The 63,998-nt window shown below is 38.7% G+C and overlaps 1 protein-coding gene across 2 annotated transcripts; it reads right to left on the bottom strand.

Annotated features, from left to right (window-relative positions):
- Window positions 1-16,290: 16,290 nt before the first annotated feature.
- KIF20B (kinesin family member 20B) lies at window positions 16,291-48,405 on the bottom strand. 2 transcript variants are annotated; one of them, XM_041415265.1, is made up of 33 exons: window positions 47,646-48,405; window positions 45,912-46,068; window positions 45,352-45,438; window positions 45,110-45,226; window positions 44,779-44,917; window positions 44,237-44,421; window positions 42,223-42,271; window positions 41,366-41,560; window positions 40,362-40,473; window positions 39,853-39,924; window positions 39,274-39,420; window positions 38,681-38,843; window positions 37,448-37,702; window positions 36,547-36,686; window positions 35,822-35,972; window positions 34,667-34,892; window positions 34,045-34,106; window positions 33,748-33,867; window positions 32,006-32,168; window positions 28,250-29,447; window positions 26,798-26,936; window positions 26,396-26,518; window positions 25,870-25,930; window positions 25,121-25,246; window positions 24,731-24,867; window positions 23,597-23,752; window positions 22,518-22,694; window positions 21,857-22,021; window positions 20,969-21,172; window positions 20,511-20,588; window positions 19,587-19,734; window positions 18,112-18,254; window positions 16,291-16,529 (listed from the first exon to the last, which is right to left on the bottom strand). In XM_041415265.1, exons 2-33 carry the CDS (start codon window positions 46,065-46,067, stop codon window positions 16,452-16,454), a joined length of 5,472 nt encoding a protein of 1,823 aa, XP_041271199.1. In that variant the 5' UTR covers window position 46,068; window positions 47,646-48,405; the 3' UTR covers window positions 16,291-16,451. The 2 variants fall into 2 exon arrangements, with proteins under 2 accessions (XP_041271199.1, XP_041271200.1); XM_041415266.1 differs by lacking the exon at window positions 23,597-23,752.
- Between the last annotated feature and the right edge of the window lie 15,593 nt (window positions 48,406-63,998).

The following is a 63,998-nucleotide window of genomic DNA, read 5'->3' as shown; positions in this document are numbered from 1 at the left end:
CTCAGTTTTGAGAGTTAAATTTTAAGGGAAGAAGAAATGCCCAGTGAGGAAGTTTTCAGGGCAGTACAGAGCTGTCACACCTCAAAAGCTGGCAGACCAAGTCTCTCAGTGGAAAAGTGCTGCTGCAGGAGGAGCAGGGGCAGAATTACAGTAGTGGAACACCTATAAACTCTTCCAAAGACTAATGCACATATGCTGTCATCTCTGATCTTGAGAGGACCGGGAGATTTTGGTAAGACACAAGCAGGAGAAAGAAAGCAGCCCCCTATTCCCCTCTGCATTGCTTCTCCTCATTGGGAAAGTTTCAGGCTTGCTCCATTTTAGATGTTTACTGCCTGGCCACCACCAGCTGCTTGGCATTCCAGCTCCCTGTACCTCACACAGCTGATAAAATTTACAGCTTTTTCTCCAGCTTTGTTGCAAATGATGGTAGTGATGAAAAGTGAGTGCTCTTACACAGTACTAATTTGCAGACAGAAGGAGTCAAGAGAGGGGTTACTGATATGGATGTGAGCAACTCCATCCCAAGAGGAAATGCAATCAATGTAATTCCATTTCCTAAGCTTAATTAGATTAATTTTGTGTTTAGTAGTAATATTTTAAAAATGCACCTGCTTAATTCTCACAACCAACCCCCAGCAAAACCATAGCTGCATGAAATACATACATTGTGACAAAAAAAGCTAAAGTTCTGTGCCTTCTTCCACCCCACCAGTGCACCTGAAGACACCTTTCTTTAGCCCATCAGTCATTTTAGCACTCCTGTCACACACATTTAGATGCCTATGGGTATCCAGGTGAAGAGGAAAGGACATAGGCAGAGAGCTCAGGCTAACTGCAATGTTAAAAAAATCCAAACCCAAGCCAAGTCAGAAACATTACCTTTAGGAGTCAATTAGAAGTATAAATGATAAGTAGCAACAGTAAGGTCAAGTAGAATCAGAGCTGTGAGTACTGCAGTTACCTAGGCAACATCTGCTGCTTCTTCTATTTAGGATTTCATCCATGTACAGGGACAGGAAAAACAAATGAGAGTTTTCAGAAATTATTCAGGTCCTTTTATATTATGGCTTTAATTAAGTGTGACTGCATGTCTACGAGTAAGGTGTTGTCTTAAGGGGCAAATGTCAGATTTCACACATGAAAATATGATTTAAAAAAACCTCAAAAAATATTTAATGTATTAAGGAGGATGACAAAAAGTTTAAGGCACCTGAAATTAATGCCTAGGCCAAAATAGGCATCACAATTATTCCAATACAGTGAATAACATTTGGTTTATACATAACAATGGTTTATGTCTTGTATATCTAAAGCCAGTTGGTGAATGAGTTTTATTCATGTCAGCATTTTGGATTTCTCTGAAAACAAAGAAAACACAAAACAAGAAATAAAATTCCCACGTAATGAAAACCTCTTAAGACCATCAAGGATCTTGTCAAATTGATGGGGACTATTCAGCTTAAAAATCCAGTGGAGTGTGCATGGATATATTTCAGAGTTAATGGAAGAGTTAAATCAATCACCTCTTGTAACTTGTGTAATGGAGTACTCCAGGCAGAGAAATAATATGATTGAATTTGGATTCCTTCAACACTAATATTTACTACTGTTAAAATCCTTCAGCCTAAAAAGAAAATCCTCAAAGGCCAATCTGTATCCAGGAAGACAAATTGCTGCATTAACTGAAATTCACTAATTTGCTCTAGCTGCAAAATGAAAATAGAAGTTATCATATTGGAGCCCAGAACAAAATGACATTTGAGACATTAATCTTTACAATACGTTAAATTACTTGTAAAAACCTCAAGAAAAACAATGGAATTAGTTAGACTATCATTTTATCAAGAAATGAGAGTGACTGAGATCATGTAACATACTGAGGACATAATTCTTCACTAAGTTTGCTGAGTTAGTCAGTGAGGTTCAGTAAGGACAGCTGACTTGCCATGGACCAGCAATGAAAATCAGAAGGTTTTTGTCACCTGTTAATTTTGCCCTTTTTACTTGCAACCTGGTCTTAAGCAACATCTTGTCACCCTGAAGAGAATATTAATTGGACAGTGTACAGGCTTTTGGAGCCAGGTGAGAGAAAGTTTTAAATACTTGAACTTCTAGAAAAGTCTCCTTAATTATGTGGAAAATGGATCAGATAATTCCACTGATACTAAAAATGGATAAAAACTTGTCTCATACCTGGTATACCTCAGGTATGTCTCATGAGGTATGAGGTATGTCTCATACCTCATAACTGGTCCTGCCTTGGTATGACCTATACCTGGTCATATCAACCCATTTGAATGATCATTGCATTTAAGCTAAATCCCAGATAATCGATGTCTTTGTCTGGCTCTCTGCCTAAACCTTAATTATTTAGAACATTCAAATTAAAGCCTATAAAATTCTTCACCCAACCACTATGAACTGATTGTATTTTGTCATTATGAAGGGATGACACACCTATCCTTTTTAACTCTTCCAGAAGCTACCTAGTTTGTTACTACCCAAATGCACCTTGCAGCTTTGAAACTGGCTTGTAATCATTTTCCAGGAGTCCTGTTCCTGTTTGCTGAATATTGAATGATTTTTCTTGTTGCCTTTTTTTGGGAGTGCTTGGGTTGCCTTTTCTCACCAGGTCTGGTTTTTTGCCTTGAAATCTTTTGTTAAGAATTTCCCTCTGGTAATGCTGTCACCCCTAGCCAGAGCAGTGAATTCTGTATGAGAAGAGACTGGTTGCTTTAACAGTGGACTGGAGAGTAGAGGTAGAGAGGGACAATTTTCCCAAGTGACCAAAATCCTGTGTACAAGGAAACCTGAGCCAGGTGGTGAACAGCACAACCACCCCTCCCAAGCACAGCTGTGGCTGAAGACAGACACTTGATGCCTTTCCTAGCCTTCCTTGCTATTCTGCTTAGTTCCCTAGTCTTCAAAAGTTCTGTCATGCCAGCCAGCCTCCACGGTGATTTCCACAGAAAACTCAGTGCTCCAACTTGGAAAAATTGTCAACATTTCAGAGACACAAATTATGTCCATACAGACCAAACACCAGCTCTCAAATTGCAGCTGCATCTAAAATGCTTTGTGCTTACACAGGAAATTCTTTGGCCCTTGAGAATAAAGCAGGGAGGCCTCAGGACCAGCCATTTGTAGTTCACATTACAGTGCAGTGTAGCCATTAATTAAGAATGTGCCATTGTCACAACAGAGGAGAGATGTCTCTTCAGTTAGAGATGAAAAGGTGCATGAACAAGGTGGGATATTTATGAATCACATAAAACCCACATTCTAACCTTTGCATTTTAAACTCACTCAGAGCAATGATTTACTAAATGTATTTTCTTAGATGAGCTTAAGATCTTATATTTTTCAGGGAAAAAACCAAAAGTACTTTAAAAGGTATCTAAACAGCTTTATTAACTAAAAATTAAGAGTGCCAAATGATTTTTTGATTTTTAGTACTGTTCCAGGATGGCAAGTTAAGCAGTATGTGAGTAGAAAAACCACATTTCCCTCTCTGAACTCTGGTCTCTTCAAGCAACATCTGACATTTCCACTGCCCACGTCCCCCCACCCACAGAAATAAGCCTCTGTACAACAAGCTCCAAAGTTCTGTTGGTTCCCACAGTGCCATCAGCCCACTTTATAGTAATTGCCTGTCATTACCTCTGAAGTCCCACTGATCTCCACTTTCACCACTGAAGAAGATCTGCAGGAGGCTCACCTCCACATCTCTGCAGTGAGGAGCTGCAACTGGTGCTTGAGCAAAACCAACTGGGTCCTCTCAAGTGCAAAGCACAGCAGCACAAAACCAGCAAGCTGAGACCCTGAGGCACCTCATTTTGTGCAAGTCTCACAGTACTTCTACAGAGCCCCAGCTAATCTGACAGCACAGTTACACCCAATGAACCCAGAATGGCTTGCAGGCATCCTCTCTGGCTACACCACCTTCAGAGTGTAGGTAAAGTTGTGCAAATCCCTGTATATGTCTGCATTCTCAGATGTTTGGTTCTTGATGAAACCAGCTTTGTGGATAAATTTAAGCTTTTACCAAACCATTACTGCATTTAATGACAGAATTAAAATGGATCTAAGCAAACAGCAAAACCTTTTGGACTGACCTGTAGATAGAAACACCTTGCAGGCAAAAGCACCCTTCTGCCAGAGTCGGTTCTGTCCCTCCACAGGGAGACAGGGATTTCAGGGAAAATGCTACTGCTTGTGGCTGTACTTCCTCCTCTTTACACCACTTAACATTTCAGACAGGTTTTGCTTTAGCCACTGGCTGAAAGTACCATCCACAGGTGTCACAAATGAAACACAGCTAGCACAGATCAGAATCCAAACAGAAACACCTGATTTTATATTGGCAGGGCCCACATTGACATGAACCAGACCTATAGAAAGCAATCATCCCTTACTGAACACAGCTGACTTCAGGTGGAGCTGTCCTTCCTTCCCCACCTGCCAAAGGCTTTGGTTACATTTCTTTGCTGTTTATTCTTTTACAATTGAGTTCTTATGACAATTAATGAAGAATTGTGAGAGGAATCATACTCTTCATGAAATCTCTCCATGTTCTGGCTAACAGCTTGGTATTTCAGACTGTCACATTCCAAGAAAGCCTGTTGTTACTCCCAGCCTGGGCTGCTTACAATAAGAGTCAAAGGAATTACAAAATAAAGCAGGTTTGACAGAACTCTTAACAGAAAACCACATCCAAAGTCAGCTACAAAACCTCAACCCTAACCCTAACCCAAGCCATTTAAACATCAGGCAGTTGTTTCAAGCCTGCTTCTTTATGAGAGCATTTGCTTCAGATGTGTTACTACAATTTGTTTTTCTGAGGCAGTCTTCATACAAGACAAGAAGTGATTTGTCTGCTCAAACTCACCACTGAGTGGTTCAGCAAAACTCAGTGTTTCCACTCACAATTAATGACAAAAACCAAAACAAACACTTCTGTTTAATATTTAGTTACATTCAACTGCTTTATGCCTTAACAGCACTATAACATTTACCTACACATTTATTTAAAAATCCGCTAGCTAAAATACAAAAAAACCCAACATACTGCACTTTTGAAAGCCCAAAGATTATCACAAACTTAATGGAATTCTCAGTCAATTATTCACTTCTCCAGCGGTGAACACACAGCCTAACACACCAGAAAAAGCACAATCTTTTCAACTGCTGCAGAAATAACTGTTCTTTAAAACATTTACTTCAGCTCTTATGTAAGAAAAACAGCACTCTTTGAAGTGAAATAAAGTATTACAAAACACAGGCTAAATCAAGATCAGAGAATCTGAAACATCTTCAGTATTTTTATCTCTTTCTGCACCACAGAAGATAAAGCCTACACCAGAAGTCTTCTTCAATAACCTCTCAAACAGCAGAAACACTTTTCAGATGAGGAAAAGTATTAACCTCTTCAGATTTGATAAAAGGTGGAAAGAAGAACATAAACATGCAGCTCTTGCCTATCAGGGAAGTGAAGCTACAAGATTTTGCTCCATGTCTTCAGCAGGCAGAGCTCCAAACTCATGCTCAGTAGAGCAGACCAGCACCTGCTCCTCAAACTCCTGCTTTTCTACCCTGAAGTACCAGGTACTTGCTCACCACACATCCCTTCTCTCCAGCCCCAGAACACCTCTCTCCCTACTGCTTTCAGCTGTCCTTAATACATCTCATGATCACCAATGTCTGAGCAACTCCTCAGGCAGCAAATTACCCCTGCAGAGATCCCTGTGAGCTCTCACACCTTGAATCAATTTACCTCAGTAAATAATTCTGCTGAGAGTCAACAAGAAGTAGTAGACCCTAGCTCCTATACTTCCCCCTAGAAATTTGTGACACAAAAGGTACTTTTTCACCTTTATGTGATTTCCTGTAGTCAACACTGCTCCACAGGGGCTAAGACATTTGCTTTTCCAGTCCTCAGCCCGAGCAAAGCAGCAACATCAATGACTGGGGAGAGGGGAGCTCTGAGCAGGGCCACAGCAAGGCTCCTCAATTGTCCTTTCACACTCCCAGCCAGCATCTGGTGCAATCAAGGAGAAGCAAAACCTGTAACCAGGAGGAAAAAGCGGTGTCTATGCCATCCCCAAACGCTGTAAGAAAGCAACCCCTCAGCCCAGAGTTATCAGGCAGCATCAGCAAGAGTTTCCTTGCTTTGTAGATACTTCATCTAAAGCAAAAACTGCATTTGAAGGAAAGGCTTTTCATTGCAGAATTTAAAGCTATTTCTCCCTCTTTTTTCATTGCTGTGGTGAAGGAAGCACAAGAGAAAGCTCTTGATTTATGGCCAGTGTAAATCTATGAAGGGACCAATGACGGGCTGCACAGAAACTGATTTGTCTGGGAGCCCAAAAAGAGTTTGCTAAACACTGGGAGATTAGCAGTTCTCACTTAGCCTAGAGACAGGAATGTGCCTTCAGCACTGATAAATACTCACAGACTATCAGCTGCTGACTGCTTGCTGTGTTTTCACAGAACTGCTCAAATTATCTCCATAGGGAGGCTGAGAGGGACAGAAGCTTAAGCTGTGTGAATTCTGAGATTTCAGCATGCTGCAGGAACTGAGCAAACTACAGGTTCAAAAATTCAGCGAGACTTGCCCCAAAAACAGAGTTATAAAGGGCACTACAAATGCTGTACTCACATAATAAAATGTCTGAAGCTATTCAGAGGTATTTACCTTTATCTTTACCACAAATCTAGTTGTCATTGTTTCATAATTACATTCCTATGTTTCTAGTGTTTCTATAAACTTACAATATATCAGTGTTTACCTGAAGATTGTGAGTACACATGCTGCTGTGTACCTCCACCTCCAAAAGAATATTACAGTTCCAAGTACACCACAAGCATATTAGCTCTTCAGAAACATTAATTTATTAAACATTTCTGCACTATAACATGCTGTCAGGATTCTTTTCCATAGTTCCAACTCTTCCCATAACATCTGAGGTGCCAAGGGCACAATTAGCCATCTACCACCAAGAAATTAAGTGCAAAAAATTTTATTACTTTTTTTATGTGAAACTGGCACTGAAATTCTAGTGTGAGGCAATTCAGATATTGAGATAGAGACAGACAGAAAAATAAATCCAGGAATTTAAATCAAGTTAAGCAAAAGGTGAAAGGGCAGGCATAATGGGGACAGCCTTATAATAGCTTTTCAGGGCAATATTCTTCCCACTATTTTTGATATACCATGCTAAGAAAAGTCTGGTGACACTAGAGGGGCATATTAGTTTTCACTGAAAATATGACTGGTACAGGGTGATCCCCACATTCCTCCTCACCTCTGGCTTTTTCATCCTCTTTGCATTTCACACAATTTGCTTCCCCAACAGACTGGATGAATTTGGCTAGATGTGCCTCTGACTACAGTGGTGTCTGTGAAACCCTAGCCTTAGTTCAAAAAGCAGAGCACATTACTACCAGACACTAGGAGACGTGCCTGCCATCCATCCATCCACCCATCCATCCATCATTCATCCATCCTTGCACCCACTGTTGTGCCCCTGTGTTCTCAAATAACCTGTGGGCCCTGAACTCCCTGAGCCTACTCCCTAAATCAGCAGGACTCCCCTCCTGCAGCAGTGCCCACAGCAGCCCTGAGAGGAAACCTCCTGAATCTCAGTACAAACCAGGATTTGCTCTGGAGGACACACTGCAGCTGCTGAGACATCCTTAGTTAGCTCATTCTGTGTTTGAAAGCAGAAACAAGAATCTTGTAATGCTGCTCCACCACTTATCTTCAGCTGTTCATTGAGGTGGAATATTGTGGATAAAGACTGACATTAGTAAGACAAGTGACTGGAACTGTAATTAACAGAATAACCTTGCTCTGTCCTAGAGGAGTCTGATGGCAGCATTTCCTCACAACTGATCTTTTTTTCTGATGAAAAAATTTACCTTAACTTTTATGTGCCAACCCGGGAAAACTACAGGTGGAGCACATCTTGCAACAATTCTTTTTTATTCTCTCTACAGAGCAAAATTATGCTCCAGTTTACACAAAGTAAAAATCCATCTCTTGATAGAGAGAATTTTTATGTTCATTTATGTATTTTATTTACTGTTATTTATCCCTGGAGAGCTTGAAGTCTCATAGTTAAAAGCAGATGAAAATTACTTTGTTAGCTTTTTCCTTACAAGCACATAAATCTCATTACATATAGCAAATATTTGTCTCTAGAGAAAACAGATTTAAACCTCCCCTGAGATTATAAAAGCTCCACTAAAGCAAGAAGCTACACAGAGCCAAAATGACATCTAAGCTAAACGACATCTACCCCTGTGCCCTGTGAAGTGGCCAGTTCTTATGCCCTCAAGGACTGGGCAGTGCCCCTGCTGCACCTCAAAGACCCAGACCCTCCTCACCATCCCTAGCCCAGCATGTCGGGGTTACACAGGGTTCCAGCACCCCGGGGAGAAACCTGCTGGCAGCCACCTCCCAGCCAACCTGCAGCCAGAGGCAGCCAGCAGCTGTGAGGCAGGGGGAGCTGGGGCAGGATGGAGACCAGGAGAATCCCCCCACATTGGGGATAAGAAAAGGAGAGAGCAGGGAATGAGCAGACATCTAGAACATGTGGCCTTTCAGGAAAGCATGAACATCATAGAACACAAAAGATGATCTTTAAATGCATTGAAGTACCTATAAAGGGGTCATATCCTGTGAGGACAGAACAAGGAATAATGAACTGATATTGCAGCAAAGAGATCCAGAGGGCTGGGAAACTTGGGGGTGAAGAGCTCTTGGATCCGATTTCCAGAAGGGTCTGGGCTCCAGTTGTGAAGGGCTTTGATACCAAATTGGGCTACTGTCTGTTATGGATGCAGCAGAGAGCCCTGATTCATGAAAAACCCATCCAAATCTGATCCAACCCTACTCCAGCCTCTTATTCCTATAGCTTTTTTTTTTTTTCTTTTATTCAAGACTTTTTGATTTCACTCACTAATCCTTTCTTTAACTTTTCATGGAGGTAATCCACCCTATTTTCCTTTTAATTTTCTGTTGCAAATCTTACTGAAACAGTCAAAATTTTTTAAAAAAGTACATGAAAGGCATTTGAAGTCAGCAAGATCAAAACAAATGTGAAATGTTTATTCCTGAATGTTTTCTGTAGTTTGTGTCATTTAAAAGGGAAAAATAAATCTCACAGAGATATGCAATGTAGGGCATTTTCTGAGGATTGTTTTCCACAAAAGCTGACTGCAGCTACTGTTGAAAATAAGAATTAGCTCTATCCTTTCCAGAGATGTGTTATTCTTTCATGCTTTTGTTGTACCCCTCTACCAGAGAACACCTGACAGCCTGCAGACACTGCTAATCTCTATTGCAGGAAAATTACAGCACTGACTCCAGAAAGTCTTTGTGGATGGTCAACTTAGACAAATACCATCTCAGATGTATAGCCTCACATTGTTATCTTTCCTAGCTTCATGGATAAATTCACAGCTTTCAGGGAATGCTTTTGATGGAATACAGATCAAACTGTGGAGAAGTGGGAATTCAGATTTCTGCCATGATGGCTTTTGTTCTCACTGGCTACTGATGGAGGTCTGTGAAGTTTCTCTGCTCCTAAAGGCACTGACACCATAACTGTATGCAAGAGAAGATAAACTGTGGACACAGACTTGCAGAACTGCTTTTTGTCAAAGCAGTTTGCTTTTTGTGGTGTTCACTAAGGGCAAAAGGCAAGAAATGTGGCAGTTTTGCTTTATTTGGTTTTCATCCCTTCATTGTTTGGAGTTCTACAAGGAAGCACTGCAGAGACTAAGCATCATCAATGAAAAACTATTTAAAATATCTGAGGTAGTCTAAGCTTTATGCTTCTGCTGGTTTGAGGCTCTGCTCTTCATAGCAGCTGCCAACAGCTTCTCCAGCTCCCTGTTTAAATAAAATCACTTTGTCAGCACTTGCCTGTCAATGAATCTCTGATAACACCAGCAAGTAATTCAGTACTTCAGGAGCCTTTTTTTGATCAGCATCCATGAAACCGTAACATTTTGTTGTTTTGGCACACTCCAAGCCACATATTTTTTACTTTTCATTCAGAACTCATAGGCTGTGTCACCTAAAGTATTTTCTTCCTACTACAATCCCTCATGAAACCACAGGGGTAAATTCTGCTTGCAGGCACATGTCCATGGAAGCCAACCCAATCACATAAAACTGTGCTGAAAAACAGATTTTGGCACACTGTGAGAAGTCAGTCGGGACAGCTGGAATAATACAGCAGCTAAAACAGACATTTTATTTACCACACAGGCAAATTGTTCCAATTTGATTTACAAATTAAATCAATTTCCAGGCTGGGATAGGATTTTCTAACAAGAAGGGATGTATGTTTTCACACAATGATGTGGTCTCCTCTTTCTGCTTTAGTCCTGAGTGTGTGCATATGTGAATGGCAGCAGTGGAAAGCAGAGTTGTGAGGCATGAAAGAATGATGCCTTTATCTAAAGTTTTACAACTGCTACATTCTCATATCACTTTTCTCTGCCATCCCAGGGTTCCTGGCTGACACCCAAGTACCTAGGATACCCAAGTACACAGAACAAGAGGCATCAGGCAGAAACTGAATGCACAGGCTGTTCCACCTGGAAAGGAAAAAGAACTTTTGTACTGTGCAGGTGACAGATTGCCCAGAGAGGGTGTGGAGTCTCTGTCACTGGAGATATTCAAGAACCATCTGGACACAATCCTGTGATGTGTGCTCGGGGATGACCCTGCTTGGGCACAGGGACCACTGTGGTCCTTTCCAGCCTGATCCCTTCTGTGATTCTGTCCTGAGTGGTGGTCTCCAGAATCTCAGTTCTGAATAGTTTTAGTGGGTTGTCCTACACTGCATCTATCATGACCAGTTCTCAAACATTTGTGCTCAGTTTTAGTATTTCCTGTGCATTTAGTTAATGTAAAAAACCCCTGACAGTAACCAAGAGAAAAATATGTCTAAAGAAAGAAAAAGTAAAAGGTAGTTTTGAAGATCTCTGCCTACTCTTTTAATTCAATTCAGCACTGTGCATGTGATAATAAATTAATCAGCTTTCAGTCATTTGTGTATTGACATTAAAAAATACTATTTAAGGGCTCATTGGATCTGGAACCCAGTTTTTAAATTAAACAATAAGATAATTTAGTTAACTAACAGAATCTTCAAAATCTCAATCATTAGATGTTTTTTAAAAAGTGAGAGGTGTTATTATGCTTTAGCAATAAATCTCTCTCAGTAAAGTTAAAAACAAAACAAAGACTGATATTTTGATTCTGCACGTAGGCTGGGAGAAAAAGGAGTGAAGTGAAATAATGTTAGATCAAAAGGGAACTGAGAATATTCAGCCCATTCCAACTGCAGTAAAATGGACCCTCAAGTGCTGTTTTACTGTAGATGACACTTTATTGAACTGTAAAACCAAAATACTGATAAAGAACATAAATCTTCCTAAGAGAACAGATAAACAGCAGAATAACACTGCCTCTAGTTCAAATGCTGTGACATATTAGAAAACGAGCAAGAGAGGAGAAGAAGGAAGGGTAGAGAAGATGTCCACTGAGACTTGTGAGCTCCCAGGACAGCACAACTTCAGCCCTTTGCAGGCACCTACAGGAGCAGGAGAGCCCTGCAGCAATTTCAGGTGCCAGTCAGGAATCCTTAGCCCAGGCTGGGCTGAGACACCGAGCCGGATGCAGGGGACAGCTCCAGGCAGAGGGGAGCTCAGCTCAGCCCTGTCATGGTCACACCAGCAGGCTCAGGGGTCCAGGGCGCTGCTGCCACTCGGAGCAGGCAGCAGGAGCTGCTCAGGGGCACCGGCTCAGCAGTACAGCCACAGCCTGGCCGCATGGGGACTGGCCCCTCTGGTGCTCCAAATCAGCCCTGGGATTTCGCAAACCACAGGTTCACCTGGCAAAACTTCAGGTGTGACTTTGCCATAGCAGATCTAATTTACATTTTCCCTGTTAGCTAAAATGCTAAGCAATGAGGAGGTGAGAAATGTCATTTTAATCAGGTTTTTGAAACTTTCTTTGCAACTAAAAATTAAATTCCAACATTTTCGGGGATTAAATATTACAAATGTGTTTGAGTCAAGCAGGGCATTTAATGCCTGTAAATCACAAATGATAAGCAAATACGGCCTGCATGAACTATGGCTTGCATATCTTTTACTGGAACACAGATTTCTGCCTCCCACAAGACTGAAATGTTTAAGTTATGAAGAACTTTGTATTTTGGCAATATCTGTATAACAGATATTTCTTTCATCAGTTATGTTTACTGCATTAGTAAACAAGAGTTAGTCCTTCAGGGAAATTCAACTCCAGGCTTTTTCTTTCAAAAGCTGTCATGAGAATCAAAGAGACTGACTGTACTTCCTATTTAATTTTTTATTACTTATTTGCATCACTAGAGTCTGACTATGTTTATGAAATTTAATCTACAAGGAAGAGAAAACTTACTTTGTGTGAGACTGTCCAAGTGATTTCCTTCTGGGAAATCAGTGTTCCAGCTTTGCATAAGCAGTGTCTGCAGGAGTCAGCATTTCACTGGGTGTTTTTTCATCAGCAAGTTTAACAGTCAATATTAGTGATGAGAACATCTGATCATCTTGACATTACCAAGAGATGCTAGTGGAAATAAATACCATGTGGTATTTCACACATGGACATTATATGATTAAAAAGATTAAATCAATCAAGCTTAAAGCATTATCTCCAGATTTTTTTTTTTTTCAAAACAGTTGAAATTGTTGTTTGGAAAACAAGGATCATTCAAATTTATTATTTGGATAATAGGTTTTAGCTGGATAAACCACTTGGAAAGAAAGATATCCAGAACATGTTGCTGACAATTTCCACAGAGCCTTCGCTTGCCTAATTTCAAAATTCTTCTTTGAACCACCTAAAGCAAGCAGCCCCAGAGTGTTTTTTGGTGGCTGCAGAAAGCCCAGTGCTCTGCAATCTGAATGCTGGGTGATTGGCACTTCAGAACAGCAAGTCTTAAATGGGTGACTGAAAGAGACAGTCTTTCTCTTGACCTCTCAGCACACCTAAGGAAATAGAAACACTTGAACAAGTGAAGCATTTCCTGGGACATTCAACAGGCACAGTTATGTGCTTTTCCAAAGAGGATCACATCTTACTCAAGTACCCACATGAGCATCACATTTAATGCTATCAGATCAGGCCTAGTGACATTCCTCCCTGGCAAAAGAGGAAAAGACTTTCTCAAATACCTGTGACCACAGAGGTGTCTCTGTAAAACCACTTTCCTCAGGAATTCAGTCACTGCCTCTGTTTCAAAACCCAGAAATGCTCAAAAGCATAAGATTCCTTCAAAGCCACATTTCAAAGACTTTCCTATTACAGAAGCAGCATGCTCCTTCTGTAGAGTGTAAAGGCATGGTCTTTTTTATCTCTTCCTCATGAAGATCTTAAATCCCAGCTACAAAGAGATAAAACATGTCCAAATCATCATGGTGATAAAGCCAGAGCTTCTTGGGGGAGGAAGGGAGAATGTCAGCCTGTGCAGCAGCATCTCAACAATCACTGAAACCTCATTTCCCACAGATGATCATAAAAAGTTTCTTCCAATAAGGAAATACCTGGACTGTGATTGTAATATTTCTTTCAGAGAAGGAAGTTGGGACCTTATAAGTGTTGAGCAAAGCCTGAGACCTCCAAACACTTCTTTCATTTAGATGCAAAATCTCGGTTCCAATGAAATCATGGTCTAAATAATTCATCAAAACCTGAAAAGTAACATCATGTTAAATGTTAAAAGGCTGATGTATCTGGGAATAAATGTGGGTCGTTTTATTCCACTTATCATAGGGCAATAGAGAGCTCAGAGACTTTGCAGAAATGACAAGCCAGCCAGTTTATCTGATCCTTAGCCAACTGCTTTGCAGTGCCCACAGCCTGGCTCTGGCTGAGAACACTGAGGCAGCCCAGAGGGCTGGAGAGAGACAGAGAGGAGCCAGTACTGCTGTTTGCTAGGGACCTCTGCTAACAAAAGAGCAGTGCTGAAATGAATTTGTGTAGTGATAATATCTCTTGCCCTCACAAAGAGTCTACTTAGATGGAACTCACTGAACACTGTATCAAAAAATTGCCAATACCTTTGGATAATACCCTATTGTCACAGCAGTTAAGTGTCAGAGAGTGTCAAACTGATAAAACTGCTCTGCTAAATGTTCAATTACTCTTTTAAGTAGAGGAACTTATCTTCCCTGCCAGTTGTGCATTATGAAAATGTAAACAAATAAGTCTGATAATCACCAAACACTGACCTTTTTAAAAGGTCAATTTTGTAGCAGCAGAGCACAAGTAAATACACTATTGAGGAGGAGGAGAGATGTTGCACAGTGGAAAAAGAGCAATTAGGCTGTTCTCATTACGAAAATGCAGTTACAAAAAAAAAAGCAGCTCTTCTGTGTTATAATCACATATAAATATTAGATATAGGTGAAACCCAACTAGCATGTCTTGTTGTAGATTGTTCACTACTATGCCCCTGCCTCCAATGTCACATAGTCAATAACTTTCAGGTTTCTGGAATGGAAAAATCAGCTTAAGTAATTCACAGAGTGCAGTTAATCAGAGTCAGTTTCAATGGCCTTGTGATCACTTCAAGTTGAAGTGTTTGATTATACAACCTGGTCCTAAGTCACAATGCTGTCTACTGGAAGCATTTGTCCAGGTCTCATTAACTCCAGAAGGAGATAACAGCTTTTATCTGATTAGATTATTTTTTTCTAGGTACTTTTGCCTCCCATGTTAGTATTTTTTCCCCTTCTTTTCAGCGCTGTCCTAAAACCCAAATTAAATAAGTAATATAGGCTAGATGTAGCACACTTTTCACAGTGGAATAAAACACTAATGCATCCATAAGTATTCAAACTTCTGAAACCTGTTTCTCACAAAGTTCAAACAGTGTTATATTGTAACTGTTATATGTGGAACGGGTTAAAAAAACCTCCAGTATGGCTCATTTCAAATGCATATACTTCTATAAATTCCTTGCTTTAGTACTTGTGTAGTAGCTGCCTGTGTCTCCCGGGAACATGACTCTATGATCCCTCTTGAGATCAGTACTAACTTCCACATTGGCATCCGCATGCAGAAGTATCTGATTAAAACCAAGCCGTTAAACTTAATGAGGTATTTAAATACACATTTATAACTTCTTTTTTTCATCAATCATTTTTCCTTAGAACACAAACCTTGGCATCACAAGTCTACAAGCAAGGGAAAAACTAATTTGTACAGCAACTGCGATTCGCTTTTCTTCAGAAAATAAAACCATATTCTATTTGCAGCTGCCTTTAAGGCTCCTGTCAAACACTCTCAAGTAACTCACTCATGTCAGCATACTTCCATGCTTCTATTCTTTAAGAAATTAAATCTGTAGGAGATTGCACAGGGCCATGTTGCCAGCCAAGAACCTTTCAACTGGCTCATCTGACTACAGCCAACGCGTTAAAGGTCGCTGGGGGGAGGATTAGCGTTTGGTGTTTCGCACAGCCCGTGCAATCCTGTCTGATGCTGCTTTGAGGCACAACCCCCGGCAGCGAGGGCTTGGCTGCAAGGCCCCGCTCTGAGGCTTCTTTTGCGAGGCTCGGCTGAGTGGGACCAAAGGGGGTTAGCGCGAAGCCAAGCCAAGCCAGCCCCGCCGCTTGCCGTGCGCGGAGTCCCGGCGCCACCTCCCGGGAGCCGCGGCCAGCTCTGCCTGGAGCATTTCAGCGTTCCCTGGCTCACAGCACCAATCAGGTCTCGACCATGTTCAAATACTTGCACTATCTACGGAAAGCTGTCCTATTACTGAACGATCATCCCAAAAAGATTCTGCTCCCTTTTTCACACTTGAACTCAGGAAAGCCACACCCTCTCTGACCAAATGGCGCCACTGTTCCTCCTTATTTTCTTTAGCCAAGATAAAGACTTGACCTCTATGAAGTAGTGTCCTCACATTTTCCTTCCAGAAGCCTTCACTTTGTCTGTATCTGGAGTGCCATAAGGATGAAAAAAAAACCCCAAAAGTTCACCAAAAAGGAACTGAAGTTGAGCCAAGCAATTTTTTCAATATTTTAGAAGAATTTAAGGATACACAAGCATCAATGTGTACTCATTTCTTTCCACTCAAAGTCAAGGTAGATAGATTGCCTTAAAAAAAGCAATATACACCATTCCACACAGGCACAGCTCTTACTGCACGATTAGTAAGTTATGAACACTTCCAAAGATGCTGTTTCAAGTAAACAAAAGTTTCACACACAAGGTTTTTTGAACTTCACAATTTTAATGGAGTCAGAACAACTCTATACAACTATATACAGATTTTGAAGAATAACTAAATATCTACTCCTTCCTACATACAACAAGCTGGAATAATACAATGGGAACAGGTCCTAGCTAAGAATATAAACACACTTTTGCAAGGTTATTTTGCTAATCTTGATCGCAGCCGTCGCTTGATGATTAGATGATCACTTTCCTTCTCTTTTTGTTCTAGAAGGATCTGAAAAAGATGAATTAAAGGATGGTTATTCAGCATTTCTTCAGAGCCAAATGACATTCACCTTTTAGATTTGTGTGCCCAACAGAACAGTTTTTCCCAGAATCTGTTTCCAGAGTTTTGCCTGAGTCACTCTGATGAAATTTACCCATTTACTGAGAGTAGAACAGGCTGGCCAGGGAAATGGTGCAAACACCATTTCTGGAAGTGTTAAAAAAATGTGTGGATGTGGCCCTTGGGAATATGGTTTTGTGGAGTTATCCCAGTGGTGCTGCGTTAACAGTTGGGCTCAATGGTCTAGGAGATCTTTTCCAAACTTAACAATTCCATGATTCTATTACCTTCTTTTGTCAGGGGTCTCCAGGATACAGAGACAATCTCAGTGCATCATGAAAAGCAGCAAATTCCATAAGTATAAAAAAATCCAATTTTTGCTGGAACAAATACCAAAGTCCAAAGAAAAATATCTGAATGCAGCTCTCACTTCTAGAATCTAAGATTCATTTTCTGATACAGGAAGTGTGCAGAAAACACTTTAAGCTTAAATTTCCTCTAGCTTTCTCTGACTTCCCCAGGATTCAGTCTTGGACCTTTTATTTCACTTCCAAGCTTCTTAGCTCATTTTGCTCAGCACTTCTGACATTTTCTTCGTCCTCCTAAGGACAGCATTGTGGGTTCTGCTGCATTCATTCACAAAATTTACAGAAAATTCAATAGGCTACTTCAGTATGGGCAAATGCTCACCACAGCATAGGGAAGGAAGGATGGAACAGAATGAAGAGATGTACTTCCAGCAGAGCAGAAGAACGCCCAGCACTACAGTTACTGTCTAAACCATAAAGTTGGATTTCTGAAGCAATACATCTAAATCTGGCCTTCAAGACTCTTAGACTGGTTTAGAGCCACAAAATTAAAACACATTCAGAAGGCAATTCAGACTGTGCTTTGAAAAGCATGGATGTAGCTACATGCTATTATGCCCAAATATCACCTGGGCATAAGTGGAATTGAAAAATACCTTGGGTGCTCACCTGTGAAGTTAATTGTACATGCAGACCTTTACTGTGTTTCAATCATGTCATTCCAAATCTGTGGATGCCTTCCTGGTCTCTATTTCTATTCCCCTTCTATGCTACTTATTTATATATATATTCATATATATTATATATATATATATTCATATCTATTTATTTATTTTATTACACACCTAGATGAACCACAACTACTGGAAAAACAAATTAAGACTTCTCTGCTGTAGCAGAGAAAAAGTAATCCTGCACACGCTACAAGATATCTGTGAATCCAGATGTAAAGGTATCTTTATGGTTGCTGTATCACCTATACAATCAGTCAGCAGACAAAGAAAGACAGGTGAAAAAACAGAAAATAAATTAACAAAACAGCAGAAAGAAAAGACCAAAAGGAATGGTTAGGTAGAAAAAAAAAATATAAGTTAGTATGTTGTTCAAACCTTTTCTGCAATTTGATTAGACCTTCAGGTTCATCTTTTTCCCCTAATAGTTAATTTTAATTTGAGATACAGAAAAACATTACAGTGGGCAAAACAGGAATCTTAATCACTTACTGAAGAACTAGGGATATCCAGAGGGCAAGAAATGTCAGTTGTATACAGCTTTCTCTTCGCTCGTTTTGGCTTCAGCTCATTTTCTTTGACATTTTCGTGTTCTGCAGACTTGGGAGAGCTTATTGTCTCAATAAGCTTCTTTGCTAGAAGACAAATTTTATCATAAATACATGTAATGGTTTTGTGAGCCTCAAAATTAATGAATAAAGGCTTTATTAAAACAGTTTAAAAACTAAACCAGTGTAGATCAAAGTTCAAATATAAAAATTAAGAACTGGTATTTGTCTACCCGTTTTCTGTAGCTGGAAGCACACAATTAAATAGCAAATTAAAAATCAAGGAGGGTTCAGATCTCACTTAAAGACTACTAAGTTGAACAACAGGCTTAACTTTTGTGCTGACAGAAGCACAGTGTACAGTCAATTCCTTCTATACATTTTAACAGTGTACAGTCAATTCCTTCTATACATTTTATAGTTTAATCAAACAAGTACTAGCTCTATAAAGAGAGGAATATATGTACTAGAAAAAATAAAATAAGAAATATGCAATACTCTTACACTAAGAAGGAAACCATATATGACATGGTAATAAAGGTTACAAAACAACTCATTTGCTCAAATTGAGTATTCAAATTAATGAAATTTTCAGCAGTCTGAGTTTGGCTTCTATTGATAACAATAAATACTGTGCTCCTGGGACCAATACAACAAACAAATTTTAAAAAACTTCATACAGTCATTATGTCAGATAATTTAAGATGCACTCTGTAGTAGGACAAGCTTTCACGTTGGTACAGGAGTTTATTTTAACTGTCCACATTACAAAATTAGCATATTTGTTTTAAACAAATAATAGTGCATTTTAGAATTAAACACTGGCGATTCCTTGTGCCCCCTGCTAATTTTAATTATTTTTAAAAGCACAGTAACCCAGAGATCATTCTTACTGTAGGAAAGAATGAAAACATATCCTTCAACGGAAAGCTCAAGCAATTAATATTCCCAAGGCTACACCTAAACTTAAAATCCATTAATTGCTCTATATTCAGTTTAATGAAGTCTTCCAAATATTTTCATGAGTCACTGGTTTTCAGATTTCATAAGATTAACATCCATCAAAAAACATTAACAAAGTCTCCACAGCAACAAGGGACTGCTTATAGAACAAGGTAAGGTTTGGAATTGGATTCAATTGTTGATTTTTTTCACAGCAGCTGGACAAGTTTCTAAAATTGTCTTTACATGTATATAAGTACATAGTAACTCCAACATTTTGGGCCTAAAAGTTATCATTGATTTGATGATAAATATACACATATTTCACACTGCATCTTTCATTCCACCTGGCTTATATTTCACACTTAACCTAAGTTTTAGAATTATGTGGTCCTCACAACTAAGACAATCTTTTATTCTCTGCCATTCTACAGCAGCCAGAGAATAAGAAATAAGCCTTATTTATACTGTACAAACCTTTAGAGTGAATAATAGTAGGAGAACTCTGGAAAAAATCACCAATTTTCTGTAGTGTCCCATCTTTCTTCTTAGCTGACTTTTTATTTAGAGTAGATTCTTGCCTTCTTAAGGAGTATTCTTTTCTAAGAGATTGTGCAGTAGTCATCTGTACAGAAATACAGGATCATTGTTTAAGCTGAAAATTGACTTAATCCTCAAGATTCATTTCATTTTACTTCAATGTTATTTTCACGCTGACACATTGAACTTTGCTACTGACACCTTTGTTCAATTTAGTAATGATATCACTACAGCAAGTAATGCAGACAACCTCATTTCACATCCAGAAGAAAGAAAATTGCCAAAGTTTCACAGAATACACTTAAGAGCATGAGTCATACAGGAAACAGAGGAGTTTTCTTTTTTTAAAGGCAGATTAAAAGTTGTAGAGTATTTTACTAGACAAGCTAATTATAATTATATTGTATTAATTATAAATAAAATAATTTGATGGGGCAAATAAATCTCTCACCCTCTGAACCTGCCCAGGTTACTATTATGGCCTAAAATACTCTTTTTATAGTTGCCATATATGTGGCTAAACTTCAGTTTTACTTCAAAGGCATTGTTATGGCATCACACTTTAATAACTTGCTCAAACTAGTCTTTTTAGCTACTCAATATGCAGCACCCTTCCCCTTTGAATCACTACACACTGCAGCTGGGACACTACACATTGGTGCCAAATACAGACCCCTTGGCTTATAGAGTTTAGTAGAAAGACCCATAAATATTGAAGAATCCTCTTGAACTACGTAGATAAGAATAAGATACTTTTGCATAAGAATATTTGCTCTTTTCACAAGTCTACCTTTACAGAAAAGGCCAAAAAAAGGCAACAAAATCAAAAATGGGAAAAAAAAAATGGAACAAAAATCAAACCCTTTTTTTGTCGCTTGTGGAAGGTGAATCAGCCATAGCAGCTTTTGCATTTCTCTTGTTTTCACTCTTCACAAAATCCTAAAGAAAATTAGAAGAAATTATAATTGATACCAATGACAGCCTAAACCAAAAGAAACTATTTTATAGAAGTGATCTGTAATCCCACAGATCAGAGCTGGAAACAGCAAGAAATAGCACTATCTGGGAGAGAGAAATGTAAAAGGTAAAGAGAAAGTGCAAATCAGGCACAACGAGACAGAGTCTATATCAGCTGAAGTCTATGACCTTATTCAACACAGGCCAGAGATCCAGCACTTGGGAGACATGGGGTTTAAATAATACCCTACGTATATCCCTGGGATCTCAGCAGAAAATAACAAGTTAGAGTTTCAATAAATGATCAGAGTGATAAACTGAAAAGCTGCACAACAGATTTTGTCAGTTGGTCAAATCCACACCTCGTTCATCTCTACACTCTTCCTTTTCCTTCTTGCCTTGAGCATTTTAACTGTAACTGGTGAGGTGCTGCCCTGGTGCTTCACTTCCATCTTATGGGGTTGCAGAGGTGTGAACTGGATTTCCATCTCTGGTTTTGGGAACCGACTCGTTTTTCCATCCTCTGTGGACACTTCAGTAGAATCAAGGACAATTTCGGAATGGTCCTGCAGGTATGTGGAAAATATAAGAAAACAAGATTTAAACTAACCATGAGTTAAATACTATATAATGCATATCACCCCCCGCCTCCCAGTGGATTGCAAAGTAGATGCTCTATTTTCCAGCTGTTAGCTTTCAGAACACTTACAACAGAAGTGAAGAAACCAACTACAGCAGAGTTTAAGCCTTACTACCTAAAACATTTTTTGTTAAATTTTGAACTTTTTTGTATGTATGATCACAGAATTTTCCTCAGCCTGATACTTTGTTTCCAAGTATTTTTCCCTCAAGGGCAGAGGCTCTTAGTGATTCTCCATCTTAAGACGGAGAATCACTAAGAGCTGCTCCTCAGGAACTTGGCAGTTATAGCAGCTTTTGTGAGAAAAGTGTAATACTTCTGTAGCTTATCTTTAGGGAGATTTCTTCCCCTTCTAGAGAATTCCAGCTGTTCCTCCTTACACTGGTTCACCCTGAAGGGAGAACCTCTTTCCTCTTAAAAAGGAAAATGATGAAAGCTCATGGAAAGCCAGAAGGTAGTTCTCCAACAGGCTCTGCTGGGATTCTGAGAGGGAATCCCACCCAGAATCCCAGCAGCACTGCATTCCCAGGGATTTTAAGAACTACATACAGAAATATATACTGAAAAAACCAGAATTATTAACATATCATTAATACATAAACAAACATACCTCCTTGTTTACAGACTGGTCAATTTTATCTTGTCCTTCTTCAGGTAAAGTTATTTCTGCCAAAGACTGAGGATTTTCATGGTTAATCTGCTGTTTCATTTCCTTTGTCAAGTCATCTTTCTCTGCTGGCTCTTTGTTCAGATTTTCTATGTCAGTTTCCTTATCCTAATAAACAGCAAAAATTGGCACAAATTTCAGGACTTCAAAAGAAAGTAATATATCACAAGCATCGTTATCATTACGTGGTCATGACAGTTGTATAACTGCAGGCTAAACCAGTCAGGTATCCAATACAAAGCCAATAATTTAACGCCTCTATGTAAAGTGAAGAAAAGGCTACTACACTTTTTTAGAATTCTAACTACTCCAATTTGCTCATGAAGTTCTTGGTGCTGTGAAAAAGACAACAAATGGGAGTTGTTTCAGATATCCAGTCCAAATTCACAAGAGTGTTTACTTGAACTACTCAATATTTTCGAACTCAAATTACCATTACAAAACGTAAAGTTTTTTTTTTAAATTAGCTGCACATGGTTTCAATATGATAGTGTTTAAGACCAAAAAACAGAGCCAAAATGCAAAGAGCAACTATAGTATTTTGCAGAATAAATGGGTACCAAAAACCCCTCAAAAATTCACACAGAAAGAAGAGAAAACTGACCTTTTCTAAAGCCATTAGTCCAACCTGTTTCAGCCTTTCTATTTCTTTATCTTTTTCTATGGTGCTAGAAGCCAAAGTCTTGAGCTGTACTTCCAAAGCTTCCACTAGTTCATCTCTTTCCTTGCGCCACTTTTGAAGATTGCTGTCCTTCTCTATGAGCTGTGCAGCAAGGCTTTCCTAATTATTAAAAAAGGTAGGTTAGAATAGAACATCACTTCCACAGTGTATTTGAATTCTTCTGCTGGTTTTGTTTCGTACAGTAATATTTCATAGCTTTAGTTAACTTAAGAGCCTATGCAGAACTTATAAAGCTCACTAAGAACTATTTTCAGTACAAACATGCCAAAGTAAGCCATGTTTTAACTAGAAAATCTGTATTTATACCCTTTGTGAAGAGAGTTTTCTTTTTGAGAACCACAGCTCCTGTTTGCTCACTTGAAGATTCTATTAATTACAATTCTCAGTCAAGAAAAGTCACAGAGTAAAGTTACTTGTAAACTCCTAACATCCTCCTGTACTGATTGCAGGTCCACAAAGGCAATGGCTCTAGATGGAAATAGTTCTAGATGGAAATGTAGTTTTAGATTGCAGAAGTTCCATAATAATTTCATCTGACTAAAAAATTACAACCTTGATGCAGTCCAGTGAACAAGAAAGGTGCCATAGTTAACAACTAGCAGTCTCCCCAGTGCTAACACATACTACCCCAGCATACTGACTAAAATACTATAAGTATTTTCCAAAGTAAGCTTTCTTAACTTTTAAGGAGCAATTCATTTAAGGGTAAGTTATTTATTGGTGTTTTACACACAATATGAAGTTTGAAAACATCATAATGTGATGGAACAGGAAGGAACAGGCATATTAACTTCCATTATGTGTTAAGATTTTTCATTCTATGAGCCTCCTGTTCTTCCTTTTTCATATTGAGCAGATCTCATCTAGGCTTTGTCGTCTGAGAAAGTAAGGGAACTGACAAAGGCCAGCTACTCTCAAGTGCCCCCACTGTTCAACACTTGCTATGTGATTTACTTTGTACAAAAGACACTACAGGACACCGCGGAGACAAAGTCAATTACAATTTCTGCTTGTTGCTTCACGTGATGTTCTCTATCCTCCACAAACTTTCTCATTTCCCTGTTGCGATGATTCTCAGCTTCTTTTACTTGATTTATGAGTCCCATTTTTTCCTCAAGCCACTTTTTCCTATCAGTTTGATACTTTGCCTCATTTTCCTAATTTGATGAAACCAGAAATAAAACCATAAGTAGAGAGAGACAAAAAAAAAAAGAAACAAAAAAAACCAACAAACTTAAAATTCAGAATACCATTGAATGGATTAATTTCAAAAACATAAACAGTAGCACAGTTTTACTCTAGCATACCCCCAGGTACAAGTATTATACTCATTGTATAATACTTGTTCTTCTGTATTGCAAAAAATTATCAATTTTCAGCATTTCTTACTCAGACTGGCACATCTTCATGCAATAGAATTGTTTTTCCTCAAAGCATTCTGGGTCAATCACAGACACATATGTCAAAAGTAACAGTAAACAGACACTTCTACCTTACAAATCCCCAAGCTTTTATGCTGCCTTAAAGGACATGTTAGAAAACTAACCTCTGCTTCAAGACTGAAAGGGAAACAATGCAGTACAGTCTGAACGGTAGGAAGAGACAGCATGTACCTAAGAATGTCACTTCAATCCACAGCAACCTTGTCTGCTTTTCTATCACAATCAAACCTCTTGTCAGACATTTCACCACATAAGACAGGAAGCACCTGTAAAGTTGCTTAGAAAATAAGTCTACCTTCTAATCCAAGAGGTTAGAGGAAAGTCCTCAGCCTTACAGGAAGGGCTTACAGGCCATGCAGCAAGCACAAGATCTTGAAAGAGAGTTTGATTTAGCAACTGACAAGAGAGATCCCTGTAACTGATACAGGAGTTGGAATAAGACAGCTGCAAGAGGAAAGCAGCTACAGAAGCCCTGTGCATAGCAGCAGCATAATGTAGGGCAGGGTGCACTCCATTATGGGGCATCGGTAATGTATGGAAAAGATGTTTCAAAGGAGGTTTCCTTTACCAGTGTAATAACTTGCCATACAATGCCCTAGCCTCTTGAAGGCAGTGACACAAAAAAAACTTAAGACTGCTTAAATGGCCATTATGGCCTTAGATTTAAGTACAAATTACATCATTATGTTTTACCTTCAGTTCTTTTTGCAGCTTTATTAATTCCTCATCTTCATTTATGGTTTTCTCCTGATTTTTGCTCATCTTTTGCTGCCAGTCACTATTGCACTGGTTATTCAGCTCTCTATACTTCTGTTTCCATGCCTCCAGTTCTAGGAAGAACACAAAATGAGTTCACATGACGTATTACTTCAAACATGTATTTGAACACATTCCCATCCTTTTACTAAAGTTGCTTGGATTTAACAACTATAATCACAGAGACCTTTTAGGAAATAGCTATTTGTTACATAAAAGTAACACCTAAATAGCAATTGATAAGTAAAACCAGAAATGTAAAGCAGCTATCACAATACACATTCAAAACAATTTTCCTTCCCTGTTCCCTCTCTATGGAGAGATTACCCAAAACCAATCTGTTGGTCTCTTCTAATTTGGCTTCAAGCACTTTATCTTGTTCAGTTTGAGTCTGTTCTTGTTCTTCTAACGTCATCCGCATATCTTCAATAATTTTTTCCTTTGCACACAGATCTGAAAATTTAAAAATTAATTTACAGATGAGCCTCCTCCTAGTTCCCACCATTCTCCCAAACTGCCTTAGTTACAAGTCATTTCTCCACCCCCTGAGATCAAAAGCTCTATTACAAGGTAATAGAACATCTATACTGAACTTTTCAGTTACCAAATTCTTAAGTGATTCTATTCTCACCAGTTCAACTTAGATGTGTATTCTGGTGTTAAAAAACCAAAACATAGCTTGTACGGCTATGAGAAACTACTGTTCAACCCCTAAATGTTTATCAAATCTGCAGAAACTTTGTGCTACCATACACAATAGGGTGCTAGCTCATACTTTTGCTAAAATGGACAACTAAAATAAAACCAAGTAAATCCCAGCATTGACTAAATTAACACTAATATTTACTCTGCTTACGTTTCTCAGTCTGAGACTATTTATTTCCTTACAAATATATCTAGTAACATTTCAATAAAAATTACTTTCTGACTGTGAGATTTTAATGCCCAGGTTGGAGTGCCTCAGTACTCTAAAATATAAATATATGAGACTTTTCCAATTTGTTATTGACATGATCACTCATTATGTTGTCATTGCACACACACAAAAAAAAGGAACAATAAGAGTTCTTTCTGACCTTTATGTGTTTTCTCATACTGTTTGGAGATTTCTTCTAGCTTTTCTTTATCAAACTGCTCCTACATATCACATTGAAAGCAAATTAAAGAAATTAGAACATGCTGAAAGAAAAAATTGCATATGCTAGAAATTAATACCTTTTCATTTAGAATTTAATAATTAATAAATAAGGCATTTAAGACAAATAGTCCCAACGAATAAGTTCTTCATATAGTATAAAGTAGCGTTCTAGCTTTTTAAAAAATAAAGAGACATTATTACTGACATATCTAAGTGTCACTAATCAGAAACTCTGCAGGTATTAAGTGTTTCTTTACTAGACCAATTGTCAAATTGTTTTGTATAAGTCCTGCATGAGAATTTCTTTAAACATTTTTCACTCATCTGTGAAAACTAATTTCACCTGCCTACTCCTATTTTTACCCCAGCTTTTGTAAGCTTTCTCCAGTTGCTTGGAAAATTTGTCTCATTAGTAGATTAGTTTAAAAAATTAAGACCAAGTAAAATTTTATAAAACAAAATACCTTTTTAAGTTGCAAGATTGTGCGCTGTTTGAACTCTAATTCTTCACTAAACTGCTTTTTAATTTTCTCAAGTTCATTAACTTGTTTCCTCAGGGATTTCTCCTGAGTTTGCATTGTACACACCTGCAACAAGACAGCAAGCAAAACTTACATTTAGTTATAAGCCTTTTACAATCTCCAAGTTATCTAGATAATAAACTACTTAAATTAGTTAAATTTTTGCAAGCATCTTCATTACATTTCAGGGGCTGGTAGTGCTTAAGGGAAGATACTCAAAATGTATCACTCAAAATAGCCTTATTATGAATTTCTTTTAACATCCATAGATTAAGGTTTGTGAAAACAGGTTTAATAACAGAAGCCCAAACTTGCAGAAGAAACATTTTGCCTATGGTTACTAACCTCTTTTTGTACTTGCTCAATTTGTTTCTTGGCATCAGAAAATTTCTCTTTCAAATCTGTGTATTCTTCCTCTTTCCTCTGCAAATCTTTTTTCAAACTTTGTACAAGGGCAGAACTTTCAGAAAGATCTTTACGTAGCCTTGGGTTAGAAATTAAGAGACATAAATAACATTAGTCTTACATATGAGCTCAGGCTCCTTACTGGTTTTATTTGCAACTACAATCTCAGCTCCATCAGATCAATGACAAGCTTTGTAATTTTACATTTGGATTCCAGTGTCTTACTATATGAGCCTGAAGTAACAGACTGCTCAGGTTCACTTCTGAACACTCAATTTTTAAAAATATTATCTTTTTTAAGCACAGTAGAGCAATCATTTTTATCATTAGGTAACCTTACAAATTAGAAAAGCCCAAGGTTAAAAAGCAAGTAAGTTTAAAGTTGATAACTACATCCCAGTTCTAACAAGTATCAAGATGAATAAAAAGAAAAGTGGAAAAAACCCAATAACACTGCAATAAATCCTGCCATTACAAGTTCTGCAAAGTAAAGAATAAGTTTGATGGGTTTATTTTTAAGTGGTCACATTTATTTCAAGGAGTTTCCAGCAAGACATCTTGGACTTTTAAACTAACTAAAGGAAGGTTTTACACATCCTATAGATGACAATACAATACAAGGCCTCAAAAAAAGAAATCCTTTCAAAGCTTCCCCAGCACAGGGTTGGGGACCATCAGACCTTCCTGCTAAACTGTACTTTGGAGTATGTGCAGTACCCACAGATACAGCACTAAAGAAACCACAGTCAGGTGAAGGGCTACAAAGCATCCTTACATAATTTCTTTCCCATATAGCAAATATAATCTTTCAGATGTACATAGTCTCCTATTTCTTACAAGTTTAAAAAGTAGAGGGTGCTGAGCAAAGTTCTACCCTCTATACCCATTATTCCTTCTAGTCTTACAGTAGACTGTTCACCTAGAATAGCTATTATCAAAACCATCTGTTTACTCCCTCAGGCTTTTTTCCCCTCCCCTTTCTTCCTTTCCTTTTACCATTCAATCCTTTCCAAAGAAAACATGTCCTACTTTTATACAAGTTACAGGATATAATATTGCACTATGTAATGTCTTTCAGAAAAGGTCTGCAACAAAATTATTAAAAATCCCCAAATAATTAAAATTTTTTGTATGCTCCTATTTTCCTGCACAATAGTTCCACATGATTTAGATGCATATTTTTGAAAGAATACATAAACAGGCAAGAAAAACAGACAGCAGGATATGCAAATGTAAAAATTTGAGCAGTGTATAGAAATTTCTCAAAGAAGCAGTTTGATTAATCAAGTTTGTAAACATGCAAATGTGGTATGTCAAACTGATGTTCATATAAGGGAGTTTTAGCTTAATTTTATTCTTAAAGGGTTAAGAATAATCTCATTATTTACTTACAGTTCTAAAGACTGTATTTGCTCACACTCATTTTTCTCCTTTTCCTGAAGAAGGTGTTTCATGGTCTCCAGACTGTTCATCAACTGCACAACTTCATCCTTCAAATGTGCTTCTCGATCACTGAGTTCTTTCAGTTTTTTGTCTACACTTGTACATTTCTGTTGCAGAGCTACTGTATTACTTTCTAGATTTAAAATCATAGATTCTCTTTCTTTTAGCTCTTCTTCTAACTCTTTCATCCTGTCATCTTTAATCCTAAAAGCCTCCAATAAGCATTTAAGATCTCTTATTTCTTCCTCATAGCTGGCAACTTTCTCCTGAAACTGTGCAATTACTCTCTGATTTTCTGCAGCCTGTTTTTCAAAATCCTGGGTTTTCTTCTGGATTTGCTCTTGTAACTGATTCATAAGATCTTTTTCCTTTACAGACTGATGCTCTTGATTTGTAATCTCATTTAATTTTATTTTTAGTTGATTATTGTCATTCTCGCTATCATGAAGTCTCCTCTCTAAGTCTTCAACTTGTTGACATAGCTGTTGAATGTGATGACTTTTCTGTGAGGAAGACTTAATCATAATTTTGCATTCTTCCCAAATGCTTTCAATGCTGCGGTGAAAGGAGCTCTCCTGTCTCAGGTCTGCTGTAGAAGCAGTTTGGAACTGCATGGATAGAGGACTCACTTCAGCTGTCTCTGGTTCATCTTTTTGAGGGTCTAAGGAATCCTTTACATTAACTAAATCAATATCCACAGCATAAGATTCTGAGTGACATTTATACAATCCATCTACCTGGGACTGCATTGTTTTAATTTGTGACACTTTGTCAAGTATATTTTGTTTAGCACCTGTTACTTCATTATTTAGCTGAACAATCTTTTCTTCTTGTTCCTTATTTATAGTTTTCTGCTTGTTCAATTCAGAAACAGTCTCTTGATATTCAGCTTGACACTGCTGAAGTTCTCCACTTAAGCCAGATGCCTTTTCTTCAGAAGCAGAGAGTTTCAGATGCAAGTTTGCTATCTGCCGATTTAACTCTTCTTTTTCATTTTTTTCTCTTTGGCATTGTTCTTCAAGCATAGCTACCTGACCTTCCAAGGTTTCAGTTCTTTCCTTTAGTGCTAGTATTTCCATGTAGGTCTCAGAATTATTAGTTCTCTTTTGATCAAGACAGTAGTTTTCCAAACTCTCTCTCTTATCTCCTAAAAACAAAACCAAGACAACATTAAGAACAAATAAATCCCCATACAGCTCAGGTTAATTAAAATCAACAAGTCACTAGCAACACCAAACTGTAATTGCTGTGTGTGTGATTTTAGAGTCATGAAGTTGTTAGAACCCTTTGAGCCATTTTATACACACTAAAATGCCTCCTGGGCTTCTAGGCATAATTTGCAGAGAGATGTTCACAAGACTTAAAAAAAGTTTGCTACAGTTCTATTCCAACCTTCTATTCTGCACCACTAGCAGAAAAATCTAGCTATTTTCATTAGTATTGGCAACACCTATAAACTAGGTAACATTCACAGAGATAACCAGTTTCCACCTCCACTGACTCAACAATCCCTTTAAATAGAGCCAGCAATTAGCCATCCTCCATTTAGAGGAGCAATCCTATCACACACCTTGCTGAGGAGTTTTATGCTCTATATCACCTTACTTTTAAAAGAAAGCTAAAAGTCCAGCACAAGTTTTTGGGTTTTTTTTGCTTTGTGTCTGGAACATTCCTCTCTTCTGTATTCAATTCCAACAAGTTGTACAGTCAATTGAGTCACTAACAAACAGTCAGTCATTCTGAAGCATCAGCATCAGTGTTTTAGTTTTTGAAAGTCAACAGGACACTTTCCTCCTGCTTGTCCATAGTTTTGCCGTTATAAGACACATCAAGTGCTTCTGATAGCTCAACCACAACAGCAGCCTTAATGTAGTATATAAGGTCATATTTTTAAATCCTACAAGATGAAAAATATTGTATTTGGAAATGGTTTCCACTGAAAGCCCAGTTGTGTAGCCCTAATAAAACTCATCAGACAAAATAGAACATATTCATCTCCCTGGACTGGAGTTTTGCAAGCGTTGCTAAAAGCAAGAGGTGCCGAGGTATCTTAACACAGGGTTTGCCAAAGTCCCTAGTCTTGGCTTCAAACGACACTTGAAGTTGTAGGAAAAAGAATGCCCTACTGCATGATATGGCCTCAGCTGACCTAGCCCAATATTTTTACCTCCTTTTGCTACTACTGGCAAGCCCAGCCATTTTCTGTGGGCCTTTCTTGACATTGAAGAATTGAGACAGTACAGCCCTGCTCGTCTTTCAGTATCCGTATATGCACCTGTTGACTTATCTACCTACCTCTGCAATCTGAGAATTTGAATACCTATGCCTCTGCCATCTTCTAGGGCAACAAACATCAGAAGTTCAATATTCTCTCCATGACATGCTTCGTTAATAGAATCATAGAAGATCCTTAGTTCAAAGGGACCCTCAAGGATCATCAAGAGCAGGGTTGCTCTCCAGCCTCTCACTCTCCAGTCTGTACTTAGAGCCAGGCTTTCCTGTCCCAGGTGCAGAGTCAGGCACTTGCCTTTGTTAACTTCATGGGGTAGGTGGTTGCACAGATTCTCTCTGCAGGGCTTCCCACCCTTTCAGTGAGCCAACGGCTATCATTGGCAAACTTAGGATAGTTTTGTGTCTTGCAACAAAGTTATTTTTGAAGACGTTGAAGAGAACTGGGCCCATTATGGAGCTCTGGGGAGCCCCACACTAGTGCCTGGATGCCAGCCTAATGTTACCCTATTTACTAGAACTCTTTGCACCATAAACTTAAAACTGATCTATGACAGTGAGTGCAGCCTTGTTCTTTAACTGCACAGTGTAATGAATGACAGTCCAATATTCAGTTTATTCATTGTATGCTCATTTTTCTGTGATCATGTGAATTTGATAATTCTCCTTTAACAGAAAGGCCTCTCACCTTCCTTTTGTGTATGCTTTCCATAGTTAGACAAGAAATTAAAGCTAAGCTCGGCCCTGAAGTCAAGTTAGAGGCAGAGAGCTCTTACAAATACCATTTTGCACAAGTCCTGTATAGCTCAACCTCACTTATTAATAGATTTCATTCACCTGATCAGCTCACAGATAAAGCAAGAACAGCAAGAAGACTGAAAGTGCAAGCATGAGAGCTATACAAAATACGCCATTTGTGGACTTAAGCTTTCCACTTGAATGGGAGTAAAATTAATTTTTCTCCTTTTCCCGCCCTGTCACCTTGAACAGAGCTAATGTGTTCACAGCACGCACACAGAACAAAATGTCAAGGTTCACAGCACATACTGTATGACTGAACAATCAGGATATCATTGACACATTTGATGGTTGCTTAGGAAATTTTCAAACACTTGAGCAGGAGCTGCTACTTTCTCCAAAGTCCAGCAACAGAAACTTTAGTACTACAACTGTCAAGAAACTGCCTAAGAACTACAGCTGGGTATGCAGGTAGATATAGAAATAAGAAAAAGCAGCAGAAAGGAAAGAGTCTAAAAACTAAAATTTTATTAAAATCATTTATGAGTACCCGATATTGGGCCGGCCCCCTGCAAAAGGGATTACATTTAAAAAACAGTTACTTCCTTTTACAGTGTAACACAGTAGATTTCCTCCTCAGAGCATAATGTTTACACTTCCCAGCTTTTTTCTTCTGTTCTGGAATAGTAACCAAGCTTTTTTTGAAGACCCCCTGTTGAGTGATGGTAGAAATTGTACCTTTCTTTGTAGGTGGCTCTTCTGCAGTAGGCTTATTTTGCAAGCAACGTTTTCTTCCCACTTCCAATACAGTTTCCTCACAATCCTTGAACTGGCTGTTTTCAGTCACTTTGTTAGAGTTCTTCTCTGCTAATTTTCTCTTACTGGTAGTCAAAGTGCTCTCCTGTGTTAAAATAGGATCAATTGCTTTGAAGTCGTAGGAATTGAACACTTGAGAGTAGCTTTTTCTATGCAAATATTTTTACAAAACCTTTATGGGTAAGGTGCATAGGGGTTGTCAGAGGAACAGCCAGTGACAGATCAGTTAGTTAAACCAAGAGCTCCTGCAAGTTCAGATACTAAGAAACACAATACTTTGCATCATACAGGAATCAGAGCAAGAGACTAGAGAACTACAAAACGCACAACTTTCATTAAGAGGACTTAATTTACATCCAAAAACTATTTCCAGTGTCAAAAGAGTTGATGAAATTTCCAATTTGTTAAAAGGGCACACAGTCTGTTCTACAAATTAATCACTTTCTGATCATGGTTGGTAGAGTTGAGAGCTTTAACAGCTTTCAGTAAAGCTAAAAATCATTTATGTCATGACACATTTGATGCAATTTGAAAGCCTAGTCAGTTCTGCAATACATACTTCAGATATCTATTTGACTAAGAAAAAAGTTGGTTACTTGCAAGATGACAAGTGGCAAGCCACGTGGCTGTTAAGAACCAATTATTCATCTATAAGTACTTCATTAAAAAACCACAATAGAATATAGAATTGAGGTTTGTGGTCATGTTTAAAATTTCATGCCACACAGTCTCATGGAACCACTGGATAAAGCCTTGCTCCTGGAAGGAGCAGTAATAGTAAGTCATCACACTCCACTCGCTCTTGGAGCATTCCATACTATTGATAAATTAAGTAGCTGTGAGGCAGAGACAGAACACAAGATAAAGTATGGTCAAAGCTTTGAGTTTACAGTGTAAGAGAAATGGATCAGAATGAAGACTAAGTTTCACTTGAAATGTTCTCAAAACTACTTCAGGTTACTGGACATAAATAAATATTTAGGCTCAAATAAAAAAAAAATCCCAAAAAAACCTGTCTGTTTTGATTTTTTTTTTTAACCTGTATACATTTAGCCAGACTAGCTTCCAGCATTCAGCAGCTATCATTAGACTACACAATTTCAAGTTTTATTAATCACATAAAAAACAGAGAAACCCATGTCATACCTTCTGAATTCACTCTTCCCTAAACATTCACATTAACACTCTTCCCTTGAAAGCATGCAAGCATGTTGAGGATGGGTGGAACACACTGATTTTTTTTTTCCTAATTCACATAATTGTCTTCTTTTACATTCTTAAATTCTAACTTAAACTAAAATTGACCTTTTATTGTATCAAAACTTCATTTTCTTCCTCTTTTATTCAGACACTGATGCATTTCCTCTATTCCCACTGATTTAAGTCCTCACAGTTTGAGGTATTTTTATTTTTTTAATAGCTCTTCAGTCTCATCTAGAGTCCTCCAATAATAAATTCAGATCAGTACTTCTGAAAATCCCATTATTTACACACACCCCTGCTAACGTTTTGCTGTGGCTTTAGTTTCAATGCAAACTGACCTGCTATCATTTGAAGTAAATAGCAATTATTTAAAGAAAATGCCAACTTTCCAAAGTCAAGTCCATCATAAACACATATTAAGCTTTTTTTGTATCAAGACAATTAAGATGTCTAAGACTTACATAGTCTTTTATGGTTTCTTCTGAACGGGTTATCTGATCTTGTAGTTTCATAATCATTTCATCTTTTTGCTTCACAATGTCAATCAGTTCTTGAATCCTTTCATTTTGTATATTCATTTTCTTGAAAAACAAAGTTCAGTGTTAAATTTAACTCTATCATGATTTTTAGAAGCAAGATCAGTTAAACTATCTTGACATAAAAAAAGGCTAGAAGCACAGTTTAACAGCATTTCAAGTTATTTGCATTTTGTATTAAAGCAAACAATTTTGCACAAGTTTTTTTTTTGAGACAGTTACCTCAGTTGCTTCTTTAAGTTGCTCAGCAGACTCATCCAATTTAATCCTCTGTGTTTCAAAACCTGCAACAGGAAAAAAGCCTACATAATAATCAGCTATCACAGTTTACTCAGCAATCCATGTCTTGTGTCTTCTGGTACTTCAGTAGTTTTTGAATACATTTATTTTTAAGTTTATTTCTACTAGGACATTTCAAAAGTTGTTTACATTTTCTGAACTGGACAATCGAGAGTTGCTATCCATTCAAAATACAGATCACCTCACAAGACCTTTGCTGAGATCATTATGAGGGGCTGCTAGTTTTTCCTCCAAAGTTCCACATGATGCCTGAATACACTGCATCAGCAAAACATCAAGTATAGCCATACAACAAGGAAATCAGTAACTTTAATGTTTTACTCCACAATTCTTAAATCTGCAGTTGACAATTTCAAGTTTCATCTTAAAAATGAAATAAGCAAGGCCTATATAAGTGTTTAACCTGAACATACACAAAACAATGGATTACCATCATTGTACATATGAATTGGTTACGCAATCCCATTTAATGAAATTATTATTCCTATTTTACAGTACTTAGGAATTTGGTTTTTTGTGTCTTTCACATCAGACTCAGCTTTACCTTTGGTTTTCTTTTCCAGCTCTTCCTTGGTCTCAACAAGTTCAGCAGTTATTTTTGCCAGCTGTTTTTCAAGACAACCTATTGTTTCCTGTGGGTCCTCTAAGGACACAATGTACTGGTGTGCTGCTTCTGCCTGATTTTTGATATCAGTGATATTGCTTTGCAGAGAATCAATAACACCCCCAAAGTCAATGTAGGCATCTGTGTCTGTGTTGTTTTCTTCATTCTGAAAGAATATAGATCCATTTAGACATCGCAAATAATTATACAAAAGCCATTATTTATACAGAAAATATGGAAGATTTTTAGGAATTCTAATATATAAGTACAGTTATAATTCTGACTTCAAAACCATCATATGGGTTCATATGCACTCAATGCCAGTTTGTCTACCTTCACACACCAGTTTCCAGTATCAAGCTAGAGCTACTTTATTTTTATAACATTTAATTACCCACCATTACATTTCCCCTTGTATCTCTACAAAAACATCCCCTCCAAGTTTACTATAAAAGTTAGTATATTTTAAACCAATGAGAATATTGAATGAACAGAGCAAGCAAACTGTTTTAGAAGGAATACATCTGAAATTTCCATATGACAGGAAAAGTTTGTAAGGTCAAGTAAGTCTGTGGTAACTTAAAAAAAGAGGCAAGATGTAAAGTCAGTCTTTTGGGTATAGCTTGCTATTTTAAAAGGGTTTAAAACTCTCAAATGACTCACGTTAAGAGTCTAGATATGGCTTAAGTGGATGAATAATTCTCATTGTTTTAGTTGTAGCTACTACTGCCCTAAGAGAAGTCTCTGTGACTACTCCAGCACAGTCCATATGCAGGGCCTAAAGTCAGCCTCAAAGATTTAAAATAGACACTAAATGCAATGGATTTTATAGCATAAAAAACTGCAGATTTTCTCCCAATTTCTTTGTGTAGAATAATTGTCACTTTTGTGCTGGAGAAATGCAGAAAACCCCAGAAATTCCTGAATCCCAAGGCTCAGCAGCCTCATTTATTAAATAAGATACATAGATCTTGCTGAGGACACAGTCACATTGTGTGCAATTCCTTGAAATCATCCCTGGTATTTCTTGAGAAATACTATGACCATAACAGTTAATTAGTAAAAGGGACATTTGGGGCAGACAGATAAAAATACCAGAGGTCCAGCTTGCTCACTGCAAGGCCGATCTTGTAATTCACTCTTTTCATCTGTATTTTTAGTACAACTATTCACAAGTTCCTTGAAGATTTCCAGGCGTTTTTCAGCATTTTCTTCAAGCTGTTCTCGTTCATTAGAAAGGCACTTGCTAAAGTGGAGAAAAAAACAAGTGAGCTAAAAGCTAGCCATGAGAGAGGCTAAAAAGTTATTAGCACAGTTGCCTAGTAACAAAGATGCTTTCTTTATTTTGGCACAACAAAACAATATACAAAACAATGCTGCTACTGTAAACCAGAAGTACTTTTCACATACACCAGAAGAATAAGAGATACAAAGATTATGGATAGCACAAAAAAAAATGGCATTTTTTCTAAGCTGCTTGAGAGAGCAATGTTTGGAGTATCACTAAAACAAAAAGGAACCAAAGAATTTGCAAATGCCACTCTTTCTACAACTTACCAAAGCAGCTCTTCCCTTAGAAAGAGTTCTACAGGAAAAAAACCACTACTTAAAAATTATACACACACACATTCCTACCCATCCCACAGAAAAATCGAAGCCTTTCTGAAGAGCGTGTTATCCAAACAGAAATGAACACATAAACTGATGCAGTAGAAGATCCAATCTAGCAGAAGACTGTGGTCTTACAACAGAGATTTATGAAATAATTTACTTTCACTTTCTTCACAAGTAACTTTAAAAACCACTTAAAGCCAGCTTACTTGAAATTCATTTCCCGTTGAGCAAAATAATCCGTAAATTCTTGTACCACTTCTTCACGAATTTTTATTTCCAGCAGTAACTTATTTTCCTTTTCAGTAATAAGTCTGTTCCTCAGTTCTTCTACCAGATTCACCAGCATCTAGAATTACAAGTAGCATTATGCTTTCCATAAAGAAATGCTTTACCACAAGTCAGATTTTCCCCATTCCTCAAATACTACAACACTTTACTCTGCAGCTGGGAATAGTTTTTCTGGTTCTTTTATTAGCTTATTCATAAACAGAAGGATTTATGAGTAGATTGCACTACCTGTTTGGTACTAACACAGCAATTTAGGTTAGCACAGAGCAGGTATTTCCAAAGAACATCAAGTTTGTAACCAGAATTCTTAAAGTTGTTTTTAAAGATAGACTTAAGATCCACAGAATTTAGCCTTCTTTTTCCAGATGCCCCTTTTTGGGTATTAATGAAACCTCCACAAAATGGTCTCTAGTCCTCTGTTTCCCTGCTCCTTGTCTTCCCCAGCAGTGACTAAAATGGCTGTTTCTTAAAGAACAGTGTCCAGAGTTTTCTTGTGTATAAAATAACAAAGGAACAACCTTGTGTTGCTCAAAAATAGGTAATATCTTCTGTGTATTGACAATAGGATACCACAAGAAGAGAAAGCCAAATCTGCAATTCTTACTGCTCAGTTTGCACTTTGACACATTTCATGTTTTTCCCACAAAAAGCACCAAGGCATAAGTAATCCCACTTGTAGTTCCAAACACTGGATTTAGGTAGTATAAGGTAATGAAGGAGGAAGAAAAAAAAAAAAAGAGTGAGATGGAGAAAACCAGAAGAATACATTTTATCAAGGCTCCATGCTATAATTATTCTTACAGTAGCCCTGGCACATACCATATATTTTTCTTTCGCAATAACAACTTCATTTCCTTCATTTTCCTGCACTGCTTCTTCTCTTGACATACTGGGCTGTTCCTCCATCTCATCAGCATCATCTTCAAACACATCTTCCAACGTTCTGTCCCATAGGATAGTAGCTCTTTTCCTTGGGATTGGCATTCTAGTGACATTAAGCAGTGATGATTCTCCTGCCAATTTCTGGCCAAATGACTGATCTTGGGGGAGAACAGACGTGTCCATAACTAAAACCTACCCAGAAAAATCAAGAACAAGAAGTTATTGGTATTTCTTAAAGCTCCACTGGCACTGTGAAGACCTGCTGTACTCTCCTATAGGTCTCCCAAGCAGAGCACTCTCCCAGCTTATCTATGCTCTACTCAGAGTCACTACTTAGACCAGTTTCCAGCTAGAGTACAAAGTTCACATTATAGCCTAATCCTTCTTTGGATCCCAGGAACACCAAGTCTCACTAACTGGATAACCTATAAGGGCAGAAACAGATTGTCCATTTTCTGTACTTTGAGTTTCCAGTTGCATTACATGAACACCACTCCACAAAATCTATTTCTTTCACAGCTCTATAACCACTACAGTCTGCTCCTTCTGGTATTGTACTTAACCTGCTCAAATTCCAAAGGCATGGACTTAACTGTCAACAAAACTTCTCCATAGCTTCCATCAAAGCTACAGCATCGATTCTCCACACTTACATCTTCCAACTTTGCCAAAGTTACATCACTGCATTTACTCCTACTGACTCTGCTTCCACCTTCCCACTGATGCCTCTGAACATAAAGATGACCTTCCAACACTTTTTGGTGCTCAATCTATTTTATCAGTACTTAAGATGAGCAATATTCCAAGTTCAGATAGTAGTAGTATATAGGACAGCTGGAAGTGAGAGCATGTTGTATCTGCAGAAGAAATTTACCCAGATCTCAGGAAAATTCTTCCAAACGTATTGTTTCTTATTAAGCTGGATGTTTCATAGGAGTTACAAGTTTTCAGTAGATGCTTCCACCCCCACATTCCAAAGGAAACCAAAGTCCCAAAAAAGTCTTTTTAAAAGCTGTAGGAGATAAAGCTCAATCCAGTATAAATAGAAATATGACTGCAGTAAAAGACAAAAATCTAGTAACTAAATTCATATTCCTAAAAGGGAGAGAACCTGCTCTTTAAAGCAAATCAAAGTTACTGATCAACAAGATAAGACTACAACACACTTACTTTTTGTGCAATGGCTGAGAACTTCAGCACATTGAGTGTTTCCTCATATGCAGATGCACATTTGCTGATGTTGACTATCATGTACACCTTTCCCTTTCCACTGAAAAATCCTTGAAGGAAATGAGTTAACTTACTTTCCCGAAAGGGTATGTGCTGCTGCAACCTTTAACAGACAAAAGAACAGGTGATCAGAAACTCAGTAAATTCCAGTCAGTGTAAGAACTATCCAGCCTGAAGACATGAAAGTTTCACTCTTACTACGGCACTAGTAACAAAGGTGTTTTAAATATAAATTTTAATATTCCAAGTTTGTTTGATAAGCCAAGCTCAGAACAAGTAAGCAAAATCACTGACATCTGACACCATGTTTAAAGGATATTATAATTTAAGAGATTTAATTAAAAAGCAAAACAAGGCAAGTTTAAAGATAACTTTTGTACATCAACAAGACTACAGTATAGATGCCAGAAATCTGTACATTTTTGCTACCAAAAATTTAAGTGTTACTATTGTAAATTTTAAACAATAGCTTTTAAACACTGTAGGCAATACCTAAAAAACACAACCAGTTGGCAATTCATGAAAGGACTTACTTTGACTGCTGACAGTTCTTGAGTGCATTAATACACTTGCCCAGAGTCAGGAGAGAGGTATTTATATTTCCACTCTCTTTCAATCTGTCACCCTCATTGCGGGTCTTGGTATATCTTTCAGAACCAGCAAGATCACACAATGACAATCTGAAGGCAGACAAGGAAAAATCACTGTATTTACCTTAAAGATACACTAATTATTCACTTTTAAAAATCAACACTTTCTCATTCTTCTCAAGTTCACTTCCCTAAAAAAATTTCCCACTATTTTCTGCTAAATATTTGCCCAACGTGCTTCCTATTCCACCCCACCCACCACCTCTTCATCCTCTTCCTTCTGGGGACTTGCACGAGTTCAGGAGTAAAGAAGTCTGGCAGAACCCTGCGCTGAGCAGAGATGACAAGACACAACAGCACTGACACCTGATGGCTTGAGGGAGAGGGCCAAGTGAGGGTAGAAGTGAGGAGCCACCATCCATGCAGGAAGCTCTGCCAGTGAGCACTGGGTGCAGTACCAACACACCAGCATGGAAGGTGATTGACAACTGCATCAGGAGAGACAAACTGTTCTGAACTTACTCATTGACTCGGGTCACCCTTGGTATTCCTGAATCTTCAATTTTTAGTAGTTTAACTGTGAATATGCTGTGACTAAAAGGAGAAATTTAAATCAGCAGAGAAAGTGATAAAGTAGATCAATACTTGCAAAGTATTTTTAGCCTCCACGACTTCTGTTCAAAATGTTGTTTGATCTGTCAATACATCTAAGCATGCAAAATCAGATACAAACTTTTAAACACATATATATGTAGCATGTATTTTGATTTTTCCTCAGATATTTAGATAAGTGCTTTTGTATTGTATTTGATAAAATACTGTGAGTTTTAGTACACGTTCACCCTACTGAAGAATTTAATCCCTTTGGCTTAAGCCACTATGCCACAAACTGCTAAAGGACACCAAACCTGAACCTAGAAATCTAGATCTTGTTAAAGCCTCTTCCCTTCCTAGAAACATAAGCCATGTTTTAGTGTCTCCTTCCTCCCACCCATCATCCTATGCCCAGTGCTACTCAAAATGTTTCTTACCTTCTGCTGGAGCAATTATTTAGTTTTGTGCTTGCAATACTCTGGTGTTTCAATCCCAGTTTTAAAAGTCTAAAGGCTTCTTTAGAGTCAGAAATCTGAACCCACTGGAGATCTTCAGGAAGAAGAAATATGATAATTTTTTAGATAACATTACCAAAATAAGTATTATGGGGATAATGCATGCACAGCAAGGACACTACATTTACTTGAGGCATAGAAATGTTTTACTGCATCTGCTTCAGACAGAAGTTATGTGATGATAAATCAGATAACTTCTGATCAAAGATCAAAATGCCTCTTCTCATAGGAAAGGAAGAGCAAGTACATCACATCATTTCATCATTCTATTAGCATGTAAAATATGTTCCATTCAAAGTAAGTGAGCAACCTTAACCTGAGCACAGACAAGTCAAAAAAGTAAGGTCTAATATGAATAGAAAGCCCTAAAGTCATATTCAGCAAGGCAGAACACTACCTAATAAATCCTAAAATAAAGAACAGCTTCTTCAATTTATACCACAGTAGAAGTGGGGGGGAAGGGAGGAAGGGGAGTCATATGGATATCTTTCAGGACCATCAACTTAACTGAAAAAAACCAGAAGCATTTTGCCTGCAATATGATCACCATATGTCTAAAGCCTGCTTCTCTATAGAGAATACTGAAAAAAATCCCAGAAACAAAAAACTAAAACTGTTGAGCCAATTACAAATACCATTAAGAACTACTGACTTCTTTTCTTAAGAGAATGGAAAAAAAGAAAACACCTAAAAATTGGTCTTTTGTTTCCAATATTTCTCCCATTTCAAAGAAACATCAAGGCAGTGGAGTGCAGAGGCTTTTAGCAGTTCCAGTCAAGAGAACAAATAAAGCATTATAAAAGCAGGGATAATTGTATGTGTGTAGATTGTAAGAATTTTGTTATTGAGTTTTCAAATCTAAACATCATCACATGTAGACCAACTTTTCAAATTACATTTGGCAATTTGCAAGGTATTCTATTCACCTTTGACAAAAGAACATCCCTTGATGTCTTGAGCAAGGCGTAGTGTTTTTCTTTTCTTGTCATTTGATACAGGAATCAGTAGATCATAAAAACATTCATTGTAAATCTCAAAAAATGAAACCCAGACAGAAAACTTGATGTAATTTCTTGCAGTTGTGATAGATTGTTCCAAGTCTTTTGAGATATCTTCCAAATCTGCCAAGTACAAAATATTACACACCAATATAAACATAGTAAAGCGAGTTTCATTTAAAAAAAGTAAAAACTGATATAACAAACCTCCTAAAAAGCATTTAAAATCTACAATTCATTCAAGAAATCCATTTAAATTCCCACTCCATTTCTTAAATATCTGGAACTCATATGCTTAGCTTACATATTTTCAAGAGACATCTACTCTACTGCTTCCTTTTCCACTTTTAATTCTACCAACCATAAAGCTTGGTTAGAATTAGTCAAATCTCTTCAACATCTTTAAACTGAACTAAACTGACAAGACACTTCATTTTGACTTTTTAAAGTAAACTTAGTATTTAGGTAGTTTTTTAAATGCTAGAATTAAGTTTATATAATTACATAGAAGTACTCTAAAAGCCTGTCAGGATACCACTAGGACCCACAGCTTAAGTGGTACTACTTTTCTTTGCAAGAACTTCAGCTCATTTAATGCCTGTTCAGATATTCTTCTAACCATTTTATCCTTGTGTTTTCTGCCCAGATTATTTGTTCACTGTTCAATTCACAGGCATAAAAAATTGACAAGAAGTCATTTTATTAGCATACACCAGAAGTCAGTTATTGACCTTAAGAGGGCTTATTTGCCAGCTTTAACTGCAAAACTTTTATATAAAACATACCCTTAGAATCCATAGGTGCCTCGTCCCTGGTGTTAATCTGATAGTCTACCTACAAAAGAAAACAAATTTTGAAGTACACTGTTGACAGTAAAGTTATTTCTAACAGCTCTATTGTATTACTAGATGGGAATACAGCTTGGGTGCAATATGCCAATGGAAAGACCCTGGTTACACACCAGGTCTAGTGCACCTGTACACTGCTGCTGACAGGGCTGTTCTGACCTCACACTCACCCCTGCCTCTTCCCTTACATCAGTACACAGCATTGCAGCTTGCTGACTGGGAAACACTCTAGCCACAGAAAACAAGAGGGGTAGGACCACTGACATAAACAGGGTGATTCAAGAGGATGATTTCAGGACTCCAGTTGCAGTTTAAACATTAGTCCTAACCTTGTAAACCCAGGGGATTCTAAATTATTTTACTAATGGTATTTAGCTAATATTGGATTTCATATTTTTCCATCCTACTTGGCTAACCCTTGAAAATAAGAGGTAAATGTAGAACACTCATTCACTTAAAAACTGAAATGAGCAACTTACACCTTCATGACACATTTGAAATAAATTCTAGAGTTGAAATAAAGTCCAGGTTTTACTAAGAGAAAGACAATTTTCTTTTGCTATTAAAAAAAGTAAACCAAATAACTATAGCTAGAGCTTTGGATCTTCATACACACACTCTCTTCCCAGTCTTGGTTTTGGTTAGTTAGGTTTTTTCAGACATAGAACTGCAAGTTGAAGTGCCTAAAGAAATGAAATCCATCTACTGAATAAAGTATGCTTAAGAGAACTAACATGAAATAAAAAACAGTTATGGCTTGGTTCAGGTTTCTGTAGTATTCTGTCAAGGGTATATTTCATAATAAATCTTTCAAATAAAAATTTTAGTTATTAGGTTTTACACATATAAAACACTGACACAAAGCTCTGTTGCAGCAGATGCAAACTTTGCCAGCAAATTTATAGGTTTAAGTGCTGCTCTTATAAACAGTTTCAGAAACTAGAAGGCACATTCAAACACACACAAAAGCTTTTTCTCAAGTCCCTTCTGAAGGCTGACAGAGCTAGAGTTAACTTACTCCTGTGCTTCTGAAGTGCAGTCACAGAATTTTGCTGCCACCTATCTTCCACACCCAATGGATAAAAACCAAGGCAACAGATACACACATTCTTTTATCTTTTCAACACTATTAAAACTTAGCATACCACAAGGGAAATGCTTAATTCTTTTTGTAAAAAAAAAAAAAAAAAAAAAAAAAAAAAAAAAAGTACTTTTCTAGTTCCAAATCCCCATATATGCCGAGTTTTATTTTACATTATTCCATCCCATTATTCCATCCTTTTCATAATTAGAAGACACCAAGAAAAGGGTATGGTTATACAAAGTAAAAGATTCCCCTTAACTGTAACCAGACTAAACAGCTTTAGAATTTCAGTCAGCTTCTAAAACTGGAGCGTATTTCTGGACTGCTCAACAGTGAACTGAAAGAAAAAAGTCCAGCAGAAACCCATCTTCAATTCAAACTGTTAAGTCCACTAGCTTTACAGTTCTGCTGCTTCAAACAGATTTTTGCTTCCTTTGAGGATATTTGTCCAACTGAAAGGGCAACAACCTCAAAACTATTAATTTCTTCCCAGTATCCTGAAAGGCAAATATATTCTTTAAAGGATCAGACCTACCAGTATTCCCACAGATAAGAACTGAATGTAAATAGTCCCTTATTTATTAAAGACCAGTAATCCCAGAGGGTAAATTATCAAGTGCCCCAGGTACAGGAAAAAAAAAAGCACTTAGTTTACATGCCCATGAAGTATTGAGCTACAAGACAAAAATCCCCAGGAACAGGGGTCATCAGCTCTATTGCTCACTTTACTGCTGATGAATGGTTGGCTGCCAGAAAATAGACACATCCATGGTTAAATACAGCCAGTCTCTTCCCACTGCAAATGAAGAACATGGAGCTATCTGAAGATGCATGTACTCATCAACAGAGAAAGAAGGGCTCCTCTACCTCTTTTATTAGACGAAGTAATGAATTTTTAATAGCAGTTTCTTCTCTCACTTGGTTTTCAGTCAGCTTTATGTAATCTCTACACCGATAGGGTTTGAGATCCATTGCTGTGTACAGCTTTCCTTGAATACTTTTAAACAACATATCCATAGTTCTTGGCAGAATACCAACATCATCTTCTGTCCCTGAAAGAACATACAAAAGAAAAATCCAGTTATTACAAGGTATACAGATAAATGAGGACAGAAAGACAATATAAATCTCAAGGCATACACAAAGAGTTTGAAGATAACTCCACTGCTTCATGTTGTAAGTTTTCTTCGTACTCTCAAGGTAATAGAAACAGCATTAGAGAGTTTTGAAAAGTATTTGGCTTTCAGGAACAGTTCATGCTCTATATCAGCAATGGGTATAACATAAAAGAAAAACTACTGGAGTTGTTTTGCATAAGCTTAGCCTTAAAGGAAAACAACAACAACAAAAACCACCCACGACCAACAGACATTTGATAAAGACTTGCAATTTTTCATATCTACTTTTACCTTGGAAAGTGTAAGATTTCCCAGCATTTGTTACACCATACGTAAAAACTAGACGATTATATCCATCTAGGAAATCTTGCACTGGTTGCTTCATGGTACCTTCAAAGAATTCTTCTTGGGTCGTTTCAGGTCCAAACACCTGATATTACCAAGAAATAGTTATAATTTGAACAATTATTAGAGACTTCTAAAGAATCTTTTAAATCCTGTTAGTTTATAATCTTAAAGACCATCAAGTTAAAAAAATACAGTTTGCTTGGTATTCAATAATGTAAGTTAAAACAATCTATACTAGAAAGAATTTACAAACATTTAAGGACAACTCATTTACTTGTGAAAAAGTGAACTTCTGTAATGTTGGTCCTGAAGTTTTTTCACTTAGTCGACTCAAATAGTGTTGGGGGGGCTTCAGCACAATATTTGTTGAGTCTTCAAGTGAAACACAGTCCTATTAAAAGGAAACAAGCAATACAGGCATGAGGAGACTGTAAAGCACTCAGCTTACAGGAAAAGCAAACAAAAAACCCCGCAAAACAAATTAAATATTTTTAAACTAAAAAATAAATGTCACACCTGTGATCCATTTTCTCTTTCCAATGATGTAAATGGCCTGACACGCAGGCAAACTTGTATGTGTCCCTTAGACTCCAAACTGCTCCTCTAAAAAAAAAAAAAAAAAAAAAAAAAAAAAAAAGAAAAACCCAGTTAGAAATTTGGTTATTTTCTTGATAATTAGCACATGAAACCAATTTTATCAAGTCAGGCTGTTTTGAACAGACTTATTTGATAACACAGGAACCAAAACTACTTCACTAGATCAGCTTTGCCAAGTGCTTCACCCCTGCAGAAGCTTGCTGTGGTAAGTTAATCTTGCAGCACATTTATGTAAACACTGCACCCAGACCAACAAAAACAGTCTATAAAAGGCAATCAGCCTCATTCTCAGAAAACTGATGTGCACAATAAGGCACCAATGCACTGCCACACAGCTTGGTCTAAATCCTACGTATCTCTTTCAAATTGAAAAATAATGAAGCTTTTCATCTTCTGGGTAAAATCTGACTATTCCTATCTATGAAAGGATTAAGCTTATGTTTCAAAAAATAAAAACCCAAACAGTAGAGTTTTCTTACCTGGCTTGTGTCTGAGCCTGAAGAAACCAAAGAAAATTCTGAGGAGAGATCTGTTTTAATATCTTCCACACTTACTGGTCCTGCTCTTGGAGATGGTTCAATGCTAGCAATATAGGATGGTCTGTACCACTTCCCATTATCCAAAACCGGATCCATTCTGCAAGATAAAAGAAAGCTATTTTATGCTCTCTGATAATATAACATATAATATAGTTTATATATGTAATATAATATACACTGCCATGCCTAGGCTACAGCAAAGCACATAAATTGTTTTACTAAATACTAATGGAGAACATGCAGGGCTCATTAAAGGAATAGGCAGAGTAGGATTGGTTACTCTTTTGCTCAGGAAGAGTGTTGGTTTCCTGCCTATAACAGTCCCATTTCAATTTCCCCCAGCATAAAACCTGAGATGGGTCTGCATTTCAGGGTCAAATCACTTAAGGGCTCAGTCTCCCTGTGTAGGCTGTGGAAGATAGACACAACCTGAAGCAGTTAGACAAACGCCACCAGGCTGCAAATGAGATAAAGCTATTCATAAATTAAGCACCAATGTCTACTTTCTGAACTAATGTTTCTTCTAACTTAATTTATTTTCGGCCTAGCGTCTGTATGAAAACCAGAAAAAACTCGGCTTGAAATATCATCATGGCTTGAACAAAGGCTGACCTGTGAGTAAGCTGCTGCTGGAAAGAAACATACCTGTGCTGTCACAATCTGGAAGTTTTATTCATCAGCTACACAAAGACACGCTGCAAAACTCTTATCAGTCCTTTACAGGAAACATATTTATCAGATGACTGGCATTTTAATTGCTTTAAATCTAAGCTTAACGTGTGATTTGTCAAGATTATGCTCTCATTCTGTATCTCTTTCCTTAAGAAGCACAAGACAAGCATTAAGCTGTGTACACAAAGCCAGGACTTAAGTGTTCGCAGAGCCCAGCGGTCAGAACAGCGAGGTTCAAGCCCTTACAGGGTGCCCAGCCCAAGCTGCGGAATGTTTATCCGCGTTGAGTCACACAGCCCTGTACATCCTGCCGGTATTTACACGTGAACGACTCTACTGCCCAGCTGCAGGCACTAAAAGGCACTCGTGTCCCGGGATGCGCTATTGTAAGCCTGCTAACCGCGGCGACAGAATTCAGAGCTGCAGACCCCCTCAAAGAAGGGGATCCCCAGGGGCCCACACAGCAAAGCACAGCCACAGCTCACACACAGCCCGTGGCGCTGCCAGGCAGCGCAACAGACGGCACAAAGAGCTCCAAACCACAGCAAGGCTGGCAGCTTACACAAAAGCTAAAGCAACAGCCCTAACACCTAAGAAAAAAAATAAACAAAAGGAAACTTTCTTCTCTGCAGGTATCAACCTTTCACTCCCAGCTTCGCGCGCTATTTGCCTGTTCTTACGGGACACAACCAGCGTGGCTTCGGCAGCAGCACAGCCCTGGGCGGGAGTTACCCAGGCCCTGCAGGCCCCACCGAAAACACGCCACAGCCCCTCCCGCGTAACCGGGATGGCAGCGGGGCGAGCCGGGGGAGCGGCCGCCGCCACACAGACCACAAAGACCGCCACACAGACCACACAGACCGCCACACAGACCACACAGACCGCCACACAGACCACACAGACCGCCACACAGACCACACAGACCGCCTCACGGCCCCCGCACCACAACCACCGCGCCCCCTCTACCGGCGAAGGTCCCGCGCCCCGGCCCCGCTCACTCACCCGCCCGGCTCCGGCCCCGGCCGCTACTGGGCTCGCGCTCCACTGCGGCCGCGGCTTCTTTTCGAATCCGACCAATGGCAGCGCACGACCCCGCGCGGCCTCCTGGGAGAACGGCGCTACCGCGGCGCAGGGCTCGACGGGAAGTGTAGTCCCGGAGGGGCGGGGCCGCCTGTCCCGGTTTGCTCTCGGGCGGCGGTCGGGTCCCGCTGGGTCGCAGGCTTTGCGGAGGCCGCGGCCACACGGGGCCGCCAGCGGCCGGCCCCGCAGCGACAGCGGCACCTCGGCTACCGCGGGAAGGCGCCCTGGCCCCGCCGGGCCTGCCCTCACCTGCCTGCGGCGCCCGGGCTTGGCCTCTCTCGGGTGCGGCAGAAGGACGAGTGTAAGTTGGAGCCTGCCGGAGCTCTGGGTGATTCCAGGCCTTCTCCTGTCTGTTTATAAACGGGATAATCACTGCTTGCAGGGAAGAGGCAGGTGACCTGCTCGATGTACCAGAGCAGGGATCAGCTCAATTGGGAAAGTCCCGTTTTAAGGTCAGGATGTGCTTGTGCCTTGCCCTGGGTTCCATCCTGACAGCTGTGTTAGACACTTAGCACACGGTACCTGTGTCTAAAAGCTTCCCCTGGCAGAAATTGTTGCTGGGTGCCAGGTTTGCATGATGGGCATTTAATTTCTTAATCAGCAAAGAGATAAATTCTTTGGCTTTATTTTCGAAACTGTGTTGTAATACCGATGAGATCATCAGTTTCTGGAATGTCAGGGTATGGAAATGTTCAGAATTTGGTAACAAAAATCAGCATGAGTTTCTCTTTAGAATCAGACAGAAATTCTTTCAACTTTAATAAGAAATGTCTGACAGTTTCAAATTGAAATAAAAGGAGAAGTAACTAGAAAGTATTCAGTATCTGCCAAAATTAAATGTTTGTTTTTCATTTGAAGAAAAGACTGCCAGCAAAAGCAAGCAATTCTATAAAGGAATAATTCTGCACAGATTTTGTATCAGCTGCTTTCATGAGGTTGTCTTTAACATTAAATCCTATGTTTCTTTAAACAGAGGCTGTGTCATATCAGTTAAAGAGGTATACTAAAGGATTTCAGTTTGGTTGTGGGCCACATTGTAACAGTTGATTCGTTTTAACAGCAGAAAATTATCCAATGTTGAATTTGAAATCGTTTGCTAGTGAAACTGAAAAGTTCTTGAAATCATACTGTAAGAGTCTGGCTAATGTTTTATAAATAATGTTGGTTTCTGTCTTAAATAGAATACAAACTACTGAACTTACCTAATGCCAAAACACCTTTTTCATACCAGGAGAAGACTACGAATGCCTCTGAAAATAAGGGAAAAAATTAACTCCTGGGAGAAAACATGAAAGTTGCTGTATTCTACTTGCTGGAAAGGAAAACTGAGAATCTGGGAATATTTTGCAAGGTGTATTCCCAAAAACCTTGGGTCTGTGACCTGCAGAACATTATTCTTGCTAAGTCGGGGCATCACAAAGCTCCTTGTACTGGCAATATTTTGCTTCTGTTTGAATTTTGGATTTCTGAAGCAGTTTTTATGGTACTGCACATGCTGCATAAGTTAAACTAGAATCTCAAAGGACTCCCATCAGGATACTGAAAGGGCAAACCAAGCCACCACCTGGTGTGTGTTCCCAGCCTCACACAAACCATGGTAAAGAAAACATTAGGTCAGCATAACCAATCCAGCCTGCTTTGGAGTGGGAGATGGTGAAACTGCATCTATGTAAATAAGCTTTATGGCTTTCTACCAAAATATTCTTCTTAAAATGGTTTGTGCAAGGACACCAGTTGCAACAATTTGCTGCTAAAACAGCATTCAGTAACTCATTCACCCCTGACATTTATGTTTCTTTTCAAATTCTTTACAACTTGTGTAGCATGTTTGGCACTCACAAGAGGAAAATAATTTTTATAAAGGGCTTGTTAGAAACTTATGTTCCTTGTATTTGAGACAGGATTCAAAAGTTGTGGATAGTCTACCCATGACAGTGAGATGATGCCCTATGAGACAGCACATCTCAGCCTGCTTTTACATTTCTGTCAGAAGTAATTGGAGACGCAGTCAACATCCCCAGCATCCTTCAGCACATCTGACTAGTAGCCAAACCAGAGGTGGCTTCAGTTTCTTGTACTCAACTCACCTTCCCCAGGGAATTAACCAAGTGCTTGAGTTATGTCTCATCACCCTTGGTTCTGCTGTGCTTCCCCGTGCCCTGAGAGTGCTGCCTTTCCTCCTGGGTGCAGGCCAAGTCCTTCTGCAGGGGTCGTTTGGAGCTGACTGGCAAGAGCACTCCTGTTCCTTGTCACAGAGATACCTTGGAGGAAAGTGGTGCCTTGTGTAATCCTCCTGGCATGCTGCCAGCCCTTTTGAATACCTATCTTTCAGAGCAGTACGTGTCATTTATCCTGTTACTTGCACAGTCTGGTGGATGCATTTCACACTTCCTTTAATTTCATCCTGTACCCTCATTACCCCACTCTCATCAGTTGCCTTCAGGCTTCTAATGCACATACAGCTGATTTTGTGAACTCATAACATTGCAGGCTGTTAATTCACATTTTAATCTCTGAAATTCTGTGTATTTTTATGAGAAAAGATGACTACTCTTGAATTGTGTGCTGTGTGATTTTTAGGAGCAACTGTGCATAGATGGCTTTTCCATAGCTAAATACAGTCTGTGGGGCATTTGTTGTGCTCCAGTAAATGAGCACCAGCCCAGCTAGACCAGCTGTGGGTCACAACTCTTTGGTTTTTGATCATGCTGAGTCCTGTAAACGAGGCATCTGTGAGGTACTGGTAATCACATCATTGGAAAGCTTGACAGAGAATCCACAAGGAGGACTGATGGCTGGTATTGAATAGTTGGTTAATGTTCTTGCCTGATAGTCAGCACTATACTGATACCTCAGGACATACTCTTAGAAATGGCTCTACAGGTGGAATAATAAATTGAATATTGTACTTAGAGTAAATCAGGATGAGCTTTGGCACTGTTATCCCATAGTCTGGATCTTGCATCTTGGTTTTCCTGTGGATTTGAAGTTCTTATAACCTTTTGTCATAAAAATCGAGTTGTACTGTTGATTCAGAAGATACAGTCCAGAAACACTGGCTACTTCAGGAAATTTTTCTTATATTTCATGAAGGGTATTTGAGATGTGCATCCAACTTTACTTTGGTTTCTTGAAATGCTTCCTGCTTTTTTTCTTTCTTTTTTTATTTTATTTTGTTTTCTTTTTTTAAGTTTCTAAAGCTGTGCCTAAGTTCTGCAAAGATTTGCATAACGTATTTTTACCTTCCAGGTCTGAGCCGAGGTGTGTTGCCACTTTTTGGTATACATGATGTTAACTATTTTATTTGCAGACAGTGTGCTAGCTCCAGGTTAAAGGCTGGAGGTGCATTCCAAATCTTATTAATAAAACTTTATTTCTCCCCCATGTGTTATTGATTCTTTTTCAATCATCTGCTGAGCTGTATAAATACCAGCAAGGGTAACTGTAATTTGAAGGTAAAATCTCAGGGTTGGCTTTCCTTAAAATAAAACATATGTTTGAGTTTTATTTCAATTGAGGTTTCAGAAATTTTACTTCATTTCCAAGCTGCTTGTGGAAATTCTTAATAGTGTAAGAAATTCAAGCTTTAATCCTTAGTATTACTTCTTGAAGAATTGCTAGGGTTTTGTTTTTTTTTTTGTAGTGCTATGTAAAATGCAGGCTCTAAGTAGCTGTCTAGTGGTCCCAGAACCTTCAGAACAGCCCCAGAAAACTTTACCAAAGACATTACGTTAAAAGTTACATTCTCAATTGTTACTGTATCATTTTACTAAAAGCTTAACAAGATAAATAAATTGGAACATTAATTCAATACTTATCTAGAGTAATGCAATTCTGAAATAGGGAAACTGGCCAAGGTACCACTAAATATATACCAGATATATAGCTTTTAGGTGAAGAAGCTGAAAGAATTCCAGGAAATGAATGCATACAAACATCCGTAAGTTCTCTGTAGAAGCCAGAGGACTGGACAGTTCTGTGTCTCAGAAATATAAGGTGCCTCAAAAAGAAGTGGATCAAGAGCAAGACATTTACTGCTTAAATAACATGGGCTAAATCCAAGGAGCAGGCTGTGTTATAGTGTAGTATTACTCATCTTGCTGGCTCTGACACCCAAGACAGAGTTTTTTTCTTGCCAAATGTCAACCATCTGTCTTGATCTCAGGAATTAGTGCCATTCCCTGACATTATATACCTTTCCTTGGAATGTCACCCTGGCTTTGGGCACTCTGGACTTCTGCTCTAACTCACGTGAAGATGTGATTGGAGTCACACCACTGACCTTCAGATGTTTTCACTTGGGCTTCCTGTACAGCCTGTGCTGAGAGACACTCAGAATGGATTCAGGCCTATGTTAAATTCTTGTTCTGGAAGTGCACTTGAACTACACGGTACAGCTATGTGATTGTAACCCGGATTACGCTTTGGAGGAGCCTTGCTTTCTTTGCTAGCCTCTTAGCTCAGATATCAAGATTAATGTCTAGTTTTGGGGAACAGTTTTGTCTAGTTTTGGTTATCCTACAGCATGATAAAAGGGTGAGGAGTGAACATAGAGGAAAAAAGGACTGGAAAATAATGATTCTTTGACAATAGCAAATGGCCAGGGCTTACATTTTACTGTATTACCAGCTGGGCATTGGCCATCCTGGAGGAAAAACAAACAGAAGGCAGAGAGCTTAATACATGCTAGACATCTGCCCTGCATAGAACAAAATCACAGTCCTGAGTAGAAGAGTCTGCATTTGTACCACACAACTGGACTACAGTAGTCCTTGCAGTCCTTGCAGAGAAACACAGTGGACTTCAAAGTGGACCAGCAGATGAAAGACTATGAAAACTCATGAAGTCTCAGTTCTTCTCAAAGGGTGGATTAATGAGTAGTTAACTTTTTTTTGACACATTCTCATGCCATTATTTTTAGCCAAATGGGCCAGTACATCTGTGTGGCCAAACAGATGCTGAGGCAGCAGAAGAGCAGGCAGAAATGTTGGTGGGACAGGAGGGCAGGGCTGCTTCTCTGTTAGGCTGTCTTGGCAAGGCTAAACTGTTTGTAAAGGTGCATGTTTGGCAATTCTTCAGCAAGGACTCGAATATACAGGTGCCTGCCTGGATTGCAGCCTTTGAGCATATCCAGACTTGCAGAGTTAGAGAGTATTCCCAAAGGTAGTTTAACATCTCATTCTCAATTTGATGCTGCTCTGCCTGATGTTGTCACAACATGCTGCAGCCAAGGATAAGCGGAGTTTTGAAATGGGTCAGGCTTCCTTACTGAAACTTTACTCGCACCTGAAGTCTGAAGAAACTGAAAGATTGAGTGCTACTAAGTACTGGCTGACCCGATCATCAGTAGTCAGAATAAACCCTGTTTTGCAAAAATTCAGAGGTAAACGGTGAAATTCCATTGTTGCTAATTCAGTTTTGTGCATCTGAATTTTCCTGTCTTGTTTAAACAAATTATAGGATCTGACTTCAGTTTCAGTCAGGTGCTTTGTACAGTGTTGCCAAGTACTCTCATACTACCTCACTTCATTGTCTATGTGGACCACTGAAGAACACACATACATTTAAAAATTACTGTGAGATCCTTCTGGCTGAAAGGCTTTATAAAAAGGAGATAATTATTTCAACATTTGATCCAGATACTCTATATAAAGCACATTTTGGTGTTGTGAAAAGAACCAAAACATTTAACAATTTGGGGTGAAGAGAAGAGTCCTTTTTATTTTTAAGGATAATATTAGTATAAAATTAAAAATGAGTCATATTCTAACTAATGTCTAACTTGGTGACTCATGCTTCTGGCAAACTAATTATCTAAGACAAGTGACTCAGAAATAGATGCTATAGGTTTATGGCTATTGCTGTTACAACTAAACATGAGGAGTGATTTTGAGTATATAAAATGTAGCTATATCCTGCAAATTATGCCACAGTGCTGGTTGAGGGCGTATTACGCATGCAGATTTCTTCAATCTGATGTGGTTTTTTCCTTTTGAGGTAGGATGTGTAGCTAGCTTCTGGGTATCTGAAGCAGCCATGGACATCAAGGATCCCAGGAGTGTATTTGGACAAGGAAAATCTAACCTGGTATGTATTTCTTTCCATCCAGGAATGGGTAAAGCCTCATCACAGGAGCATTTCTCTGATTAAACTTTTCACTTCAGATTCTTAATAAATTGTTTGATGAATATTACTGAGAATATTGATCTGGAGATGATGGGAAGATTCATGCCATATTTGCTTGGGATGAATATAGTCCCCGTAATCCTCTCTCTGTTTTGTTTCCTTTTCTTTCCATGCCCTCCCTGCTCCTCCTTGGCTGCACTCTGTAAAGTACTAGCACAGTGCAGGTCTGATCTGATGAAACCACAGCTAATGCCAATGCCTGCCTCTGATGGGAAGAGAAAGCAGACTATAAACTTGGGATTTCTGGCCAATTAATAGGCAAGTCTTTTGCTCATCTTTCCCTTTCCCCACCGTGGGTTCCCTTTGTTTCTGTTCTTCCTCTGTATTATTAACTCATATTGAAGTTCAGTGTTACTGTTTCCTGGGAACCCAGTTTCATTTGGGTGTACATACAGTCTAAAGAAGTCGCATGTTACCTCTATGGTGGGAGTTCATCATGCAACGAAAATAGAAAACAATTTTGTTTTAATAGTTCTGAATGATTTTCAGCTGAAGCAATGAAAAGGAAAGTCGGGCATATTTTAGTGAAAAGTTCATGGTTCTCAACTATGACTTTTAAATTGAGAATTTCAGTTTATAGTAACAGTATAAATTAATCATAATTATTGCAGATACCTATACAGCCTTATTCTCAGAAAGTAGGCCATTTGTTAGAATAGCTGAAATTATTCCTGAAGTGAGACAGGAGAATGTCTTAAGCAAGCTGCACCGCATAGTAGTTTGTATTCTCTTTCTTTTGTTTGGTTGTAAGTGTAGTGGACAACAGATGAAATAATTATTGACGCAGAGAATAACACAAATCATGTCAAACAGGGACTTCAAACACCGTGCTTTGAGGTCAATTACCTGTGTGCCTGGAACTTTGATCACTCTGGTAAATGGCCAGATGACATAACTTGGGTGGATGCACATGCAAAGATAAATAGGCAGCTTTTCCTTGAATTTTCAAGCAGAACAAGAAATGTCAGCGAAGTGAAAATGTGTGTTTCTAATATGCTCAAGGAACTTCAACAAAGGAAGCTAATACTGATGAATTAATTTGCTGAAACTGCAAGCAAGGGGGTTTGTTTGTTTGGTACTTAAACTTAAATGGAGCCTGTTTCCAATAAGCAGCATGAAGGGGGAGTATTTCCAGGGCACTGCCATGCCAAATGGAAGACAACGTGTTCTCTGCCTGATGAAATGTAAGTTTGCCAATCAGCTTGCCTAAAGCACTGCTAGATTAGTAGCCAATTTTCCTGAGAATTCAGCTTCTGGGGAACTGAAGCTGTCTCCTAATTTTTTAAAAAGAAAATGAAGATATTCTGATGTTTTTCAAATAGAATTATTTTAGATTTCCATTTCAGCACTGACCCTGCCTAGGCTAATGAGTTAAAAATCTGAAAATTACTCTGGAATTCTGCTACTGAATTTTTCAGTTGAGGGGCATGGACATTTCAATCTCTGGTTTGGACCAAACTGATCCAAATATAGCTTTCATTTTGGAAGTGAGACCTGTCTGCAAGTTCTTTCTCAGCTCTCTTGTTACTTTTTATTTTAGCACTGTTGCTTTTTTTTTTTCTTTAAATGGAAGGTGAGAAGAGCAGTTATTCACAGTTTGTAAAGGGTTTGAAGAGCTGTGTGCACAGAGCACTATGTAGGTGAAAATTATTTAAATTCAGAACTATGTTTTGTCTTCTTCCTTTTTTCCTTATGTCAGTCTATGCTGTGACTGAAGTCAATCTGCTTATAATCAAATCTAAACTTGGTTGGTGATTAGGGTGGTGACTTTTGGGATTTTTGTTTTAATCACAGACTTTCTAGTTCACTGAAATTAGGGTTCCAGCCTGATTTCTCTCTGCAGGAAAGAGAAGGGTTTTTTTCTTAATGTTTTCATTAGTTGTTTGTCTTTGCCATTCCTATGAAAATAGTCATGATGAATCCATCACTGGTGCTTTTTGCATTTGCTTCAAAATATGGGAAGGAATCTGTTCTAAAAATGACTTCGTGTTCTGTATATGTTCTGGGAGTATCTAAGGTCTGAAAATTGCTGATGATTAGTGACATAAATAAAGCAGGAGATCTTTCTCCTTTTCAATGCCTTTATTAAAGAGATTTAGCTCAGGTGGGGAGAAATCGACGGGTCGCGCCCACGCCGCTGCTGTCCCCAAGAGTGGCACGGAGGAGGAGGGTGATGCAGCTCTGTCCGCTGGTCTGCAGGCAGAGCTGGGGACTGCGTCCTCACGGGAGATCCGCAGATTCCTGCTTTTCAGTCCAACACTTCGGGTCCCCTCCTTATGGAACATCTCTTGAGGTCAGGGTGTGAAGCAAAAAGGATCCAAGCAGGCACTGGACTTCACGCCCGTCCTTAGACATCACCTAGGGTCCCCTAATTCTGTGTTGGCTCGTTGTTTTTAGGGGTTTTCTAGGAAAACGGGAAAATTTTGGCGCGGTGCATTTCTCATTTGCGTACGTGGTCCCAGGCCACTCCTATTCTCCTGGGCTGCGTGTCCAGGTGTAGCTCCGGGGCAAGCATTGGGAGGACAATGGCTAAATCACCAACCATTAACGGGCAATTAAAGAACTCTTTACAATTAAGCTAATTTAACAGCAACTGGTCCCACCGTTTTTTTTTCTCTTGAACCTTAAATAAAAATAGGTATCTTTTTATTCATAACAATTAGGAGGTCATAAATCAGACAACTTTATTATTTGTTTAGGATTTTAGGTCACACATATTGATTTCAGCTTGTATCAGATTGCAGTTGTGCCTGTGAATGAAGACTAATGTCGTAGTTGTGGGTATTATGTTATGTGCAGTCCATGACCACTGATGCCCCAGAACCACTGCATCAGTATTTTTCTAATACCTTTATCTGTTGTGGTATGTGTACCTTCGTTCCTGATCTGCTTGGTCTGCTTGTCTGCTTCCGTTTGTTTGTTTGGTTGTTTTTTGTTTGATTGGTTTTGCTTTTTGGTTTGGTTCCCCCTTTCCTTCTAAGAGGAAATGTAATGAAGATAAAATACATGTCCCCTCTGATATATTGATTCAGTTTTATAAATGAAGAACAAGCAAATCAGTTGGTGCTTACTACTTTTTAGAGCAGTCAGGAAAAAAGGATGAGGGATAGATGTCTTTGCTGTATCAGTTCTGTTTTCAGTGGATATACAAATGTTTAGTAAACTGAAGAAAAAGTATCTTTGTTCCTGTTTTACAGGAGATACACAATGCTTTTGTTTTCTCATTCCATGTGTGAGATCACTGGCACCAGAAGAAACGGTAGCTTCTCTATCTGACATCCATCCATGTCAAAATTAAGGATAAATACAATAAATTTTGGCTAGCAGTGTTCATGAGATCAAGGAGTCTGATTTACCATTTTGGGTTGAAAAGAACAACAAATGTGTATAATCAGAACTTCAAATGTGAGTGAGTGTCAAAGTAATGTCCCAGGTTGTTATGCCGTATGTTACGATACAAAGTCTTTTGTGCTCCATGGTACTTGGCATATGTTTCTTAGACACTTCCATGTTAATAATTGATCCAAAGGACTTGTTTTGATCACCCATATGGTATCTTTGAGTCTTAAATTCCCATTAGACCAAGCATGTGTTTGTATTAGATATGTTTTATTACTAGGAAACAAATATTTTGGTGACACTAAGATCCCTGCAGTGAAATACAAATGGCCTCCTATGCAGGAGAGACCCTGAAAGTTGCTTTCAATGGTAGTGGGGTTTTTTTTTCACAATATATCTAATGAGAAAAACAGAAATCTGTAATTACAGTTCTGGTATTCTTTTTTAGTGTGTACATAGTTTGTATTGACCTTGTGAAAGCCTGAAAGCTCTAAATTGGCCTCTTGAACATAATAAAATGCACAGCACAGAACATACTTAAAGGTAAAGTCGCTAGTTCCAGATATATTCAGAAGATATAACTATAGCAAACCCATCCAATGCTAGCATAAGGTTGTTTCCCTTTTTTGTTACCAGGTAGTTGGAGCTTTTAGGGACAAATTTATCATTTGTAGCATAGCTCCTTCCTACACAAGACTCATTCTTTGAAAACATGGATTACAAAGGTATTTTTAAAAATAATAGCATTTGTGTATTATTGTCTGTGATTTCAACTTAAACTCACAAGGACATACTAAATGTTTTTTTTTTAGCCTAAACAGATCTTTGATTTATCTGTCTGAAAGCACATATTCTACTAAATTTTTAGCTCCAGGTGAGTTGTGGTATTTGGACTTAAACCCTGTGCTTAAATGTTCTTTCAGACATAATGCTTCCTTGCTACTGGAGAAATACTAATGGTGTGGTGTGTTTCCATTTTACACTAATTCCCATCCCTGGGCTAGTTTAGAAGAAGGAAAATTAAACCTCTGTGTCCTTTCTAGGCTCTGATGGACACTTGTGTTTCCCTCCTGAGTTAGAGGAGTAAGCCAGTTTTTTCTGGAGGTATGTTTGTTTGGAGGTATGTGTGTGCAGCTAGAATAGTTTAAAGAGATGCCTTCCTTATCTCTTCCAAACACAGGCATAGGAAGTCAGGTTCCCTGTTGTTACCTGATTCATTTTCATTAATATCCATGGAAATTTCATGGATTTTCAGCATTTAAGCTCTGGGAGTACAGACCAATGCAAGTAGAAAGTCTCTTGTGCAGCTGACTGTTGATAGGAGAACCAGTTTCTCTTCCTCTTTAGATGTGGCAGTGCTGAATAAGGATGAGGTCTTTTGTACTTGGCAGCCATTCATTCTTTCAAAGTGCTTGTTTTGAAACTATCACTTACCTCCTGGTTGCATTCTGAAGGACCACATGAAAATGATGATTTGAAAAGAAAGTGAAGACATTCAGCTGAGAAAAACCAGTATGTATACATACATAAGGGTAATTGTCTGTGGGGGAGCAGTCAGGAGCAAAGGCCATTGGTTTCTCTACTAAGTGCTCTGCCACTTGTTGCAATAATTTATTTTTTTATGATGATGAACATTATTTCTCAATCAGTGGGTTGTGAACTTGCGTGTTTTCTAATCACATTTTGTATATTTAAGTTTGATAGTTTAAGATAAGCAGCAGTACATTGAGCCAAATACTTGGGTACAAGGTAGACTTTATGGGGCAAAGGAGAGTGCATTGGAAATGAGTATTTTAGCTTTTCTACTTACCTAAGAGTTTGAATCCATTACCTGTTTGTTTTCTTTTGAAAAAAGTTCTCTGCAGAATAGAAACTAAAGCATAGGAAAAAAAAGATTATTCATCTCCAACAGCTGCTTTATCTTCACTGTCTGGTACTCGTAAGAAATAATCAAGGACCCTAAATGCTACTAATGTGGGGAATTTTATTTGAAACATCTGAACTAAGGCACTTAGATTTTCTGTTTCCTGTAAAAGAAGAGCATCAACAGCTCTTTAACTGCCAGGGATCAGTTAAAGTTGGAAAGAGTAAGTGTGAACTAAGTTATAATTGTCCAGTTGGACATAGAAACAGAGGTACTGGCAGGGAATGCTTTAGAGAGAAGATTATCACTGCTTTGTGACTGCAGTGTGCTTTTTTTCAGTTGGGATGAAAGACAGCAGCCACAATCCCTAATCTCATCTCAGAACCGCCAGAGGAGAGCTGTAGAAACCACTTGGACTGCTGCAAAGTCTGGCCACAGGGATGGGCAAGATGGTAAGACCAGTCTACACCAATGTACCCTACTGACCCTTATTCCCTGGTCTTGGCTGTTGTTAGATGTGTAAGTCATCTATTACACAGGCAGACAGTGATTGGAGAAGCGGGAACAGAGGAGAGATTTACATTGTTATGAAGAAATGATCTACTCAGAGGATAGTGGGGCACTGGAAAAGGTTGCCCAAACAAGTTGTGGGTGCCCCATTCCTGGGAGCGTTCAAGCCAGATTGGATGGGGTCCTGAGCCCATCTGGTGGGTGGTATCCCTCTGCATGGCAGGGGTTTGGAACTGAATGATAGTTAAGGTCCCTTCCACCCCAAACAATCTTGTGTCCTAGTCCAGACAGCATTCCAGGTAGCATTCATGCTGCCTTGCCTAGCCACTGAGCTTGGCACTTGGGCTAGGAGATCTATCTATGCCCTATTTGTCATCAACAAAGATAAAGAACATTCCTCCTCAGGGCTGTTCAGACTGCCAGAGCAACGTTCCAGCTTAGGCAGAGTGCCTTTTTCCATGTTTCTCACCCTTGATGAAAGTGAGGAGGAGATGAGCTTCCCCTCTATGCAGGGCTTTTCTTCATAATACAAACAAGTTTTCTTTAAGTGCCACAGAAGGCATAACTGAAAGAAGCCTGTACTAATAGGTGGGTGAAAAGGGAAGGAACTGGTGGTCTCAATATCATCTTTCTAGGCCTCAATCTGACAAAGATTTAGGCATATGACTAAATTTATGCCATTCATATACTCTGTCATCTGCAGTCAGTTTCCCCTCTCAGATGCATTAGTGTTTGGGGGAATCAGAATTCTCCTGTGAGCTAGCTGTTGTGATAGTAAGACTTCCTTAGCTTTCCTGAGTCACACCAATAATTCCAGAGGTCCTTATGTTCATTTAAAATACTCTGATATTGCACTTTCCAGACAAGAATTTTACACAGTTTTAGAGCTGTTCTGTCCCGTTTGATTTACACATCTATCACTTATCATTATATAGTTATGTTTGACTGTTGGTCTTCTAGCATTGCAATTTATGAGAAAAAGAATTTGGAAAAAAAACATGTCTACCAAAGGTATATACACTAAAACAGTATGTGTTTTTTACAGCTCTGAAGAGAAATTGAGAAGAAATGCCAGACTCTTAGACTTGGCACTTTCTATTTGATAGGTACAATATGTGAATATACCTAAAACAAATCAACAGTGTCTCTTTTTTTTTTCCCCTTTTTTTTTTTTTTTGTGAGGAATATTCTAAATAGTTAATTTATTCTGCTTTACTGCATTTGCTTTATTTCAAAGAGGAAAAATTGAGTAAGAACTAGTAGAACTGGCCTGCAGTACAGACAGGATAAACATGGAAATAATTTGAATAGAAATATAAACAGGAATGGCAGAATGCCAGCAACTGCTTGAATATAAATCCTCAGGCAGCTATAGCAGAAGTCTCTTTCCTTACATTCTTTGCATTGCATAAAACAGTCTGTGTAGTTTGAGAAGCTATGCTCATGTGTCTCATTACCACTTCTCTCCAAAATATGACCAAACCCTTATAGCTGGTTAGCTTTGAATTAGAATAACACCACTGGTGCTTTGTAAGATTTTTTTGTTGTTGTTTTTGGATAACAGATTTACATGTGGACTGCACCTGTTTGATACTTATTTTAGCTTAGCCTTAGGCTACGGATATAGGAGTTCCATGAAATGAAGGAGGGAGATATAACCCTCAGAGGTTCCTAAAAAATTTCAAGCCAGGTTGCCTGATGATAATATGTCTGAAAAGATGGTGTATTTTGTTTGTTTGTTTGTTTTTTCCAGTTCCATTGGTTTTGAAACTGTCACACCTGGAGCACAGCACTTTTGATCATGGCAAAGTATCCTAACTGCAAGGGAGTCAGTAGTTTGCTGAAACTGACAGTTAGAGAATTACAGACTTGCCCTCTGTGTTTATAAACAAATAAAAAGAGGTGGGAGAAAGCTGAGTGTCTGAAGTACAGGCAGGTATGGAATAATCCATGAGGTGTTTGCTATGCAGATGTGTAATATTTAGTGAAACAGTATAGCAGACTTGTTCAGTGACCTAAGGTCCTTTGTATCTTGGATTGTTCAGCATATAATGTATTTGTAGTCCTTTTCCCACCAGATTGCTGACTTACAGTGAGATATAGAGAAAATATTTTAAAATACAAACTAGGACCTTCCACCTGCTTCAGTTGAAGAAGAAAGACTGAAATATGGACTAAATGTTAATTGTGCAAGAACTGAAATCATCCTTGACTTTGTTTGTCAATATTGCACCTAGATTCTATTTAGATTGTCTTACAAGCTTAACTGAAAACTGAACTGGCAAACAGAGTTTGTTTAGAAAGCTAGGGTAAAAGGAAGAGGGAAAATTTACTTTAGTTGCATCAAAGTGTTAGAAACCTCACTTGTAATACATGCCATGCCTTCACTGACAGATTTTATATGTTCCAGTCCACTTCTATCTGTGGCATAATTGTGCAAAATTAACAGCAAAATGTTAGGAAAATACTTAACTGGAAATAAAGGATTAGAAGGAACTTCAGAAAGGTGCCTTCTCCTTGCTTCAAGTGTGGATCAGTTCTACATAAACCTTTTGTCCACAGATATTTAGTTTCTCCTAAAACTAGAAATGAATAGTCAAGTCTTCCAGTTCAGTCTAATCCTTGTCTAAGTTCATGCTAGGAAATGTCTGCCTCCAGTGTAAAGTAAATTTCCCTTCCTGCAGTTGTGACTTAAACTGTGATGATTTCCTTTGCTGCTACCTGTTCCAGAATATATACCCCTTCAAATCTTTCATTTCACAGACTAAAACTTGATATTTTAATTTCATTCTGTTTGTTATTCCAAAAATTTTTTAGAAGCCTAAAACTGGACACAGTACTTGAGTACAGTATTCCAGTGAGTCAGTGGAAAGACTGTTCTGCTAGCAGAACGAAATTTAAATGTGCAATTAAAGGTGCTCTTGCTTTTGTTGGAGTAAGGTAAAAAGTTGCCACCTTTCAGCTGAGATACAGTAACTGCTTGTGTGTCTGCTCCCAGCAATTGCAGAGACAAACAGGTTTGATCTCCTGTTCCATATCAGGCTGGCTGTAGGTGCAGTTTCTGTGAGAAGGGACAACTGTTACCAGCTGGGGACAGTAGCAGCAAGGATTCCTCATGCCCTAAGAGGTTAGACTTGACAATTTCATAAAGTGTACCCAGCCAGCTGCCTAGATCTGCCATCAAATGACGTGAAGGTCTGTGCCAGTCCAGGCAGCAGCCATCTGCTTTGTAGTTTAAACATAATCAGGTGAATTAGGGACTTCTCAAGGAATTCCACAGTTTTGGAAGCACTAAGCTCCCATGTAGCAGTAAATGTTTGTAGCCTGTCTTCCTTCTTAACCTCTTCAGGACAATTGCTTTTGGGCTGGTAATTACCAGTGCTTGTGCATAAGAATATTAAGAAAACTCTAAGTATTTAAATAATCTTCAGAATATTACTTGCAGGCTTTTAGGAAGAAAATTTTACTTTGTTCTCAAACACACTTTCTTCATTTTCCCAACTTGGTGTGCATGTTTTTCTGTTGCTTGCTTCCAGTTACCTAAACATAATGTTCTGGTCCCAGCCAAGAGGTGGAGAGAATGCCAGGTTACCTCTCATGAAGCTGTTTCTTAATGCAGTGTTCCTTTCTGGAGGCAGTTATAATAGTTCTGAATTCTTGGTACGTTTTACCATGGAGGCCCGCCCCATGTCCTGTACTAATTCTAGGTGTAAGGAGCCATTATGAGAGGTGTTTTTACTTTAAGGACAACCATGCATATCGTGACTGGCAGTTTGTATAAAGAAATGACCTTCATGCGCAGAGCCAAATTCAATTAGTGCTTCTTTTCAAGCCTACACATGACACCAGAGCACAGTTCACCCAGTTTCCACTTGATAGTTGATATATTCCATTCAGAAACTGCATTTTTGCACTTGGATATCTCAGCGGTCAGAGAATAAATCACAGTCACAAGATTATCAGTGCTGTGCAGGGAAAGCCAAGATACTAAAAAAGCATGAGGTCAAACACATTCAAGGTCACACTAGTCCCTCTAAGCTGTTGAGTGACACGTGACAACGTAGTCAAAAAGTTGAACGCTCATAGACAAAAACTCGAACGTTCCTACCGACGCATAAGTAACTTTGTGTGAGGTGCAAGGCGTTCCTGGGAGCACACGCACCGAGGCCTCCGAGACACAGACACCTGAGTCACTTGAGTGTGCGCCATGGTACGCCGAAGCGAAAATGACCTCGCAGCCGGTGCCAGGGGCAGCGTGCTCAGTGTGCACCAGCGAGCAGGGTCGCGGCAGCCCGGCCACGCCGCAGTCGTACCGGGGGCAGCTTGCGGTGGCCGTGCCCCGCCGCCCGCTCCGGCGCGCTCCCGGGGCCGCCGGC

The sequence above is a fragment of the Onychostruthus taczanowskii genome, unplaced genomic scaffold (assembly GCF_017590055.1).
Source record: "Onychostruthus taczanowskii isolate IOZ18803 unplaced genomic scaffold, ASM1759005v1 scaffold5, whole genome shotgun sequence".
Classification (NCBI taxonomy): domain Eukaryota; kingdom Metazoa; phylum Chordata; class Aves; order Passeriformes; family Passeridae; genus Onychostruthus; species Onychostruthus taczanowskii.
Note: the sequence above shows the minus strand (reverse complement) of the source record. Positions and strands in the feature narration are given on the sequence as shown.

Bases quoted from the DNA above. Each gene is read 5' to 3' on its own strand.
- KIF20B (XM_041415265.1), bottom strand. From the start codon at position 46,067: ATGGATCCGGTTTTGGATAATGGGAAGTGGTACAGACCATCCTATATT. The intron at 39,925-40,361 runs GTAAGAAACATT...TTCTCCTTTTAG, and splicing joins AATAATTGCTCCAGCAGAAG to TCACAGCATATTCACAGTTA. The intron at 25,247-25,869 runs GTCAGAAAGAAC...TTAAATTTTCAG, and splicing joins GTATGAGAAAACACATAAAG to ATCTGTGTGCAAAGGAAAAA.